The following is a 70,881-nucleotide window of genomic DNA, read 5'->3' on the forward strand; positions in this document are numbered from 1 at the left end:
TACTGTTACATCATGTAATGCTATCTTGTAAGACGTCATGTGAAGTTGTATCATGTGTTGCCATATCATGACAAGATATCACATTTCAGTCGGTCTGATTTTGGCATGTGACCTGACATCACAACACAACTTAGGAAGAATTATGTTAAGCCGCAACATAAAGTGGAGACAGACAGCAGGGTGTGAAAAACATAAAGATTTAATTTCAGTGAACTAAAGGTTATCAACTGCACTTATACTTTTCTACCTTGGTGTGCTCAAAGAAGATTCCAGCTCGCCTCCTTCATTCAAACACACACACCAGTGGTAGCAAACGTGCCACGCGAGGTACTCGTCAGCTTCGGGTTCAGTATCTTTCCCAAGGACCTTTTGGCACGCGGAGAAGCAGGGGATCAAACCACCGACCCTGCGATTAGTGGACCGTCCGCTCTGCCACTTGAGCCACAGCTGGCCACTAAGTAGTTGTGACAGTGCCGCGAGCTCCAGGAGGCATCAGGTGTGGACAAGTGAAGCCCATGCACCATCCAGAGATTCTTGCTCTGCCACTGCAAGGCCAGTGGGGGTGCAAAGGGGCGTAACAAATATCATAGTATATCTTATTTTATCATGCCGTATTATGGGCTGCCTCATACCATGTTTTGTCATTCACATCATGCTAGGTTTTTTCTTATGCAATAACACCTCACACATTATATTTTCATTATATAACACTGTGATAACAGAGTAGGACATTCAGAACCCTCAAGAATAACCGGTGTTGCAATCATGTGCATTTTGTTGCTTGTTTAATACATGAGGCTGAGAAGCATAAACGCTGTCTCTTACAAAGACTGTCGTGTATGGAAAAGGAAGAAACATTTCCTCGGCGTTGGGGGGATTTAGCAGACTATTGCGACAGTTCTGGTTTTAACATGTGTTTATCACGTGTCGTTTCCTGTCCCCACACTTACTCAAACAGTCGGAGGCAGCAGGTGATGAGATGAGAGCTGAGATGAGATCAAATTTTAATGATCCCTGTGGGCGAATGGCTCCTTTGCTGCAGGCTCTGAGGAGAGAAAGAAAGCAGCATCCTGGGTTCGTCACAAAGAACTCGCTGATTAAAGTTTTTTTTTTCGTTCTGTTTCACACACAGCTCAGTGTAAGTGAATGTCCGACGGATGTAAATGTGCCCTCCAGACCACCGGGCCTTCCAACATAGATTTATAGATTCATTTCATCATTTCATTTTGAGCCCCTAAGCAGGCTGGACATTGTTCTTGAGTCATTTGAGTCAAAGCAAAATTCTGAAAACAAAAGTAAATACAGTGACTTTTTAATATCATTTCCACTATTTACATAACTTTTCCCAGCAGTCTTTGTTCTAGTTTATTCTATTTTTAAATTTATCACATTTTCATATCGATGTGTCACATTGAAAAAGGACAAAAAACAAAAACATTTGCCAAACCATGTAATATGACTGAAAGTCACTTAAACAAACTTGCAAAACAGATTTTAAGAAGAAAAACTTTGAACATTAGATGAAATAGAATGACATTAGAATAAATATACTAAAGCCGGGCTGATCAAAATTCAACACAGTCACTTTAATAGGTGAAAAAATGAATTTAATAGATGAATTATTAATTATAGGGGTATTGTTAACACCAAGAAGAGAAATTTAGGCTATAAATCGTCATATTATCTATCTTTTAGACTTAGATAGACTTTATTGATCCACAAGGGAAATTGTTTGTTTACAGTAGCTCAGTTGCACATAAAAAAAAAACACTCTTGGAAAACACTAGTTAAAGAATATATATAGGTGTAATATAGTTAAAATAAAACAAACTAACATTATCAACAAAATAAATAAAATACAATAGTATACGCAAAATATACAAGATTTGCATATGTACAAAATTTTAATTTACATTTATTATTTTTTTTTATATTTTAATGTAAATTGCTAAACTACCAGGCTTTTCAACGGTGGCCTTTTAAATGAGAAAATCGTAACTCATAGTACTGTATACGATACTGACTTTTAGTTCAAATCCCACCCAGAGTAGCTTCATTGTCTAAACCGCTGTATCCATTAAAACCGCTTATTGGCCAGCCAATAAATAGGCCACGCCCTCCAGTGCCCTATCTTCCGCTCCGATTGGTTTGCTTTGCCGTCAGTCAAACGGGTGCGGCCCCTCTTCGGAGCCCGCTTTCCCCCCCTCCTCCTCCAGCAGGTTGGGTTGAGCGGTCTGCTAGGGGACCGTGGACAGCTCCCGTCAGAGGAGCAGAGTAACGCAGGAGGAGGAGAGGGCTGGATATGGGGGTTCCACCGCACAGGCCCGTACGATCGAGATAAAAAAAACACTTTTTCATGTGCACCTACCGGGGAAAACACACAAAGACAGCGAGCTGGAGAGGCCCTAGGAGGACGGGGAAACAACCGAGGGAGTGAAGGAAAAGGGGGAATACGACTACTGACCCATCCCGGAGCATCACGGGAGAAGCGGCGAGAGAAAGGAGGAGAAGAAGGAGAGATAATTCCGCTCGACCTGATGGACTGAGAGGACAGATGAATGAAGACTGCCTACACTAACGCCTATAGATGCCTGGCCAAGGACCTGGACGTTTATGCCATGAACACGGACATGACAATGGATGGCATTGGCAGCCTGCATGGCGGGGTGGCGGTGAGCTCCGTGGCCCCTGATGCGGAGCTGATGAGCGGCCACAGCCCGCACCACGGCCGCGGAGGCTCGTCCGTAGCGGGGGGACCGGGGGCGGCGGCGGCGGCTGCTGCGGCGGCGGCGTCCACCCTGCGGATACACCAGGACCTGGCCGCCGCCGCCGCCTCATCCCGCTCCGCCATGGTGTCCGGCATGGCCACGATACTGGACGGTAGCGGGGAGTACCGTCCGGAGCTGTCCCTGCCGCTGCACCACGCCATGAGCGTGCCCTGCGACACGTCCTCTCCCGGGATGGGGATGAGCGGCACCTACACCACCTTAACCCCGCTGCAGCCGCTGCCCCCCATCTCCACCGTGTCGGACAAGTTTCACCATCATCACCATCACCACCACCACCACCAGCGGCTCTCCGGGAACGTCAGCGGGAGCTTCACCCTGATGCGGGACGAGCGGGGACTACCGGGCATGAACAACATTTACAGCCCCTACCACAAGGACCACATGTCCGGGATGGGTCAGAGTCTGTCTCCAGTGCTGGGCAACGGCCTGGGCTCCATCCACAACACCCAGCAGGGTCTCCACAATTACGGCACCACGACGCACGGGACCCACGACAAGATGCTGAACTTCGACGCGCACCACACCGCGTCCATGCTTGCCAGAGGGGACCACCATCAGCACCGAGGCCTCGGTGGCACGGCCGGGATGATGCCGCACCTGAACGGGATGCACCACCCGGGGCACCCGGCTGCGTCCTCGGCGGGCCACCACCCCCACTCCCACCTCCAGTCTCCATCCCACGGGCCCGTGTTGGCTTCCACCCGGGAAAGACCGCCCTCCTCCTCTGGGACGCAAGGGGGGAACAACTCGGGGCAGCTGGAAGAAATCAACACCAAAGAGGTCGCGCAGAGGATCACGGCGGAGCTGAAAAGGTACAGCATCCCCCAGGCCATCTTCGCCCAGAGGGTGCTGTGCCGCTCCCAAGGGACCCTTTCAGACCTGCTGCGGAACCCCAAACCCTGGAGTAAACTAAAGTCAGGCCGGGAGACCTTCAGGAGGATGTGGAAGTGGCTGCAGGAGCCCGAGTTTCAGAGGATGTCGGCCCTCAGACTGGCAGGTAAGAAGAGAAAAATAACACCCCGCTGCGCCATGCTGGTGCTTTGGTTTGCTTTGTGCATTAGGACAAGAATTGAAATCAAGAATACTGGAAGCAAAGAAACAAAGGAACCTAGAAAAAATCTACAAAGTCACTAATTGACTTTTGGCGGCTTTGTTTTGGTCTTTCCTCGTGTCTCCTCACCAGCGCTGACTCTCCACTCCAATTTAGGTGAATGGAACTTATTTAGAATCACTGGTGTTATGATTACCATTATTGATCAATAACAAGAAGGGATCGATAGGAAATGACAAGGTCATGGGATTTCCCTCCAACAATCCCCTCTCTCTGCTTTGTGCAGCAGCCCTGACTCTTTTTTCCCCTGTCCCTGCATGCTGGGAAACACAGCTCTTCTGCTAAACATCAGTCAATCATTCGGCTCCAAATTCCGCTTTAATTAATATTAAATATGCTTGACTGAATTTGGATGAAAAATATAGAAAATAGTAAAGAAAGAGGAGCTGTAAAGAAGCAAACATGAATTCTTTAAATGAGGAGTTTTTAGTTAAGATTTTTAAAATAAGTTTAAACTCTGGAGCTGAGGACGCGCATTGTCAGTGTGGTTCAGGTGCATCATGCTTTATTTTATTATTGCCATCAGACACTTATAAGGGCGGTGTTGAAGAGAGAGAAAAGGGGGGGGGGGGGGGGTGAGAAAGAATCGGTGGCAGACAGGGAAGGTCGGAGGACGATTTTTTTGTTTGATTGCGTTGAGCTTGAAGCGATCAAACACTGTGACACAAACATCGGTGGGTCTGGTGCCCCCTCTAGTGAGGAACCTGTTTTCTGTCCCGTCAACAAGCCTCTATTGTCTGCAGGGGACAGCAGCCACAGCGGCAGGGACGGAGCAAAGGTAAAATGATCGTGTTTTTTTTTTTTTTAAGGGTCAGGTTAGGATTATATCCCCCTCTACAACGGACTATTTTAGTTGGAGGTCACTGCAGGGGAGACTCTTTCTGGTGAATTTTGGAAGCCACATTTTAATTTGAAGCCTTTTTTATTTTAATCCTGGAACAAGAGGGGAAAAAAAACATAATTTTCATTTAGCTGATTTATTACCGGACTTTAAACCTTTCACTGTGTTTTCATAAAAGCGAAAAAGAAATAATAATTTAGCACCATAATTTAGGTGATATGGCTCATTCTAATACTTTCTTTGAAATGAACTCCCTCCTTTTTTAACTGTTATTCTTCTTTTCACACTCTACTGTACAAATATTATTTTTGTTGCATGAAAAAATATATATAAATATAGAATATAAAAGCCAAAAAGGCAAATTAATATAAGAGTAAATACTATGGATGCTGATGAAGAGGGAGAAAAGACATATCAGGGATCAGAAAATGTGCGAACTGTGTTTAAATACTTCAAGACACTTTGAATAGCCCTGTTGCAGTTTTATTAAATGTGTTGCAGCTCTGTGATAAGCAGTTACCATATCTCACACTTTCACGTGCAAGGAAAAAAGAACTGTTTCCAGCGCCACAGAATCCCCTGGGCTTTTAAACGGATGACTTAATTTGCTCCACTTAGTTGGTTTATCTTACAAAGTTCCAAATCACCAAATTTAGGAGGCGTGTGGCTTTCACTGGAAATTGAAGTCACAGCTTTTGGGGTTTATATGCATTCCGGGCAGCACAGGATTGTGTTTCAACCAGTTGATTGAGACAAATGTGCCTAAAGCACTTATAGGTTGAATCTCTAAAATGACTGAAAGAGCTTGAAACGGTGGGATATTTGGGAATGTCCTGATCTGCGCAGGCTTCAAAATGTTTTGTCTCGTAGTTTTATGCAAACTGTGCCCGACCTCGCTTCCACTACCAGCACTTTGCTCCATTTTAACTTGTTGACTTAAGTTAAATATTTATTCCAAGATTTTACGATCGCTTGCAGCTGCATGTGCAGAACATCAGTGCTTTGAGTCTGGCAGTGGATTATGCAAAATGAAGAAATCTATCTCAAAATACCCCATTCTGAACATCAACATGATTTATGCCCATCAGTTAATTGTGTTTTGAGATTTAACTTGATTTGACTCTTGTATAGGAGCTCTAAAAATGCACCATTACACATAAACAGCCTCGCAATGTATACAGATAGACTTCAAATATTCTGGTATTAATATCACAGTACATATATTTTTTGAAGAAAATAAAGCAAGTATTACTATTAAACGTAAGCCATATGTAGAATCTATTTCCTTTTACAAAAACGTTTGCTGCAAGTATTTGAGTTAATTTTGCCTTCGATACTTATATTTGTGATGAAATATATCTGACCCTATAACCCACAAAAATCTTAAAACATACGCATAGTTTTTCTTTTATAATAGAAAATGTACCTTTGACAGTGTGTTACTGCACATATAGACTGTTTAGTGTGTAGCCCGACTTTATGCTACAGTAAATCCTTAAATATGAAGTTTTTACTAAAGATTGAAACACTATGCAGCTGCTGTTCCACAGTCTTTACTGTTTATGTTAGTATCACTACAATAAATCCGACATTAAACCTTCAGCATAAACCTTTTATGGCTATGCGTTAGATATATATTTCCAGGCAGTAGTGTTACTCAGAGGGTTATATGCTGGTGAAATCAACTAAATTGAAATAGATTCCTGCAGCACGACGACATGTGATGCATTGCTTCATTTGTGTATGCATGTGTTCTTTGGAATAACGTGTTTGTGATTCATTTTAAACGGACCAGACTTGTCAAAGAAAATGATGCAATATAACAGAATAATAAGATAAAAATATACTGCTCACTATAGGACACAGACTGGGATTTAGTATATATCTAAAATTGTCCTGGAGAGTTATTTTTTTAGTTTATTTAAAATTATAAAATTATAATCAATATTCTTAGGACTATATAGGGCTCATATCATACGCGTACACTCATAAAGTACAGTGAATTTTGCTTTAATAAGACAGAAACAAGCACGAAATACATGTAGCAGAATGGAGACGTAAGGAGGTGTAAATTTAAATTTATTGAAATGTTTATGTAGAAAATTTTTATAGGCGCAATTAAAAAAAAATACACAGATATACACAAAAATAAATATTATACACTTGAGTATCGTACACAGAAAACTCATATTAATTATAATAGTGTTCCAAAACCGTCTCATTCACTTCCCGGAGAATATAAACTTTAGTTAAATGAACAGCATGTTTGTCGGAATGTGGACTATTGATGCTGGAATGTCGATATTCCAACAACATTCAGCATTTTAATTATTTTTTCTTAAAGCAACGCCATAATAGTTCTATCATAGATGTGTGTTTTTAGTGTCTTAATAGTAAGTTTATGGAGAAGTCATGGCTGGTTTCATGTGACACATCCTAAGCTGATATTTACTGAGTGTGTCGTGTTACAATGTTTTGTCGCAATATTTGTTCAGTGCCCAGGCAGAAGGGGGTACAAATGTGACCTGGTCAACCGACTCCAATGCAGTTCCTCTAGTGGGTTTCATTGTGACCCAAACAGCTCAACGTGGATGGCTGATTCTCAAAAATGTGACTGTAAATCAGATTTTTTTAAGCAGCCTGGATTTGGTCAGCAGACGTTGACATGGATGAGATTATCTGTGAAAGATTTGACTGTAATTTGATTGGGGGGGGGGCTCTTTGATATTTTTATTTATTTATTTATTTTTGCGGCTGGGATTTGACAACGCAGGTTACCGGGAAAAGAGTGACAGTGGATGGAGGGTGGAGCTGCAGGAGCGCTCATGTGATCCGTGCTCCCCTGTGTGTTGTAAAATGTCATAGAACAGCCCCGCGCTTATATACTTCTGTTTGATGGAGCTGCACTCATCTGCTTTCCCTCCCTTTCTTTTTCAGCAGGACAAATGTAAACCTCAAGTCGCTGCAAAGGCTGGACATTTTAACTCCAGTGCCAATGTAAAACCACATTTGTTAAAATTCCTAACCTTTGAGGAATATAAAGAAGCTTGTCATCTTTTAAATTCAAGCACTTGGATAATTCTAAAGCGTTCTCATAAACATGCTATATCGCTATATAAAGCTAGCCTCCATTTGTTGACTAAAGCCAGGTGTGACGCTATAAGATCTATGGTAATTTGATAAAGCAGTGTGCTCAGTTTATCTCAGAAGTGTTAGCCTTACAACACTCTATATAGTTCGGATAGATGCCTTCCACTAAGCCATGAGTTTGTGACCAAATACAATTGTGTAATTATGTGAAGGAGCCCTCATATGTTTACGAAAACCCATGTGTTTGGTTGAAGATTAGCTTGCGCATAGATTAGCACAAAAACTGGAATCAGGGAGGCAGATTTGCTACCATGGCACCATCAAGTAAAGTAAAAAAGCAAAATAGCCTAGTCTATTTCAGTCACTTAAAGTGGTTGAAATACATGTTGTATTTTAAAGAGGCCTTGAAATGAAACTGTAAACGTAAAGGCTGGTTATTAGCCTGCTAGCTAGCTGTGTGGCTAATGTCCATCCGTTGCGCTAAGCTATGCTAAACACGTACTGGATTTATCTTTACCTGACATAAATTATATAGCTATGCGTTTCTTTGGTAAAAACATTATTAATTTAGCTCTGGAAGCGTAATCGTGTCCAGTGGTTTTATTTTATGTAATACATGTTCGCTGCACATTACATTTTCCACGGTTCTGCGCCTGGAAACAGAGGGAGCTGCAATTCCTAGATCACCAATACTACAAGCAACCAATACAGCTGAGGTCAAAAGTCAGCGCGGCAACACTCAGACAATAGATGGAGCAAATATTCCCCTGACCCTGAGATGAGCAGGGAGGACAGAGAGGAGCAGCATGCAGAGGGGGGAAAGAAAGGAAAGGATTTTCTCAATCTGCTCCATCCACGTTAATGTTCTGTACATTCGCCGCAATGAAAATGCCAGGAGCAGTAGAAATTAAGCTGAGAATCCCCGCATGTTAGTCCATTAGTTCTTTTTGGTTCTCTCTTTCAATTTCCTTTCTCTCCACATAGCCCTACTTTCGCAGTAATATCTCTGTAAGGGCCTCTGATTGTAATAAATGTGTTCCGTGGAAAATTCCTGGAAAGAAGTCTGCCAGTTGGTGCAGATGATAGAAAGAATAGAGACATCAGCTGACAATTCATTCATTCCAACTGTTAAATGTATTTGTTATGCAGACAACTGAAGTCAGCACACAGCCGGTAAAAATGCAAATACAAGAATTTTGTCTGTAGTCAAGGAAACCCACCCAAAAAAGAAAGTAAATAAATGTTCTAATAATAAATTTATATTTCATATTTGTGGTGGCTGCTTTTTCCATAACATAACCTAAAACAAGGTTTTATCCAGGGGATTTTCTAGGATAGTAGTAGGAATGATTGTAAAACTATGGATATAGTGATAAAACATCATTACACACATTTTTAATACCATACATGTAGCTTAATATGAGCGATGTTGGGATCAGCAGCCTGTAATCGAATGTAATTAGTGGTTTAGGGTGCAGAGATCAGCATATTAGACAATGTGGTGTCATCTGCATAGAAGTGAAGGGACAAATCCAGACGATTATTATTCATTTGTGTAGAAGAGGAAGAATGTGCACTCAGGTCCACTTGGCTGTTTAGTGCAGGTCCTGGCTGGCAGCTCGCCCTAGAGTTTCATTTTTAAACAGGAGAAAGTATGGAGGTGTTGAGCTGTAAGTGGGTTGTGGATGGAGTTTTGTGTACTGTTAGAGAGGGCGGAGTCGTCGGGCTAACTCCTTATGTTGTTCAGTTCTTTATAAATGGACATATGCATCTGTGTCGTATGGATAGATTCTTAAGTACTGTAGTAAAATGATATTTAAAATCCGATTTTCTGCTCATCATATTCAAAATTTAAACTTGTGGTATTGAACATAAAAGTAAAATGTGGCCATAAATGTATGGACACTGCTCTCTCATAGTTTGGGCTAAGGCCCATCAGGCAGAACTTTCTCAGAAATTAGCAGGAACTATAACACGAAGTTGTAGCATAGCATTAGCATTTTTACGTAATGTGAAAGAAAAAGTAGTTATCATTTCTGTCTGGTGAATCGTCCAATCAGAGCTTTGTAGGCGGGATTAATAATCAGGATGCCATCTTCCTAGCTAGCGACCTAGCTACTCCAATATCAACTAGAATGATAGAAACATTGTCAGATGGATGGGGCCGTAAAGCGTTTTGTGAGCTGGCTTGCAGAAATTAATCTTAAATGTCCACGGGAAACCATCCCGGCTTCTTTGCCAGTTTAAACTCTCACTGGTGGGATAAATGTATCAGTCACCAAACAGTCCTACACAGCTACATGCTAAACTATTGCGGAAAGGCTTCCAAGAGGAGTGTTTACATGATTTCTGTCTGCCAAGGACTCGCGACACAACTGGACTTAAAAAGAAGTAGAATAACTGTTTAACATGTTATGTCTAAACTTCCTCATCGGGTACAGAGATGTACACGTTGTACAATAATGCAATATATAATAAAAGAATACATGTGGATGTTGAATTATCTCACTCCAGCTTTCCCCCTGTGCATCCTTCTCATCTTCTATCTTATTTCAAAATCTGCTTCTTTCTGTCATCATTTTCTTATTCCTTGGACCTCTCTCCTTTTCTCTCTCTCCCTTTCTCTCTCTCTCTCTCTCTCTCCCTCTTTTGGGGGAAGGTATTATGTGATTGTCAGGGGAATTGAACACAAGAGCAGAGGCAGCAGCGGCCCGATGAATTATTGATGGGAATCTCAGCGTGACCCGCCTCGGTCTGCTCACTTCACTTCTTCTTCACCTCGCAGCCGGGTTAACCAGGCAAAATGGAGGGAGGGAGGGAAAGAGAACGAGGGACGGAGGAAGGGAGAGGAGGAGTCCATTGTTTGGTCGGAGGGCATCACAGTCGGTCCGTGACTGCAAGTGAATTACGGATGAAAAGAAAACAATGCTCAAATCAGTGCCCAATCAGCAAGCCTGCATTCTATGAGTTTAGGCGGTGTATTCACCATAATGTAAATTTGTAGAGCAGTGACATCACTGTCATGGCACACTCACCACAACGCTGCTCCCACTTTCTCTTTTAACACAAATGCTGCATTCATTCCTTTAAATGTTATCACTGTTTGATATTTCACATTTAAAGCTTAGCCATCACCCAGTATAGAAGGCTTTGAACATATACTACAACGGTTAGCACGATGCATTCACTTCTGGTTATGGGTGTTTTCATGGAAAATAAAATACAGAATATCACCAGGGATCTCGTTTCTGTAGACCAGACGACAATCCACTTGGAGTCAAATTGTGCTGAAAATCTGAATGACCCAGCCTAAATATTTTCCATTTTACGCATCCTGCTTCAAGCAGACAACAGTGCATTATTAATAAGCTGGACTCTGCTTTATGACACAGATTAACAGCAGGTACTGTGTGTGTGTGTGTGTTTGTTTCTTCCAGTTTCAGACTGTGGGAATACAGCTTGTGTCCGTTTTCAGGGTTTCTGTTCCTGCCTGCTGCATATTCACAGACTGCTATCGATCTGTAATAATGGATTTGAGGCCGCCGAGAGGAGACTTGCGATGTTTGTTTGTGTGTCAGCGTGAGAAGATTTGACAGACTGTGTTATCTCTGTCTTATCCTGTCGATAGCAGTTTTGGAGGGTGGACAGTAACATGGGACAAAGTCTGTCTCTGGGTCTTGGGTTGGCGCAGCTGCATATTCAAAAAAATGCCATGTGGACTTTTGCGTCTCCAAAAGAAGCTGTGCAAAGTCTGATAAATATGCTTAAGTGATTTCCCTTCAGTCAGCTTTGGTGGGTGATGAAGAAGTAAAAAAATATCTGGGGTGTGGAATTACAAAGAAGTGAGCTTACCAAACCTCATCGCTGTGAAGCACCAAGCTCCTTTTTCAAATCTGTAAACTCTCTACAACCTTCACTGTTGTTCCCAATAAGAATATCGTAGTGATTTTTTGTTAAGACTGTCCACACCAATTACGGTTGCCCCAGCGGCGTTGGGCCGGTAGATGTGTTGCTGGAGCCGTCTGAGTGGCTCGGGTTCAGAGGAGAAAATGGTCCTGTCGCCGCTTTATTAGGGCGGTCAAATCAAACGTGGCACCTTGACTCTGAACTCACTCAGGGGCAGAGTGCTCAGAGAATACACACCACGCAATCGGTGCTCCACATGCATATAGTACGAGTGCAGGTAGCTGCAGCGAGAACAGGAACACGATTATGTTCAAAATGGCATATTTGTGGTTTTTCCTAATTTACCCAATTCCTTTTAGCTGTGCATTAGTTCTAATATTGCACCACGGTATTGCTAAAAATGCATCATTCTCAAATTACAGAGACTACATTTCCCACCAGCCTGTTTTTTTTGTGTAACCCCTCTTCCATTGAAACATACCAGGCATTTCTCTACTTCCACCCCCAAATATAGACTCCTCAATATATATGAATCTGCAACTGTTTTTAATTATCATTTAATGATAGTGTGTATTAATCCCCCACTCAAAATAGTCCGCAAAAAATACGCTATTTAGTAGTACACTTTGACTAACATTTGCTAAAAACTAGACACAGTTATATGAGTCTGTTGACATTTTGGGGCTTGTTTCAACCAATACAGGGAAAAATAATAACTGTGTGCAACTGAGTCGTTCAACAATCAATCAGAGCAACGACGTGACATTAAGCTATTATGGCATTTTCAAAAAATGCCCCAATCGCTGTTAACTGTTCATCCTTTAACGTTGTTTCTCTCTCAGTATCGTTACAACAGATGCAATAGTGGACTCGAAACAGCTTGGTCCTCCAACAGCAGCCACCTTGTTGTAAACAAGTTGAACTCCATAGCACTCAGATAACTCAGATGTATGGCTACGTCGCTGTTATTCTTCTGTCCGTCACCACGTAAAGCCCGCCCCAACGATTTGATTGGCTCGGCAGATCTTTGCCGGAGCATAATCCGTTCCCAACAGAGTGACTCCAGGCAAACTGTCTGCTAAGTTTGACTGGCTTCCAGGCTAACAGTGTCCAGGAAATTTCTGAAATTTCAGAAATTCCCTGAGGTTGTCATAGGAGTGAGTTATCTCGTTCTGGGCTTTAAAATGTAAGTGTTTGCTAAAGCTATTGGGGTTTAATCGCCCCACAGAGTGTAATCACCTGTATTGCAGGGGAAAAGATGCGACTACTACGTACTGCATAATGGAAATATAGTATTGGGATATTATTTTTGGAGCGCACATAAAGACTTCAGTAGTCTGCAAATAAAGGCCTGCAGTAAACCGATTGGAGATGCTAACTCAGAAGCCAACAATGCAATGCTTTTAAAGTAACAGACAATCCATAACAGAACGAAAGCACTTTGTAATTGGGAATTAGGTCGTTGCTTTTTGTTGCAGACTGATTATTGGAAATAATCAGTGATTAGCACATATAAAACAGTATTTCACTGTTGTTGAATTCACTTGAAATCAGTCGCCTAGTCACCTAATCAACGCAATGATTTTTGTCTTTATATTTTTAGCAACGTGATGTGTCGCAAAAGGAAAGGGTTATTCTGTAAACAATAAAATTGATCAGTTTAGAGATTCCACTATGTATTTACTGATGTTATCAGTGTCTCAGGCCCAGTCAATATTGAAAACACATAGTAATTTAGGTCAGAAATAACATGGAAAGCACGGATGTTAGTTCATGTTGTGCTTTTTTAGAGGGGATTTAGAATTTATTTATCAATTATAGCGCTTTTAAATAGACTCAACATTATGTGCCTTATTTTCTGGCCAATTGTTTTTTCTTTTCTTTTTTTACATTTAATTTATTTTCCTCTTGTTCTTTCTGCCTTTGTTTCCCCTTTCTTGTGTTCCCTTCCGCTCTCACCTTCATTAGTATTGGTGTCACAGCACCGCTCAAATAACTCTGTCCAGAGGCGTAATGAACGACGACAGGCAGGACAAACCTGTCAGGCCGCGGGCAAGGTTTACGGTGAAAGATAAACAGTCTTAAACAAAAGGGAAAATGAACACACACAAATTGGATTTTTTATGACAAAAAACATGTATGTACCTCTAGCAATGAATTTTTCTTTTGAATATGATTGTTATTACTAATATTGGTATAATTATTATCTATATTATTAGCAGCAAGGATATATAAAAAGTAACAACAAATGTACCGTAAATTCCGACTATAAGCCGCTCCTTTTGTCACTTGCTTTGGACCCTGCGGCTTATACAACGGCGGATGGATTTTTACAGCTAATGGTCACCAGGGGCGCACTATCATGTCATAGACGATGACACGAGGAGCGGTTTATAGTCGGGTGCGGCTTATATATGGCACAATCTGTAGTTTCCCCAAAATTTAGCTGGTGCGGCTTATATTCAGGTGCGCCTTATAGTCCGGAAAATACGGTAATAGAAAAGTATTGCACAGACTGTCTCTAAATCAGTTATTATTTGTTATTATTAAATACAATTATATACTATTTAACACACGTACTAATTATTTGTAATTCTGTTGTTCAACTACTTAGTTTTACGCTGGATCCCAACAAGCTCCCGACAAGCTTGATCCTTTCAAACTTAAGTTAGCTGCAGTATTTATAGCGGAATCATTGATTTATATTTTCCTCTCCAACGATTACACTCTTGGGGCGGCACAGTGGCGAGGTGGTTAGCACTGATGCCTCACAGCGAGAAGGTCCCGGGTTCAAATCCATGGGTCTGCGTGGGTTCTCTCCCGGTACTCCGGCTTCCTCCCACCATCCAAAGACATGCTCATTAGGTTAATTGGTGATTCTAAATTGGCCGTAGGTATGCGTGTGAGTGTGAATGGTTGTCTGTCTCTCTGTGTTAGCCCTGCGATGGACTGGCGACCTGTCCCGCCTCTCGCCCGATGACAGCTGGGATAGGCTCCAGCAGACCCCCGCGACCTTTAACAGGAATAAGCGGGTACAGAAGATGAATGAATGAATGACACTCTTCACATATAAAAACAAAACAAGGGGATCCATCACTAACGTTCTTGTTCTTGTTAGTAAATAACCCTTAAAATGCATATTGAATTCTATGTCAACATCGGACATGGTTTTAGAAAACAACAATAACGGCTGCTAATAAAATGGTGAATGACATTACTGAGGCACCGCACTACAAAAATTATTGTGCAACTCTTTCTGTTGATTCATTCAAGGCTTTTCGCACAGACGATCATGTTACCTTTACAGATTGACTATAAACTATTGGCGTATCCTTGAATGCTGTACTGCTGCATCAGAAGGTGTTCCCCAAGGTTCCACATTGGGGCCACTTTTGTTCTGTTATCCACAACAGTTTAACCAGTGCTTTTTGCTTGTGGTTGTGGGCGGCTTGTGGGTGGTTGTGGCTCAGTAGGTAGAGCGGGTTGTCCACGAACCAGAGGGGTTAGCGGTTCGATCCCCGGAATGTGCCTCATGCCGAAGTGTCCTTGAGCAAGACACTGAATCCCCAGTTGCTCCCAGTGCGTGGCACTGGTGTGTGAATGTGTGTGTGCTTGTGTGACCGAATGGGTAGATGTGACTGTAAAGCAATAGGTAGAAAAGCGCAATATAAAAGCAAGGCCATTTACCATTTACCATTTTTACTCATATGACAAAATCATCTAATCCCACTCATAAGTACAAACCTTTGAACTCCCACAGTCTGCCTTTTGGTGTTGTTCAGTTCCATTTAACTCGACTTAAGTTGTTGTTAAATGAAGATGACTCTAAGTTCTTGCTATTTTCGTAATGTCCGAGAGTTGCATCTAATTTTCCTAAAATGTTAACTGCTCTAGGGGTTGGAATTAAAATAGTAGCACAATATATTGTTGTACACGTATTTAGTATTTAGCTATCTTTTTTTTATTATAATTATCAATAATTGTACCGTTATTGTCCTGCAGTGATGCTCCTGACTAGTACCTAAAGAAGCTGAATATTGTATACCATTGTGTTTTATGTTTTGTCACTGCCTCTGGAAACTATATTGTTCCCTATATACTGCTGCTAAGTGGCCATCTCTGCTTGTCCGCTCACTGGTTGACTTTTACATATTTTACATATACAGCATATCCTGCCTTGTGATGGTTCCTTAACTAAATCCGACTACCTAAGTCACAACACAATCAGGCAAAAACAAACAAGCAAACAAAAAAACAAAAAAAAGATCTTTTTAATACACTCTTTTTTTTTGTGGAATAATATTCAGGACCATCTTGAATTGTCAGTACTGGTGACAAAGATTAAGAAAATATGATTTTTGGTTAGTTCCTCCTAAATATGCACTATAATAATCCATTTTTACTTTATGCTCAGTCGATTATATTTCTGTTTGCAGCTGACGGTTCTCTGTATGTAAATGTACTGATATGTATATATAACCGATCAATGTGCTGATGGTCAGATACTGAGACTGGACACAAACAAGGAAGTGAACCCACATCCTTGTTGTTGTCCTTCCTGCTCCTGTCTCCGCTCATGTTGTTGTTTTCCTCTCTGCTGTGTTCTCTCGGCCTGTCTGTGTGCTTTTTCCGAGGTGTGCGTTGGTGTGTATGTGTGTGTGAAGCAGCAGTTTGGGCTCGGCCGTGCGTGTGGATGGATGACGTGGATCGATGGCTGTAATCCCGAGCAGATTAAAAGAGCATTAATACTGGCAACGATAACGTAAACGGTGCGGACCCAGATCTCCATTGATCTGCAGGAACCTGATCCAGACCAGTTCCTGGAAGAGATGGGGAAGGGGGGTGTAGACAGGGAGACGGGGAGAGAGAGCTGACAGCATACAATAGAGAGAGAGCGAGAGAGACAGGCTGAGACAGGCTGCATTTGAATGGCTCCAACTGCAAAATAATAATAACATCATGGACAATGCCATGACTAATGTGTAATTATATACAAAATTATGTCAGTTAAAGGTGTGTATTCACATACATCACAGTATAAAGCTTTCCAGAGGCAGTGTCTGCTTCAATACATGAAAGTCACATTTGCATCAAGCGGTGACACTGAAGCTAAGCCATGAAGAGCTGAAACACTCAATATAAATGTTGACTTTGGAACCGATCTATTTTAACCAAGTAGTTTAGTTGTTAAATCAGTCAAGAGCAGATTGACTATATCTCACTAAAAGATTCACCTGAATGGATTTGTCTGTAATTTACATATGTGTGCGTAACTCATGGGAGAAGCTCAAAAAGCTTTTTCACCATATGCACTAGAGCCAAACTGATACTTGAGTTTTGGAATTGATGCGGATAGCTATTTTTAGGGAGTAAAATATTCTTGTATTAATATATCAGTGGATAAACTGCATATAGATTATACAGTACAGAAAATATATATTCTTGTAGTGACCCCTTAAATGTTGTTATCAAACACAACAAATATATGTAATGGAGGCAAGACATTTTACAGTTTAACAACAAGATTTGTTATCCTACATATAGTACATACAGCGACCAGGCATAAAATTATGACCACTGACATGGAAGTAAATAACCATCTTGTAACAAATCAGTGTTCTGCTGGGAAACTTTTGGACCTGGCATTCATGTGGATGTTACTTAGACATGTACCACCCACCTAGACCAGACCAGGCACCCCCACTCCATAGCAATGACACTCCTTGATGGCAGCAGCCATCCCCAGCAGGATGCAGCCTGACACAGACACACACACAAGAACACTTTAGGAACAACTCAAAAAACAGCACAAGGTGTTGACCTGGCCTCCAAATTCACTAGATCCCAAACTGATCAAGTATCTATGGGATGATCCACAGAGGCCCCTCCACTCAACCCATAGGACCCAAAGGCCCCCACTAACAACATTCTGTTGCCAGACACCACAGGACACCCTCAGAAGACCCATGTCCATTCTCTGATGAGTCACAACTGTTTTGGAGGCACAAGGGAGATCTACACAATATTAGGAAGGTGGTCATAATGTTAGAAAAACAGTCTCTTATATGCACCACTGAGCAACTTTCATCCAAATGAATGAGGTGGTATCAAGTAATTCAGTATTAATGCCTTCTTACTACTCCTATGGTATCAGCCAACAGAAGTTAGCCTGCAGTACCGTGACCACTTCATCTGTTTTCTATGACGTCTTCAGTGATACATGTTTATATTCAGTGACTATTCACATATTAGTTGCTACTGTTGAAGTTGTCAACATAACTGCCAACATGTTGGGTTAGGTTAGCCAACATAGCTAAGCAACCTACAGCAGAAGGCTGCTAGTACAGTCACAACTGGACAAAAGGAATTACTTTTGAAGATTTTGAAGATGCATTTACACCATGAGGTCTTGTCTCAGATATGTCCACGGACCACACTGTCCTGTTTTGGAATGCTTTATGCTCAAAATGACATTTGCTCTTGTGTTAAATCTGGCTATTTACTTTCATCTGTCGTCTGAATTTTTACTTTTCTTATTGGAACTTCAGTGTTTACTTTATCTCCCAGACATTTTTCTTCTTTTTTAGTTTGTGCGAATGAAGTTCAACTCAAACTGAAATTTACCAAGAAACGAAAAACCAATCTTAAAGGTCTTATCATTGTCATTTTTATTATTCCCGTGCTCACCTCCTCTAGGTTCGGTGGTAAAAGCATTAAAAGCAGCCAGTTTGATGTGTATCAGACAGATGGGTTTGAAGGGAATCCTCTATTTGATTGGGCCACATAACTGGATTCATTAAGCTGAATCTGTCTGTTATTGGATTACGTTTCATATTGGATGGATGGGATCCAGTTGTAGATATTACAGCCTTTAATGGAGACAGGTTTAGCAGGAGAGAGTGGGCAGGGGCATGTCGGTGGAAAAACTAAAGATGAAGACAGAAAAATAAAGATAGAAATAAATAATTGCAGGAATGAAGCACTTAATATTTTTGGATATTTTAAGAAAAAGTGTGATTAGAATGGAGTCACGCTAAATACAATCGAAACAAAGAAAAAGAAAATGCACGTCCGTCAGATCAGGAAACCTGATCAAGTCGTATCGCTTGCCACCGATCGTTGGGAGACAAACACAGTGGTGAGCGGTTTGCCAGGTTGTCCATTTATAGCCGCCCAACCTCTTTTTGATCAATCAGCGATTACAATACAATCTATTGATCAGAGACTACTATCTCTCTGACCGTGTTTGCTCTCTGCTGGATCCGTGCGCCGTGAGACGGAGCGGCGATGGCTTCAGGCCTCCAAAAAAACATTGCCGATAAGAAAAGGTACTGAGAGGTCAGTTAACTCATCATCTATTAGTGTGTGTGTGTTGGTGTGTGTGGCATGTCCAAAAAGAGCTTCCCTCTGACTAATCTGCCCTGTCAACATTCAGCAGGTTAAAGGTTAGTGAATGTTTTCCCTGGGCCGTTTAGTACTTTCTCTCCAGAGAAGTTCATATTCAACATATTTTATTGAATTTTAACCCTTTAAGTCTTAGATAGAGATGTCGTTTGTTGTCTGGGCATTATTACTATTAGAGAGGAAAGCGATCCATGGATTCTGTCGGTTTGGATTTAATACATTGGAAATTCTGAGGTTCTGAGTTTTGGCACAACAGCAGCAACCATTCTTCAGTAGATGCAGGAATGCATAGCTATCGCTGCATAATGCTAGCTGGTTCGATTTCTGTCTGACTTCATCCCAACTTGGTCTGACGTCCTAAAAACGCAGGCAGTGAGGATCTATTGAGATGAAGGCAGCTGGAGGGTTTGGAGGCAGACAGCGCTGATCTCCATTGACCTGACACCCTCTCAGCTGATTTGTTGTTTTTGCTCCTGTTGAATTCAGGAACTGCATAGAATATATAGCATGTTTTGGGTCAAAACAAAAAATTCTGTTAATGGGGACATGAGGATTGTGTACCGAGGTCAGATTATCTGACAGGTCATTAACAAAATAGGCTTTTTGTCTTCCTTTTATTGTGTGTTTGACTACATATTAATGTTTTCATTTGATTTATGTAACCTGAGAGGGACAGGTGATGAGTTAGGATGTGATAATCGGTGACAATCTGATATGATTTACATCAGAATCAATGTATAAAGGAAGTTGGACCATGAAGAGATCACAGATCGATTTAACAGGTAAACCTGTCATAATTAAAACTACAGGAGATTGCGAAGAAACCGCTGAGTGGTTTCAGGAAACATTTTATCAAGTCGGATCAGATTGTTGTCTGTTTTTCACAAGCACATTTCACACAAGTGGCCATGAGTGACAATGTTTAGCAACTTGCCTGTCTGCAAACAGAGCTGCCAGTGAGCAATGTCATCATTCATTTATAGTAGTGGTCGATGGTCTTGTATTTATGTAGGGCTTTTACAACTCAGGGTTCAGTGTCCAACCGATAAATGGAAGGCGTCTTTAAGGTTTTTAATGACTCCTAGGTGACATGGTTATGTAGCCGCTAAATGCTAAACTAAACTCTAACCCCAAAAAGTTTACCTGCTAGTTGCTAACTGTGTCTGTCAACTGTTTAGTGTAGCTGAGAACATAGTATACAATGGGTGATGAGGCTGAACCAAAAAATTTAAATTGAAAATGAGCTGAACAAATCTATAATAATAAATTAAATGCGCTAAAAACCTGCAAGAGCTACAAGTAGTAATGTGGAAATGTTAAAATATGGAATGCGGTATTTCTGATATATTGTGGAGCCAGTTGCAGGTGAACCCTCCAGTGTTGCATCTGTGTTTAAACATGTGTTTGCATGTGTGGGAATGCTGGATGCATTTTCATTTTGGAAAAGAAAAGACATAGATATCTCTCCTTCTGCTGCAGTTGCTCAATAGAACGTGCAACCTTGTCGGGCAGTTCAGCTCCTGGAGTTCTCAACAGCAATAAATGAAAAAAATATAATTTATAAACAACACAAATAGAAGCAAGAGCACAGACGCGGACCAATGTTTAACACATCGTTTATTAAAAACTGACGTTGGCATTCTTGTTACTGTTGTTGTTTTGAATATACAGCAGTATATCGCTTAATAACAGATGAAAACAGAAGACCTGAGACAAGATGGAGAATGAGAGTAGAAGACAGAAAGCCAGAAGGAGAGCGAGGGAGGCGGATGACATCAAACTCCTCTGAGGCCATTTCCTCATCAGCTCAATGACATCACTGAGCCAACAGGGGCTGTGATTGGTCAGCACGTTTGTCCTGGTAAACAAGTTGAGATACATTACTGTGTGTGTGTGTGTGTGTGTGTGTGTGTAAGCAGGCAGAGAGACCTTTGTCCGGTGATGTCACCACAGACCGTGTGGACATACAGATTATACGCTGATAAACCATATCTGTGCATACACACACACACACACACGCACACACACAGATTCAATGATTACACACTCTGGACTCTCCTTCTCAGTCCTTCTTTGTTCTTCAGTACATTCAGTACACATTCATCAGTGTAGCACCCACCTAGACCAGACCTGGCACCCCCACCCCATAGCAATGACACTCCTTGATGGCAGCAGCCATCCCCAGCAGGATGCAGCCTGACACAGACACACATACAAAAACAGTTTAGGAACAACTAAAAAAAAAAACATGAAGAACAGCACAAGGTGTTGACCTGTCCTCCAAATTCACTAGATCCCAAACTGATCAAATATCTGTGAAATCCATATATATAAATGGATGTACAGTCGCTCCTTTGCAGTGCATACTCATTTAACTAATTAATTCACTTGTCAACAAGCATGTAGCCTATAGTGGCTTTCTAAGGAACAACAGGAAGCTAATTGCTAACTTTACTAACTACTAAGGCTGATGGGAAGGCATTAGTTTAGCAAGTATTTGGTGATAAAGCACAGCCAAATTTAAAATTTCCCCTGATTATAGTGTAAGGCATTTGGATTTCATCATGGGGTGTGTTTTTAACTCCACGGCACTCAGATGTGGATTACTACGTCGCTGTTACTCTTCTCTCCATCAGCGCATCAAACAATTTGATTGGTCCATCAGATCACTGATTATGGCCCATGCACAATCAACTCCCAATGGAGCAACTCCAGACAAATTGGCCCCCGCCAAAATGTCGTGGGAGGTGGAAGCTCAGACCGGCTTCCAGGTTAAGTGAAAGTGAAATTCATGTCTTTGTAAATTGAATCTCTGAGGTTTGAACCACCGGTTACAACATCAGTAGAAGGCAAGGTGTAACTCTGGGCTCTGGAGACGGTAGTAACCAGTATTTGCTGCACCTCTGAACAGTTTCACTTTTTTAAACAGTAAAATAATTAGTGCTGCCTCGTTTGTCAGTTGATTGACATGCACTAACAATTTATTTGGTAAAGGGGAAATAGGAGGATACATTCTTAGTGATTCATTCATGCTCTCAGTTACTCTGTGTGTGTTGCTCCATTTCCAGTTATCTTCTCAAAACGGAAGGAGGAAAGCATCGTGGTGCATTAAGCACGACCACACACACGCACACACACACACACATACGCATGCAGAGGCTTATACAGTAGTGGAGTGCTGATTGCTAAGTGCTACAATGCTGTGTGTCTGAGTGCTCAGATATGATGCATCAAGTATGTTTGCCAGGCTGCCATGCTGAGTTTTAGCATCTTTATACACTGTACATACACTGCAGTATTTTAACTGCTTGTAACAATATCCACAACTTTACATCCTTGTTTTCTACGATTTGGGCATTTAACTTTGTTGATGTTGTTTTCATACAGTGGTACATTGTGTATCACATTAAACAAACGCAGCTTTCAACCAGCGGATGTTGCATAGTAACACATCCTGTCCACTAGATATTTTAAACATGGTTTCTGTAGTAATGAAACAGGAAAAGGACTCGAGAAATAGACAGTGACTTGCAGTGATCTATCAAGTGAAACTAGCAACGGCAGCCAATCAACTTGTTGGTTGGTGAGCTTTGTAGCTCACTGAAAGCATCTGGATCAAACGTACCATAAGAATGATTTTATCGTTGCTTGATTAAAATGTTTAGAATGTCTTAATTCATGGTGCAGCTTTGTGGTCCCCTTTGCAACCAGAGTGGCCTTTATTAGTAGGCTCTCTGAGTATCTCGACTGATCATGTGATATTGCTATTGACCACATATTTTTTTTTTTTTTCCTGCACATGGTTAAAATGGCTGACGCTGTCATTTTGAAATGAGTTTTTTTATGGGGAGTGGTGTTACCCAAAAGACAAGATCGAGGCCACATGCTTTATCTTTCAAAAGAAACATCAAGGAAGCTCCTTCTTAGGACATTTAAAGAATGTGTTAGTGACACAGACCGATTATATTTGATAGAGCATGATTTGTACAAGATGATTCCATTCATTTACCCATTAACAATTATGTATTATGAATGAATTATATGCATGATTCAAAAGCCTAGATAAAAACTTACAGAAAATGTTATTTATTTATTTATTTAGCCACTAACAATGGTTTAATATTAATGGAGTCGACAGTAGACTTGATTTAAAAGCTTTGATCCCTTACTTCCTTTAATTTAGCTTGCTAAGAGGCTCACAGTGACAGTGGTAGCATACTGACAGTTAGCTAGATAGTTGGTATACTGTTTACCATGTTTACTGTTTTAGTAAGAGTATTATTTCCCTTTGCTAATTAGCACATACTACAGCTGAGATGTTCTAATTAATTAAATTCTAATGATACAGGAGGACAGAGTCATCTTTAAATTACACTACATAAGTAAATTTAAAAAGGATGAGTTTTTAGTATTGGATTCTTGTCTTACAGTGGATCATTATATTTTGAACGGGTTGCAATGCTGCAGTTTTACAGCCTGAAGTAGCTACACTCAGTTCTTATATATGAGTCTGGTAACACTTTTATTTTATTAAGGAGGGTTTCAACCAATACAGGGAAAACAATACCTCTGCTACAACCAATCAGAGCCATTATGTTGTAAACTAATTCAACTCTGCAGCGCTCAGATGTGGTGGATGTCCATCAAGACCTAAATCCAGTGTTTAAAAAAGACAACTGGACTGTAGAGGTTTTTGACTCTACAGTCCAGTTGCCTTTTTGGATACACCATGACCTGGATGACTAAGAACCTTCACAGACATATCACCAACGGTTTGATTGGCCCAGCAGATTATTTGTTAGAGCATAATCAGTTCCCAACGGAGGGTCTCCAGACCAGCTTTCCGTCACAAAAGATTCGAAGTTTGTCTGGCTTCCAGGCTAGTAGTTTTAGCATAAATTCCATAAATGAAAAGTATTACCCGTCTGGGAAACTTGACAGCAGACCACAGCATTGGGCTATTGTGGGAGTACCGAGACAGCAGAGAGAATTAAATGACAGATAACAGTCATGATTATTGGGGTTGGGAGGGTGTGACATCACAACGACATCACGCACATTAACAGTGTCACAGATGACTAATGATTGAATCCAAACATCACTCAGCTCTGCTGGCTCATGACGCCAGGCGCCACACACAAGCAGTGGAGTGTACGTCGAAGGGCGACTTTACTACTTACCCTGCACTTATATGCCCTTTGTGTAATGGATACCAAGGCTTAAGTGGTAATGGTGCAATAAAAAAAAGAAACAGAGAGAGAGAGAGAGAGGAGGAAGAAGAGAGACAGAGAAAGGAGAAGGAGGGAAGGAGGATAGAGGAGGGCCAGGAAGATGAAGGAGAGGACGAGGCAAGGAGACGTGATGGGAGAAAAAGAGGGGGAGAAGAAGGAGTTAGAGAGGCGAAGAGGAACGACAATGGAGAAGACCGTCAAAGAGATAATGGAGACAAAAGAGAGATGAAAGAAAACGAGTAGGGGAAGAATGATGGATGAGACGCTAAAAGAAGAACAGACTAACCGAGGCAGAAAAAAATAATAGTGATAGAAGAAATAGTATTGAAAGACAAAAGTGAAAAGGAAGAGTGCATTAAAAAACAAAATGACACACTAAGTCTGAGATAGACACTGGAGATGGTAGATGCAGAGATAGATAGAGCTCTCCAGGTGGAGGCAGCCCTTTGTGCAAGAAATCATTTTTTCTCACAGAATGAAGCCTGTCTGTCTGAGTCTGTGCAGTCCTGACAGACATCTGTGGTTTTATATTCTGCTATATTGATCCCCAATCTCTGTGCTATGTCTCTTTTTTCATCTCTTGCTGTGTCACTCTGTCTTTACCTCTCAATCTTTACCTCTGTCTACAGTATTTCCCATAAGTTTTCGTGAGGCCCTGCAATTCTTAATTCCATATATATATATATACATATACACTATATTACCAAAAGTATTCGCTCACCCATTCAAATGATCAGAATCAGGTGTTCTAATCACTTGGCCTGGCCCCAGGTGTATAAATTCAAGCACTCAGGCATGCAGACTGTGAAACAAGACATTTGTGAAAGAATGGGCCGCTCTCAGGAGCTCAGTGAATTCCAGCGTGGAACTGTCATAGGATGCCACTTGTGCAACAAATCCAGTCGTGAAATTTCCTCGCTCCTAAATATTCCACAGTCAACTGTCAGCTCTATTATAACAAAATGGAAGCGTTTGGGAAAAACAGCAACTCAGCCACGAAGTGGTAGGCCACGTAAAGTGACGGAGAGGGGTCAGCGGATGCTGAAGCGCATAGTGCAAAGAGGTCGCCGACTTTCTGCACAGTCAATTGCTACAGAGCTACAAACTTCATGTGACCTTCAGATTAGCCCAAGTACAGTACGCAGAGAGCTTCATGGAATGGGTTTCCATGGCCGAGCAGCTGCAGCCAAGCCACACATCACCAAGTGCAATGCAAGGCGTCGGATGCAATGGAGTAAAGCACGCCGCCACTGGCCTCTAGAGCAGTGGAGACGCGTTCTCTGGAGTGATGAATCACGCTTTTCCATCTGGCAATCTGATGGACGAGTCTGGGTTTGGAGGTTGCCAGGAGAACGGTACATTTCAGATTGCATTGTGCCAACTGTGAAATTTGGTGGAGGAGGAATTATGGTATGGGGTTGTTTTTCAGGAGCTGGGCTTGGCCCCTTAGTTCCAGTGAAAGGAACATTGAATGCTTCAGGATACCAAAACATTTTGGACAATTCCATGCTCCCAACCTTGTGGGAACAGTTTGGAGCGGGCCCCTTCCTCTTCCAACATGACTGTGCACCAGTGCACAAAGCAAGGTCCATAAAGACATGGATGACAGAGTCTGGTGTGGATGAACTTGACTGGCCTGCACAGAGTCCTGACCTGAACCCGATAGAACACCTTTGGGATGAATTAGAGCGGAGACTGAGAGCCAGGCCTTCTCGACCAACATCAGTGTGTGACCTCACCAATGCGCTTTTGGAAGAATGGTCAAAAATTCCTATAAACACTCTCCTCAACCTTGTGGACAGTCTTCCCAGAAGAGTTGAAGCTGTAATAGCTGCAAAAGGTGGACCGACATCATATTGAATTCTATGAGTTAGGAATGGGATGGCACTTCAGTTCATAGAATGAGTAAAGGCAGGTGAGCGAATACTTTTGGTAATATAGTGTATATGCAACAACATACGCACAACATTGTTTGAAACGTGCAAATATATTTCCAATTCAATTTGATTTGACCACGGCGGAGTAAATTAGACCCTGACAGGCCGCCATAGTATTACCATTTACCATTGTATGGGAAACCATGGTCTATGTGCCCCTAGACTCTAACAAAAGAAAAATAAAGGCTAAACAGTGAATTGTTCTGCCTGGTAGCTTAGCTGAGATTTTGTCCGAACCATGGATTTTAATAAGGTGGTGGATAATTTAGCTCAGGGAATAGTGGACAGTGATCTGTATGCTCTGATGAGTTCACTGACAGACTTACCAGACCAGAGTTACCTAGCGCACATGCATGGCTAACCCACATAGCACCATCAGTATGTTAGCTAACAGACAAGGTGAACTGTTTACATTTTACGTAATGCTAATGTAAGCGTTGTGGATGTAGAAGCGTATTAGTAAAGAGGATGCTGACACTAGAGCTCATACTCATAAGTTTTGGTGAGGTCTTCAAACACAACCATCAATTATCTAATCAAAAAACAAGCTGAAACAAGGACAACTGGACTTGTAGAGTGTGTTGAAGATGTTTCTTCACTCATTTAAGTAGCCTCTTCAGTTCTAAAAGACTGATGGACAGTTGGGGTTTAAATAGGAAAGTCTATGGGTGTTATGTACCAAGAAACCTTAAATGGTTTCCGTTTTAAAGCATTTTATATGCAATATTAGTGTAAATGGCTAGATAACTAGCCATGTGAGTTCCCCATGGTTTCCAGTTTGACATAGATGTTTTCCTTTATTCCTCTTTCTTACTATGTATCTTGCGTAGAAAACGTTGTTGTCCTCATAGGAGTTCCAGGTTGACAAGACCCACAGATGTTCCTATTTAAACCTCATCTCAAAGGAAAGCAACACACAGTATAACACAACTGAATCCAAACGAAATTTATATTTTTTTAATGGGAGTCGACTGGATTCAGAGACCTGGCATCTAGTGAGTTAGTGCTGTTGCATTTTAAACTACTTATGCACTGGCTTTAATTTTGGGCCATGGTTGTTTCCATTTGGTCCTGCAAAGTATACTGTTTCTGTAATAGTTCTACTTTAAGCCGCTTTTGACAAACACCACTTCCCAAAAGGCTAAGAGGTTTAAGGTCAGCTTGACTGACTGAAGCCTGGTGCCACATTTTTAAGCCACATTTTAATTGCAACTGGCGGAACAGAACAGGGATTCAGGCGTCTGCAGAGGACTTGCACTTTACTAACACAATTAAAACAACCTAGTTTTTGTTTAGCCAAAATATTTATCATTATAGAAAGAGACGGTTGGGGTCATCATATATTATGGCCAGTTTGTTTGTTTTCTGAGCTGTTACAACACTGTGATGTGAATTTGGCACTATTTTGTGACTAACTTGTGCATTTCTTATGTACTTTGCATTGTGGGAAGTGGGCAGCAACAGGACTCGCCAAGCCAGCAAATGCAAGGCACAGTGGAGACTAAAGATGTCATAGAGAAGCTACAAGGCTATGATCCATCTTTGTGCTATGTCTGTGCTGTAATGGCTCTGCTGAGCTATTCTCTCTGTCTCTCTCCCTCACTCTGTAACATGATACCAAAGCTTGCTGGAACGCACAATTCCCCTGTTCAAACTTTTACTCTTAATGATAACCTTCTCTAATTCTGCATCAGTATTTGTATCTCAGTGCAGTACAGAATGATTTTTATGAAGGTGAACTGGTGAAAACAAAAGAAATTCCTTTCATTTAAATGATTCTGGCAGCAATGTGTCTTAATACACAGACTTGTATCATCTGCATAACTATGAAATGTATTGTATTTTCTAATAACCAAGTGCAGAATAGAGAATGGAAGCACATGCAGTACAATAAACTTGTTTAAGGAATGGGCCTAAGATAGAACCCTGAGGGACACCACATGTTGACTCTACTTCATCTAAACTGTTGGCTTAGCTACTATTAGTCACTTAAGTTAGAATGGGGATAATACTAATTTATTAGAACCAGTGGGGGAATGATTTGATCAACATAAAATGAATCCATTTCTCATCTTTCTCCGTTACGAAATATTTTCCTCAGTACGTAGTCAATCGCAGTCTCTTTTTCATCTTCTCATTCTCCTCCTTTATCTATTTTCATTCTTTCTTGGTTTGCTTCTTTCTTCTACTCTCCATTCAGTTTAAAATTTTCCTCCCCGTTTTCTCCTCTCCCTGTCTGTTCTCTCGGTTTCTCTGCATTCACATTGAACGTTGTTTCAATAAAACATTACCTTGATGTTTCTATTGATGTTTAGAAGCCCTTGACTCTTAAAGCCTTTGTGTAATACATTGATGAGTTTGCTGTGAGTGTTACCAGCTCTTGAGGCTTAGCACTTGACTTCTACCTTCCATTCAGGTGAATAGAGAAAAGGTTTCAAGGTGGAATAATGCCTCTCAGCTGCCATATTGGAAGACTTGACCTCCTGGTCAGAGGTGGGTGTGAACAGCTGATTGTGTTTTTAAACTGGTCAACACAGATGTGGGGAATATCTGTATTTGATATCTGAGCCAAACACAAACCAAGAGACCAGTTATTCCAACTGTTATTAAAGTCTGTGGGTATGACACAGTGTCTTGTTTATTATAATGAATTAGAACTCTGAGGGTATTTTCTTTTCTTCTTCTTCATGAATCATTTTTGTCTGTTAAATACAGAGCTGGTGTGTGGTTGTTCTAGCTTAGAAACGCCAATACCTCTCCCTGTTTACTGATCAGCAAGTTGTACCGTGGTTGTTCTTGGTTTCTCTGATGAAGGCAGTGTTTTGTTAAAACATTCATTAGACTGTTGGTGTACCCCCTCACTTCTGGACTAATGATGAACAGAATAATGAAGTTCTAGTCTGGCATAGACTAGGCTCTTATCACAATATGAGTCTGGTATTGGGACTTTATTATGAGGCGCAGTTCAACTGAAAACGAGAAATAAAACAACAACCTCTACAATTGCAATTACATGGTCCTACAGCTAATCAGAGCTTTGTTGTAAATAAATTCAACGCAGCAGCGACTTGTGTGATTATGCGGCTGTCACTCTTTACTATCCATCACTGCTTACTGCCCACCTAAATGATTTGATTGGCAGATCTTAGGGAATAAACACACAGGCTCTGCCTTTTGGATGAAACAACTGTTTCATTCATTGTCACATTTAAGCACACCTACCCACCCAGTCAACTGCACCTCTTTGCATTGGGTATGACCAGCCATCTGTTTCTGGTGATGTATGGGTATTCACATAAATCAAAATTTTTATTATAGGCCCTCAAACTATCATATAAATACAATAATTATCATATCTGGCAACACTGATAACCAATCAAGTCAGTTTGAAACGAATCATGTGATTTTCGATGGTTCGCATTCTTTCACGTTTCTAGATATGGTCTCAATTGTTTGATCCTCTGAATTAAATGGACATGGTTATGTGTAACTTTGAGAGCAAGACAGTAGGTGTTTTTTTCATCTTTGTAAAATGGCAAGTAGCCATTTCCTACTACCTTCAGTCTCCCATTTGCCAACTATGCACAAGAATTCCATTAAGATACGTACGGTCTCAGATGTTGACTTTATTTATTTAAATTAGAATTTATCCGCAGAGAAAATAAAATTAAAAAGATATCTGACACCGACAGACACATTTTATTGGCACCATAAAAGCACCGTGGTTCAATACCAAGCCATAATTATGATATCACTGTGAAGATAATGACTACACAGATGACTACAGTCAGTAAACAAGTCCTGGTGATGCTCTTATAAGGATTTCTGTAATAACTATGATGATGTAGCACTGACTGTAGATTACAACGATGACAATGTGAACGCTGGCTTGTTTTTGGATCGTGTAAAAAGACAAAGGAGGTCAGCTGGGATGGAGCAACATGACAGCGGAAGCATGTAGCGGGAAAAACAGAAAGAAAAAGCAGGTGATTCTCTGTGTTTTCTGCTGATCTCGTGGGCAGTTAGAGACGCGTTTAGCAACACACAGATGTCTACGACAGAGGCAGAGGAAGCTGATGAAAGACGGAGGAACCCTGCCGTATTGATCCTATTGATTCAGCCTTCACCATTAAAGAATACCCACCCCTCCTCCGCCTTCACTCTCACCCCTCCTCAAACCGGTAAACCCCTTTTGAATAATATAATTGTGTGTTTGATCCTCACTGTAACCTCAACCAGAGAGGAAAAAAAGCTTGATTGAATCACTCAAGCGTGCTCCTCCTCCATTGACGGCAAACTCTGAGCTTGTGTATGGGTGGGTGATTTTGATTGCTACCTTTTTACACGTAGATGTGTCTGCAGTTTTTTTCCTTTTTTTTTCCTGGTGAGTAAAAAAATAGTCTCAGGTGAACTGCTGCTGATGCTGAGCTGCCTTTTATAAAGCTATCGTAAGCAGAGGGCAGGAGGGGTGGGAGGAGTACATTTGAAATATATTTGCAAGATGTTGTTAACACCCAAAATAAATGCGTAGATGAAACAGAAGCTCACACAAAGTAGTTTACATACAGTATGTGTGACAGACACCTATCCTATACTATACTAGTCTGAGAGATGACCTTAAACTAATGGTTTTTTAGGCAGATTATTAATCAATGTTGCAAACAAAATCTCAAACAGCATTTGGATACAGCACTCAATGTGAAGGCCCCTGATATAGTGTGGGGTCATGTCATGCTTGCATTTGGAAATCTCTTGCCTTGTTTTGAAAGTACTTTGTTATGAAAGGAAAGAATGAAGGATTTAGAGGTAGTACCAAAAGGTAATAGGCTAGGTACATACAGCAATCGTGATGTATTTCTGATCAAATCTAGGCTAGCCCAAGGTCTTCTGCCAGTTGACGTCTATATTTTTTTTAATATTTAATTTTAACCAGCAAGTACAACTTCATAGTTTCATAGTTCTATCTTTGATGCGGAAGTACTTCACTATAAAGTCTGATTTATACTCCAGTGACTCCAGGTCAATGCAGAGTCTACGCTAGGGGGTTATACCATTTACGCCTGTGCAATGGTGTGTCTGTACTGTTCCGTAATTACGCCGCTAAAACACTAGACAGCGACTGGCCAGCTGTGTTGAGTTTCACTCAGTACTTCAAAAAATGGTGACTGGAACTGAGCGCTGAATAGAAAAAAATAAATGTGGATCAACAGTTGCTTTCACTGAAGTCACTCCAGCACGGAACATAGAGAGGACGTCTGAGTAGATGGCGTGTAGGAGCCTGAACAAAGAAGGAACTCTCTGTGCTTGTCCGGCTGCTAAGGCACATTCGTGTGTTCAAAAGCAGCTGTTTGTTGTGTGTGCCACATTTATTCTAAAAAAAAAAAAAAAAACGCCAACCGACCCAGTCCCATAAGGACTTTGGTTCAAGGACTGTACTAACACCACAGTCACCCTGGACTCCACAGAGCCGAGGTGCCAGTGTCTATCCTCGCATCACTGTACTCTCAAGGGGCTGCTTGAAGTTGCTCCACACAGGGCTGTACCTTCATCTATCTGCCGTGTGCCGGATCTATTTATCAGTTTCAAACGGATCATGTAAGAGTCTGAAAATCTGCCCCTGTCAAGCCCTGGGATGGTTGCCCGATGGTTTCTGGTTCAGGGAGGCCCAGGTCGTAACATGCCTTAGATTATACTCAGGGAGCTGTTTGGAAACATTAAACAACACTGTTGCAAATGTCTTCTAATGGACCATGAGAGCAAACAGTTTTTGTAAAAGCTTAGTCAAAGAAGCTAGTGTGGGACTTCATACAGTAGGTAGTACTACTGGCATCTATATGATACACATATCAGGTACACAAAATAATGTAGGCTATATTACACAGCTCTGTAAATACTTTAAACAGTAATTTATTGCATTTATATATTCACATGAAGCTGTTTTGCATCAACAAATGCATTGAAATTAGTTCACTTATGGATGGATGTGTTAAGAGAGTTGTCCTTAATAAATCCACGTTTTAGCTCCGCTTGAAAATGTATGTTTTCAGAAGACGACAAACTCACTAAATCCCAAACTGATCAAGTATCTGTAGGATGATCCACAGAGGCCCCTCCCCTCAACCCATAGGACCCAAAGGCCCCTACTAACAACACAGGCTTGATTTACCTTTACATTTAATAATTTTATTTTTGTTTAATTTCTTTTATTCATACTTGTAGAGTTCAAAAACTCTACAAGTCCAGTTGCCTTTTTTGAACCTTTATTGAGCGATTCATTCTAAAATTGCATTGTATTGACTTGACACATTCAGAGGCTGTGTTCTAATTCTGTGATTTAGTAGCATTATTACATAAAGCTGTAGAAACAGTATTAGAAAGGGTGTTAACATCACTACCTCATAGTAAGCAGCAGAAAAAAAACCCAGAAGAACCAGTGTAGCATTGTCATACCGTGTACATACATGAAGCTTTTATTTTTGATATCATTGTCAAGTTGTGGATCAAAGATACTTCCTCATTTCACTGTACTGCTAATAGTCTTAACATGTAGGAAATATTTGGGTTGGTTGATGTTTTACTAACACATTTGTGAGGTGGCTCCGGTGGGAAGCTGTTGATAATAGATATCAGTAGTCTGACGCTAACGGTCCGTTAGCTCACTCGCAAAGATTTTATCACAAAGATCATTCAGTAAATATCTGGCTCCAAAGTCTCTAGTTCAGACTTTGAACTAACAAAAACAAAACTGTTACACATGTTCTGGGCTTCGTGTGGGGCACAATTAAAGTCAAAGACCAAATCAAATGTCTTACATGTGTTACAAAACAATTAATATCAGACCAATAAAAAGTGACAACAGGCTAATAAAAAATAAGAAATACATGAAGAGATAAAAAATGTAAATGTCTACAGCTTGAACCGGGTTAACTAGCAGAACATGTACATGATAATGTAATGAGTTGTGATATTACAAGCCGACTATCTGGCCTGTTTTTGTCGATCAGCATTCTTCACATTCAGAGATCAACAGTGCCACCTGTCAGTAACAAACTGCACCTATAAACACAAGTCTCCTGACAGCGTGGGCTCCACTCATTTGGAGAACAAAGGAAGAACGGGCTGTTTTACGAGGTGATGAACAGCATAGAAACAGAGACATTTACATCTGCCTTCTTTATCCGTTGTCTTTATTTTCATAGGGTTTTTATACCTTAAGAGTCAGTAAAATTAAGCCAAGATGTCTAAAAACGTGAAACCCAAATGTGTTCATTTTGAACAGTAGTGGGTACATTTCAGCTCTAACCCTAACCCAGTGATGCCAGATCTATCAGAAAATGTGCAAAAAGTGACATTCGTTGGAACGGAGCAGCTGTAATTCTCTGTTTCTGTAAGACAAAGGCAGAGAGCAGCGAAACAAAAAGCTGCAATCGTCCATTTGCATCTGTCTTCAGGTCGCCAAATGCTGTGATAAAGGGCTGAGAGGAGACAGGAGGAGGGGTGTCTCTTTCTCTCTCTCCGTCTATGTCTGTGTGTGTGTGTGTGTGTGTGTGTGTGTGTGTTTACAGCGAGGATAGTTTCCCCTTACATAATAGTTTTGTTACTGAATTGAGTCCTTAACCTGATTCGTATTGATCAGCTGGGCTCTGACTCGTGCATACTTAATTCAAGGAGGTAATAAAATCAAACGCACCCGGACCTCCTCCTCCACCCTGGGATACAGCTGCAGACACACTGGCGAACGAAGTTGATGTGGTTTTATTTGCTTTATTTCATTTTTGCATGGATTTCATGAGCTTTTTTTTTAATGAGCATCACTTATTATCATCACATACTAATAATGTGTTTATTCATATTTATAGATTTTTTTAAAAAAGAAGGAAAATTTCTTTTTAAAGCGAATAGTTTGACCACATTATTTGCAGGCCTGTTCAGTACAATGTTGCTGTACATACTCAGACATTGCATACCATGGCTTCATGTCTGTTGCGAGCCATTCTGTTATGAACGGAAGTCAAAGAGCATAGCTGCAGAACGTACAAATAAAAAAAGACAAATACGGTGTACTGTACACTATATTGTATAGAGGCACGCAAAACGACACCGAGGTGTGTGCAAACACGTAACACAATGAGAGACATGTTTTACAATCGATGTTATTACACTCAAAGGGCTTTTCTGTGATTAGAAGCAAGATGCAGGCGTTATTGGTTGGACATAGATGAACACTGAGCTAGCTGCTATATTTTCAGACTACAGAGCTGCTCCAACTCGACCCACAAGAAGCCTGATAAATCCAGAGGTGAGCTGGACTGATAAAGTTTCTGGACAAGATAAATGATACGCTGTTGCCTTTTATTTCTGGTCACTGTGTCTGTGACTTATTTAAAAGGACAGAGGCACCATTTATCTAAACTAAAACAAAATAACATTTAGTCGTTGCTTTAACTCCTTTTCATTCTTTGATGGTTTTAATAGTCATTCACACCGCAATCAAACCAAGTCAGGTTCCAATAGGAGCCTTACCAACACCTACATAAGTTAGACAGTGAGTTTGATTGACACCTTTTACACCAACCTAAACAAGCCAAATCAAGTTTGAGGTGAAAGTCACTGAATATTTATTCAATATCTGTGTTTTCTAATCAATGAAATGAAATAAGCTGAAGAAGACTCGAGGTCTGTTCAAACTACAAGCAGCAAAAGCTACAATGCAGTAAGCATTGCCAGCAACATTGTGTGTGTGTGTGTGTGTGTGGGGGCTGTGTAACCAGCACTGAGTGTTCGTTTAACACGGCAACAGGTGAAGCAATGGCATATGATTGGCTGGCTCCGCAACGTGTCAGAGGAGTGACAAAAAAAATTAAGCCAGTTCAACTTTCGTGTTGTGCATGTCGTCCATAGACTGTCAGAAAAGTGGACACCATGACAGTTCCTCAAAAGTGAAGATAAATCATGTGGAGCTCCCCCTTGTGGCTGGCTGCAGTACTGTCATAAACTCCACCCTCTAGTAGAGGAGTTGGGCAAAACTAATACACTTCAAGTGTCCATTTTTCTGAGAAGTTTTGTTTTAGTTAGTTATTCGACACGATAAAAACAGGATATGACATCATGACGATTGACAGTTGCCATTGACAAATGCTCTCACAGACAGCAGCTACGCAGGTCAGATGTAAACATGAACATGAACATCTGTCAACCTTCTGTTTGTATTTCATGAAAGAAGATGGTGTTAAAACCTCCTCCAATCTTTAAGTGTTAGTTAAATACAATGTTCAACACAACACTAATGTTCTGTTCTGCCTATTCTCTTCGCCCAATCCCGTTCCCCCTTCCTTTCCTCTGCAGCGTGCAAAAGGAAGGAGCAAGACACGGCAAAGGACCGCAACAACACACCAAAGAAGTCGCGGCTGGTCTTCACAGACCTGCAGCGGCGCACCCTGTTGGCCATCTTCAAGGAAAACAAGCGGCCGTCCAAAGAGATGCAGCTCACCATCTCGCAGCAGCTGGGCCTCGAACTCACCACCGTCAGCAACTTCTTCATGAACGCCCGCCGCCGGAGCCTGGACAAATGGACAGACGACGGAGCCAGCCCCGGCACCCAATCTTCAGCGTCCAGCACTTGTACCAAAGCGTGATAAAAGATGGCAAGGAGGGGTTAGGGGAAGGGAGGTGACAGGGATGTGGGCGTTTGGGCGGGGTGGGTTGATCCTGAGATCCTGGGTGGGATGTAGGGGTTGAGGACGCGGGTCGAGGTTTCATCCGGTTGAAGCGAGGCGGAAAACCAAACTTTTTACATAATTTTTGTTTGTCTGTTTTGCTTTCGTCGAGAGTGACAAACTGAGAGAGGGGCTGCTTACTGTCACGACTTGTTGTAGCCAAACCGCCTTTTTTCAAATTCATCACAAATCCATTAAGAAGCTTAAGGGTAAACTCACATTTAAAATACACAAACCTCACTGGGAGAAATCTTTGAATCACAGACTTTCACTGCTCCTTTAGGACAATAAGCTGACAAACTAGCCCAAATACCAAAGACTAGAAGACTATGTATGTTTTCTATTATGCAATATAAGCTAGGAACCAACCAAACAACAAACCAAGGAAAGCTTTGTGACTATAGAATATGATAGAAACTCTGGGTATTTTGATCCTTAAATGTCCAAAGACCACAATGACACGTTGGGGATCTCATTCTGTAGTGGGATTTCAGAGGCTGCACAACAAAATATAAAAACACATCACAACTGGACAAAAAACGTCAATTAGGACACCTAGGGCTGAGGTCAAATCTTATTTTTTAACCGAACCAAATACAGTCTCAACCCAAGGTGGTTTTATTACCAACTTCCATCTGGATTTATGTAAAGATTTTAATTTATTTGCAAAAATACAATAACTAATTATTGGACTTATTGAGGTATCACTGTTCTGCTAAAATGTGTTCATTTGGCTGTGCAGTCTCTGCATTTCCTAAAATCAGAACTGCTTTGGTTTTTAAAATGTTCTACAGTCTCCAAAATACATATGACCGTTGTCATATTATTTTTTTTATGAATATCCACGATACACGACCAACTCTCTTTTACAAAATGACGACTTTTGTCCTCTTGTAGGACAAAACTTACCAAAGCTCACTTAACCAAAAAAGCAACATGATTTGACTCTTTAAAAGGGACAGTGAGGATAAGTTAGGGAATGGTAAAATATGCAAGCACAAACACACACACTCAGACACACAAACACATACACGAACATTCACAGAGGCACATGCAACTTCCTCATCATTTGAGCCGACGTAGAACTGCAAGCTTTGTCAGCATACTTAGCGTTCAGTGTTAGTGTATTATATATGAATATGTACAATGTATGTGAGCACAATCTTGAAGCACATTTTCTTTGCAATAGAACCGGGGCTCTCTGCCAAGCCGAGTGGTCTTCACATCTTAGAAAAACTCAGGATGCCATTTTTTCTAAACAGTGGCTGAAATCCATTCGGCATCTGTCGTTCCACACTGTAATGTATGAATGTAAAAACACAGATGTACACACACACACACACACGCACATACACACACATTGCCGACAAATACACTTGCTTTATGGAAACACCACTACTTTAAAGAGTCATTTCCCGAACACTTGCCAGAATTCCCACCCTGACTGAACACTGTCAACTAAACCAAATCTAAGCTCAAGTTTACCCTGATTTCACCCACCAACCATTTCTAACAATGGTAATTCACCTATGAGGGCAGAGCTTTCCACAAAGCATCTTAGCAGTGGCTGTTTTTGGAGTTTTCATTTTTAGCCCCAAATGTTTGATCCACAAGGTACACAAGGTCATGTTAATATCAAGATCCTTATAAATGAAATTTGTTCAGACCCTTAAGAACCTTAGCATTTGGAAGTCAGCAATGCTTAAAAACCTTTTTGGTTGTCCATGGGAATTCCTAGACACCAAGTTTTTTGTGTCTGGGCTCTCAATAAACCAGCAGAATCCACTGGTTTCTCAGTGTACTTACAACTGGTTTCTGAAGCACATTGAGACAAGATTTGTGAAAAACCTTTTCTGGTTTAAAGATAATAATAATTAAGGCCTTGAAAAGTTACCAAAACTCAGACACAGCCAGAAAGACAGTTCCTTTTGAAGTATATGACCTTCACTGAAAGACAAATTTGTGACCAGGCTGAAACCTGCTTAGAGCCTTCTGAATTCGATGTTCCCTGGAATATAAATCCAGTTGTAAAGCAAAGATGCTTTTTGGAAGACTCAAGCTGCCATCACACAGAGGGTTACCACCAACAAACCACAAACCTCCACCTCACTGACACAGCAGCAAAACCAGCTAACCATCTGAACCCGCGGAGGACGAACTGTTCAGGCGGATCAGGGCCTTTGTAATAGTTAAAGAGGACAATCTAAAGACGATGCCTGGCAAGTCCGTCTCATCCAGAGGGTCAGTGGACTGGAAAACACAGGCCTTAACCCTGCAAACAAATCATTTCAATAGAGTCATCGTTTCATTAAAAGGTGTCACTTTCTACTCACTTTCCGCTTTTAAATGAGCTTTACTTCGTTGTTGAAAGTGGAGAGTTCAGCTGTATGTCCAAATCAGATTTTGAAGATAAATCCTAAGTTGAAAATAGAATTTTTTGTGCAGTGTAGGAGAGTTGGATGCTTGGGAAACAGGATGGAAAGCCAACAGACAGATGGACTGAGAGACACGAAAGAATTGTCTGTCAGTCTCTGTTACTGTCTTTGTGTCCGAGCATTCATCGACACCAAATCCCTCAAACCCTATTGATTTTTAATGTGATACTGTCACACTGTACAGCCTTTACACTTGATGTAAATATTACCACACCCAAAGAACCTCAGCCACCATCACCTCCAGCTCTGTTTTAGTAGCCTTTACCATCAACAGTCACCTCATCAATCATCTTTCTAGCTATCAAACCAAAAAAGAAACAAAACCAAAGGAAAGGCGTCAGTCAGCAGCCCCTGCTCCTTAGAAACCCCAGGCTGAATCTCAGCCTGGTTAGAGGCAAGCCAAAGGCTTTAAGTACGATTTAAAACAAAAAAAAGTGGACACTTGAGACTTTTTCTATTTATTGACAAATCGAAACCAAAGAAAACCTTTTTCTGCACCTAACTGTTCCAACTAACGGAAAACGGAACTTACTGAAGACGGAAGAGAATTATTACCAAAAAAAGAAAAGAAAAAAAAACAACAAAAAAAAGAGTGGTGGCGATGATGTCAAGGAAGGCGATGACGAGGAGATGAAGGGAGGATAGAAGGAAGGATGACATCATGGGAGTGGAGAAGTAGCTTTGTTCTGCCTGATGTTGTGTCAGGCTATCTTTAAGGGGAAGCAAGTTGGGGACTGAAAAGGGTAAAAACCACATGGGAAGGAGGGAAGGATCCAAACGGAGGACGCCGTAGACCATTTTCTTCCCTCTGGCTCCAGGAAAAGGCAGAACATTAATGTGTCTCTCACGGTTGAAGAGTGTCTTTAACGTGTGCCTATGCAGTTTTTCAAAGTTAAAAAAATGGTTAAAAGAACAACAGAAACCTCATCAGCTAACAAACCAAAGATTCACCGTTAACTCCAGTAGCAGTCCTCCTCCCCCCGAAAGGGAAAATCTACACTTCGGTTAACCAGCATGTACACACCTGCAGCGTGATGTTGCTGGAAGTGGTGTGCTGTGGCTTTTTTTTTTACTACTTTCCACTAATTATTATTCTACTTCATCTGTTATACATTCAACTTCCAGGGTTAGCATGTAGGCTAATCAAGCTTGTTTGTCCTTCAACTTTCTAACGTGTAGCATTCCTTTTATTGTGTTAGCCTTACTAAAGGGGACAAATTTAGCCAAGACGTTTCTTTCACAGTTCTTGTAATCTAGCTAGCATTTTTCCAATGGGCTAAAACAGATACATTTTTCATTTTGATGGGTTGTTCCTTCAGCATGGCATCGTGAAACCTTCTCCACACCCACAAATTTGACCACAAACTTCGGAGCATAAAGAGATGATGAAATGATTAGTAAAAAATCCAAAGCTTCTCATTTGTCCTTCCACACGGGTCAAATCTACCTCCAATAATCTCCAGCAGAGAAAACAAAAGCTGCCAGACAAAAGCACAGGGGCTGGTGTTTGAGCTCGGTGAGTCAGCATCCAGAGACGTCCGCTACCATCTTTCATTTTAGCTTCTGGGCTATTCAGGCTCACAGTTTCACGTTAAAACTGGCTGTTGTCCGGCACGCTTTCTGCTGCAGAGAGAGTGACAGTGTTAATGCTACTGGATATGTACAGAACATACCAAAGATTTTCTGCTGTACTAACAGTAGCACACTGACACATTTTCTTACTTTTTTTCACACCCAGTCCCTTTGGATCCATCTGTTTCTTTGACATGAACAAGTTTTTACTTTTGAACCCAAGCCCAATGGCTAAACCAGACAGTCTCAAGGCTGGATTAGGTTAGGTTTAAACTGCTTACCAAATGTATTTGAAAAAATAAATAAGAAAAAGTGCAAGATTTCATATGGATTATAACACTAAAGAAACTAAAATCTTCACGTGAAGGTTGTTTAACCACTATAAAATGTACTGATTGGAGTCAATCCAAGGAGTCTGCTTAGCTGAGTTTTGGCTAAAGACAGAAAGCACTGGTGGCTTGGGTATAAATGAAAACTAAGCATTTCTAATCATAGCACAGTTTGTCATAGCCCACATTGCCATGCTGGAGGAGCATCGTCACCAAGGGAGTGACGACTGGAGATGCTAACTGTCCGTAGCAAAGACAACCCACGTTAGCCTGTTCTTTAGGGGGGAGGAACCACGCTGCTGCTCCATGTATAAGACGACAATAAATAAAACCAAAAAAACACCAACACCTGCTGAGAGAAACTGCTAAAATATCGGTCAAATAGCTTTATCCTTAGTTTTCTCTCTGTATTTCTGTATGTAAAGCTTATAGTCCAAAGAAATCCTCCGCCCACCTGACCCTGCTGTCCTGTTGGCCACGCCCAACGGAGGGGTGTGGCCCTTGGCTCAGGGGGCGGTGGCCATTTTCCATTCCCACTTGCAGTTCTGTCTGGATGTAATACAGGCTAAACCTGCCAAACCAAAAAACAAAAAAAAGGAAAAAGGAGAGAAAAGAAAACAGTATGAAACTAAAAACCATCCCAAAGAGGTTTTCATTGCTTGTTTGTTTTTGAGTACTTATAAATGATTTGCCAATTACTATTACTACCACTACGTTCCTTTCTAGGTTTTTGCAATATGTGATTTTTTATTTTATTTTATTTAATGTAATTTCTGTTTTCTTTTTAATTGTGAATTAATTTAAGCGAACAAATTTTGTTGCCAAATCTCCCTCTGAACCCTTTTCCCCTTGATGGTGATTAGCTTTGCCAAAGTTTACATTGTACGTTCCCTTTTCTTTCTGTTCTATGCTGTATTTATTTATGAGGTGTTTTAGAACACACTAGTTTTGTACTTAATAATAATTTAATGTTATTTAATTAGATGTAATTGTTTTTTGATGAATATTTATGAGTATTTAAAGATGTTAGTTGCATCAAAGATGCAGTGCTTATGCCAGGCCTATTAATTTATTCTTAGTTAGCTTTACTTTAAAAAGCAAATACAATGTTGTGTTATGAATGTTTAGACTTAATGACAGAACAATGTAGGAATGTCAGATTAGACTTGTGTACTTCTGAATGTCAACACTCTGTCACTCTTTAGCCAATCTAGGTTTTTGTCCTGGTAATGATTTTCCTTTTTTTTTTTTTTTTTTGAAAATGAAAACAATCTCTTTATGCCAAATAATAGCCTATTGAATGATGAGCACTGCATCTGTTTTTCTTTCCCCTTTGTGATTTGAATTGCTAATTTATTGGTTATTTTGCTTTTGATTCGTTTGCATCCTGCTGACCATTGTTGAACAAGCAATGAATTTCAGACTGATGTTCTGGTGACACGTACTTGATCAGGTGACGTAAGGGCCACGCGTTGATATAAACTGACTCACCAAAGATAACTGGAATCCTTGAGAGGCCAATAAACTGTGTGTGTTTACATCCACGCAGCTCGTGCCCTGGTAAATGTCTTACTGGTACATTTATGTTATAAAATGATCACATATACACTCTTTGCCCCTTGAACGCTACATGAAAGCATCCTCTTTGTGGTCTATTGTAGCCCAAAGAGGTCAGGAACATTCGGTCATTACCTTAGACATGCTATCAAATGTGTACCAGAAGCTGCTTAGTTTCTGTGCAAAACCAAAAGTATTTAGTTATCTTGTCATCAGCTGGTCAAACTGAATAATTACCTTAAGATCCCAAGAAAAGGAACCATACACTTTTACAAACCTTCAACCTAAAGCATGACTCTGCTTTTCTTTCATGCCCTCTGTTGATACTGAGCTAATCTGAGTGTGCGACTGCGTGAATGGAAACACACCAACTTGTTTCACTCGTTAGGAAAGAAAAAACTGAGGAGTCCCTTAAAGCTAGCTGCTTCCAAGACTGACTTTGTGTGTGTGTATAAAGAAGAAAAAAAAAACTTTCTATTTCAATAGTGAGAACCAGAGAGGCTACCTCACTGACTTTCCATTTGTCCTTTTAATCGTATTGATGAAACCAAAGAAACCAAAGATTTGTTTCCTCCTCGGTACGGTCTGCGCTCAGCTCCATGCTTTTGTTTTTTTCTCTACTTAATGATTATGCCGCATATTTTACAATTTCTCCTTTGCCCTCTCTTTTCCCCTTTCTGTCTTTCCCCCCTGCTTCTCCGTTCTCCTCGCTTTGCCTCTTCTGCTCCGAAAGAATAAGTGTGAGGAAAGAGGCGGATGTAACTAAGGGTCGGGCTGGATGCAGAATATCAGGGAGTACTGGAAGACATTTAGATGATTTTGCCTTTGCCTTCAAATAGTTTGACCCTGTTATTTTGGGTGGCAAGTGTTAGAAGCGAGTACATTATTAATTTAATGTTCAACAGTAAGTCAAACAACAATATGGCTGCTGAAGATAAAGAAGAGGTGCCCCAAGCACGAAACTTGATAGATGTCCAGTGCGCTTCAAACACTTCAAGACTTTTTACGCTATGATGCAAAATGATGTTTTGTACTGATATAGCTGCAGCTTTTTGGCATTTGCGTGTTGGTTTTACCTTCAATCGGGTACTTTATGACGGTGGACATGAGTCACATCTTCATCATCAGCGAGCTGTCGGGGTTGCTTTCAATTAGATGGCTGGTTCTTGCTAATGTTGCGCAGCATAGCAACCACCGTGATGCAGCGTTGCTCTGGTATTGTGCTGGAGCGGTAGAAAGCCTAACAAACCACTTGTCACACCTGTAACCGTCCAAGTCTAATGGACAGAAGACATTACTGAATCCTAACAGAAACTGCTTTTCTGTCACCAGTGATCACTCAACTGCATTCTCAGAGTGGACTTAAAACGAAGCCTGTCAAATAAGCTCAGAGTGACAGTGCTAACATGCTACCTGGTAACGTTTACCATCTTAGTTCACCGTGGCACTAATCATGAATCCAGCAGTTACTTCAGTTGACACTGAGACAACAAATGTAAGAATGCGCCTGTTTTATTACTGGCCTACTCGCTGGTGTGTCATTGTAAAGTATAACCAACACAGAGGTGTTCTAAAAAATGTACCCTCAACTGATATTTCAGTGCAAGACATCAGCATCATCCCAAAATCCCAAAAAGAAAAACCTCATCAATCAATCAAATATGAGCCGTATGTTCAGAAAACACAACAGTGAGACTGTATCGTGACACAAAAATACTCTAATTACCATATACTAATCACACAGGCATGGTTTGAAAAGCAAAGCATGCTGAAGTTGTGCAAGGGAGTACAGGAACTGCAAGGTGGCTGCTTTGTCCATTAGCATGGAATATGGTGCTAAGGAGTCGCTTAGGACATTTGGATTCAGTTCAAACAGCAGAACTGTTCTGTTCTTGTAGCAGCGTTCAAGCAGGATTAGACATTTATCTGTGCTATTTGACTTCCCTTAAGCATTTGGCTTAAAAATCATTCGGGGAAGCCAAATGGCGGAGGAAAAGCTCTGCTTCTTTTTTTGTTTTTCATTTTCGATGCGAAGGTTTAAACTTCCGCCGCCGTGCTTTGCTTTTCGAAACCAGGCCGCACTGTGTAGAGGACGCTTTTGTAGCAAAGTATGAGATAACCTTGGATGAGTGCCTTGCTTGGACCAAAGCGAAGTCTAGACCTCTCTGTTGTGCTGTAAACCTTCTATTCCTGGGAAAAAGAAATACCTCAGCGCAGCCGCCGCCGCTGCTGCTGCCGTTGCCGCTGCCGTTGCCGCCGCTTGGCTCGAGCGCCCGAGTTTCCTCTCTGGTTCTTCGCAATGCAATCAACGCAAAGGAACCCAGAGTGAATACCAAAGTGTCCCTGTTCTGTTTGACTTTTCTCTTTCACGTATTGTCGCCTTGTTTTTATTCTTTTCTGAGATGGGTTTCCACACACTGATCTGGCTGCAGCTGCGTCCTGGGTAGAACTTAAACAGAAATGCTCATATTTGTTTCAAGCTAGTCTGACCCACACGAGGTACACAAGGTTGCTTTCTTGAGATCACTAAACTCATTATCCAAAGAACATTAAGCTTGTTACTCTGAGACCAATGTTGTGATTCTCAAGCTCACTACAATCACCCATCAACAAACCAAACTACTCAGCCAGCTCTCGTGGAAATGCAGCTCCCCCCCTGTCCTCCCCCTGTCGACCCTATTCTCTCTTTCCAAATGGTTACAAAGCTTTAAATGATGAAAAAACATGGAGACAAACTTGTGAGCGTTGTGCGCAGACCGTGCTCTCTTTACCAAACTGTTGCAGATATACCTCATAGACACTAGTGTTAGGATGATGTTATAATAGCGTATGTCATAAATTATTCACTTGCTCTTCTTTTCTTTTGTTTTTATTTCCTTTCACTGTAACTTTACGACAAAACAAATGTGGGGGGAAAAAAAAGCTTTATACATTTTTAAGTTGTGATTTTTGTGATAGTTAAAAAGGTGCGCTAAAACCAAAAATGAGAAATGCTTGTCTTCTTCTATGCTCCTCTTTCTTGTTGATATTGTTGATTACTGTTCTCTCTGTGTCCCATCTGCAGAGGACGAGGATGGGACGCATCATCTAGAATCCTTTCTTTTTCTTTCTTTTTTTTTTCTGTGGTTCTTTTGAAGGGGTTATTGTCCCCTAACATGGATGCTTTTCTGGGTTTGGGAACATCATTATTGATGCCAGAATCCACTTGTTTCAACTCAGAATAATACCGGTTACTTTGATCCATCTGTTTGATAAATTCAGCCAAATTCTGGTTTATTTTCATTCATTATTTCTTTAGCTTATTTTGGGTGTTCTTCCTTTCCTGTGTTGTAATGCTAGCATCACTTTACATAACCCATACAGCAGTTCTATAGTCCAGATTTTATGCATGAGTATAATTACGATTAGCTAGCCGTGTAATGCATTGTGATTCTTATTAGTAACCTTATTACCATCTCCTCAGTTCATTTCCAACACTGGAAACTGTACACACACAACTCCGTGTTGCAGTCGTGTGACCTTTGAGCTGCTGATGTCAAACCTGATGACTTGCTTCCTTTAAATCAGTTGCAGAGGGCGATGCATTAGCACAGAAAGTGATAAGAGAACTGACGATTTACAGGTCAGTGTGTCGGCTTGTCTGGACACTGGGCTGCCCTGTGACACTTAAATGCGACATTAATGACTTGGACATATGAAAGCTCCTGAGTGAAATCTAACTCAGTAGACACAAATCAGCTCTAGCGCACTTATTTTCGTTTGTTAAAGCTTTAGCAAACTTTCAAGGAATTTGATTCATTTATGTCGTACCTGACTCTTGTAAGAGGAACCCTTACATAAAGAGGAGGGGATTTGTTTCCAGGTAGAAGGTATTTATTTTTTAAGTGAGCAGGTGAAAAAAAAAAAAAAAACATATATATATTCTGGATTTAGTTATGTGCGCTGACAAGTTCAACATTTTAGCCACAAAGTAACGAGAACTAACATTTATCAAGAGGTCTGCAGCCAAAGCTCAAATGCTGTCTTTAAATAACAAGAGTGAGAGAACAAATAGGCTAAGGAACAAAACTAAAACCCAGTATAAAAAAAACTATTCACTGGATTTAAGTTGCTAAAGTGTTCAAATCAAAAGACTAGAACAATTTTACGGAAAAGTTAGTTCAATTGTCACAAATGACCCGCAGTAACTAAATAACTGTAATAACTTGATGAATATGATGAAGTTACTAATGATCAACAGGCCAGACCAGTGTTGTAACTGTATTAAGTTTCAGGCAGTATTAAAGAAAAACAGAGCACTTCCAGTTTTACTTGTCTTCCATTTCCGGTTAGCTTCCCAGCACATCTCAACTTAGACTCGAATTCCATAAGAAATACAGCAAAGCATAAACAATGGGCAAAGTATCTTCCCCTAAAATTGACTGTCTGGCTTTTAGAAAACCTGGCCTTTTTTCTAGCTTGAATTGTTAAAATTGCTCACATAAAGAACACATGAAGCCCTGTAAAATATTTTTTAAACCTGCGTGCACACATTAATAATTTGTATGTCCAAGTATTCCATTTCCCATGTACAAGTTCCAGTCAGAACTTAAACTTTCAGTTCCAACATCAGCAGCATCGTCAGTAAAGTGTCAAAGGTCAAAGTGGCCCAACCATGAGGTTAGGTTTAGACCAAAATCACAATCAGTCCATTTTCTGAATTAGAAAAGACTTACACGTCAGTTTCCTCTTGTAAAAACTATTGACCAAATTATACAATCACACACACTCCCCTGCCAAAACCTCACCAACCCCAAAACAATATTTCAGTGTACTGATTATTTTCTTCTGCTTCTTCGTCTTTTTTTTTTTCTTTTTTTTTTTTCCTTATTTTATTTTTGACATTTGGTTGGAACAGAAAAAGAGAAGTGACTGCAAACCTGTGGCGTGGAATAAAATGATGATCAAACAGGAAGGAGAAATTTGGAGAATTAATGTTGTTCCACTCTATGTATAAAAGAAGAAAAAAAAATCAATAAAGACATCACAATGGTCTTATCCATGTATAACTGATTCTCCTGTTATTTTTTCTGTAATAAAAATACAATGAAAATTAACCTTCATATACTCATTTCATATGTTATGATTTTGTTTTGTAAAAAGTCTTATATTTACCCTGAAATATATATATAAAAAAAACTCAACTTAAGCCGGTCAAAAATGCAGGAAAATTATTTGGGACGTTTTCCTGTGAGTAATCTACTTACTAGCTTGCAAGCAGCACAGAAACTAACAAGGCCCCCATCTGTTTGAGGCTGGATGAGTAAAGACAGAAAAAGAGAGAGAAGAGAAGAGATCAGCAGGAAGAAAAAGATGATACATACAGTACGTCTGCATATACGTATACATCTGATTAAGTCATACATGTAAATTATGAACATGATACAGAATATGATACAGGTGCAAGAGAGAAGAAATTAGAGGATAGGTGCAAAAGAGAACACAATAGATGATCGTTGCCAGAGAGAAGGATACAGAGGATAGGTACAAAAGAGAAGACAATAGAAGATAGGTGCAAGACAAAAGGAAATAGAGGATAGGTGCAAGAGAGAAGACATAGAGGATAAGTCATCAAGGGAAGTCCACAAGCAGCCTAGACCTATAGCAGCATAACTAAGGGATGGTTCAGGGTCACCTGAGACAAGATTTTAGCAGCGTTCCTTGAATATGTTCTTAATTTTAATATTAACTGAAGACACAGAGACATTCAATTTACATTTTATTGAAAAAACAACGCTGAATTGGTGCAAATGAAGTTCTTCAAGTTATAGCTAGCTACTGGTAGCTGGGCTAGAGGGGAGGGGCCTCTGTGGATCATCCCACAGATACTTGATCATTTTGGGATCTAGGGACTTTGGAGGCCAGGTCAACACCTTGTGCTGTTTCCCAGCAGAACATTGTATTGTCAAAATGGTCTGTGTTGCTTATTTATCCAGTCAGTGGTTTTAATGTTGTGGTTTTAATGTCGATCAGTGTAGCTGACTGTATTGCAACAGTACTTGTACACAAGCATTGTGGTTTATTGTAGAGTTTATGGTTTATTACTGACAATGTAATAGTCACCCTCGGACACCTTCTGTTCTGGTATCATATATAAACAACAATATTAAAAATCAACCAGCTGACCTCCCAGTGTCAGACTGTCATATAAAGCATCTGTTCAATGCATCGAAAAGAATTCTTATGAAAGGATCAGCTAAGGATAGTAGACAAGAAATTTCTTGTGACCATTTGCTTTGCTTTTATTTATAACGTTGGTAGAGTTGTGTCAGACTCTTCGAGGCCAATTAACCTACTTGCAAATCTATATATGAAGGAAACAAAGACATAACAGAAAGATGAGGCCAACTCTTTCTTCAAGCATATTACAAAACTACGAGGAAAAACACTCTGCCTCTGACACATGACAACTTGTAAACTCTGAAAAAGTCACTTTCAAGGTTGTGAATAACACGGGACGGAGCAATTCGTATTCTCAGATTTAATGTTTTACAGCCTCTGACCAGCGTTTGTTCATTTATCATCCCTTGTCCCCCGTCGTTCTTGATTAGTGATGATTGTGCTCGGTCAGTGTTTTTCTTTGATATTGTTCTTGAAACCAGCTTTCCCCACAGAGATGTTTCATTGGATACAACATCTTCTTCAAGTCGGTCGCTCCTCTCACCTGCTCATTTTCACTCCCTTCTTTTTAACCACTCCATCAGCCCGTCAATCGTTTCTATGTGTCCATAATGACTCTATCAGCTCTTCTGTCTCTTTCTACATCTCCTCGCCCCGTGCTTCTTTTCTTCTGTCACTCTTCTCCGCTCTCTCTCTGTGTAATCATTCCAGCATCCATCTCCTCTCATCAGTCCACCTAGTCACTTTTCCCCTTTAACCCTCCTCCTCTCCCCTTTTAATCACTCCATCCCATCCTCCTGCTCCTCTTCCTCTCTCCGTTGCCTAGGGAACGGCGGCCCATTCTGTAGCTGTTAATCTGGTGACATTGTCTTTCTATTACCTGTGGGTCAGATGCCTGATAAGAAGGACAAAGTGTGGGAAACCAAAAAAAAAAAAGAAAAAAAAAAGAGAGACTCACTTTGAACGGATGTGAAATGTTGGTTGTCATTCCTACATAGGCAGAAACAGCACAGCATGCAGGGCAGATGCTTGTTGTGGTAAACAGATGTCATTCTCTCTGTACATTCATATAAAAAATGCAGATACTATTAACAAACAATAATCCAGTTCAGCAGACTACCATTATATACAACCAGTATGGAGTTGTAGGACTTTTTTGTAGGAGAATAAACCAAAAAACTCAATGAACCCCAGCTTATCTTAACATATTGTCTGACCCAGTTTTAAAGCACAAAAAATAATCCTACGTCATCAGGAGCCACTGGTAAATTTAGTTATAGAGATGCTGTTTTGCACTGAACCTGTAACCCAGGAGCTGCCATCATGCTACTGTGACAATAAGCTGATATATACACCGAGGGGCCTCTGTGGATCATCTCACAGATACTTGATCAGTTTGGGATCTAGTGAATTTGGAGGCCAGGTCCACACCTTGTGCTGTTCTTCATGTTTTTTGAGTTGTTCCTAAAGTGTTCTTGTGTGTGTGTCTGTGTCAGGCTGCATCCTGCTGGGGATGGCTGCTGCCATCAAGGAGTGTCATTGCTATGGGGTGGGGGTGCCTGGTCTGGTCTAAGTGGGTGCTACATGTCTAAGTAACATCCACATGAATGCCAGGTCCAAAAGTTTCCCAGCAGAACACTGAAATGTCACAAGATGGTCCCCTCCTGTCAGTGGTCATAATGTCTTCGGTTTGCTTCCTCCTCATGTCATCTCTACCTGTATCTTTTCTATGGCAGACTGTACTTATTTTGCTCTTCACTGTCTGTTTCTCAATGCTCTCTCTATGCAGATGCTTTCTCAGTAGTCTTTTGTCCTCATCCTTCCTTCTCTCTCCTCTTTTCATTCTTTTATAGGCTACCTCTGTTGCTTTTCGTCTGTCTTTATATGCCTCACCCCACTTTCAGATTCTGCTTTCTCCGTTTTCTCACATTTTTTTCCCCAAGTAATTTCTCTTTTTCCTTATTCCGTGTGCCGTCCCTCTCTATCTTTCTCTGTAGAAATCAATGGTGGCTCTCTCAATAGGAGGTCACGGGGTTGCAGGCGCTCCCGTCCCAGCTTTTCAATTACTGGCAGCCACAACACTCACACACACACCCAGACACGTACACACACACACACACACACACACATACCCACTTTGCGTCCTGAGCAGCCCCCAACCCCCTGAGCTTACAGGCCACGGTCACAGAATAAAGAGTAAAGATTTCAAAATGAAAGCGGAACGATTTGGATGTTGAATAGAGAGAAAACAAGAGGGACAGGAGGAGCCGGAAAGAATCAAAGACAGAAGAGAAGAGAAAGAACAAGGAGGAAATACGTAGAGGCGAGGACGCGAGGACAGGAAAGGTGGAGGAAAGGTGAGACAGCAGAGGTCAGAACTTAATTTGTGTTCTTGTTGGCTCTTGTACTGTCGCAGACTTCTCAAATGTCATCACTCATGGTCCAGATACAGTGAGGTGTGATTCACCAGTGCTATTCACTGCTGTAAAATGATACAAAAAGCTTAAAATGTGCAGCATGACATACATTGGAGTGTCTTTTCTACACAATTCTATAAATCCTGTAACGTTAACGAAGAAGTGCTGAAAACTAGGAGTGTCTTTATAGAATAGAATAGAAGAATAGAATGCCTTTATTGTCACTATACACATGTACAATGAGATTAAAGCTGTCACCAATAACAGTGCAAAAAACAAAAATACAGTATAAAAAGACATATGAACAGTATAAACATAGAGGTGCACAGTCCTGAGGAGATCTGCAGAAATAAATATGGTGAATGTACAGTATGTAAGTATAAATATATAAATATATATTGCACAGAATGTATGTATTGCGCATTAATGGAATATTGCACATTAAAACAGTGGAGTATTGTACATTAAAACAGTGTTACAGTGGAGATTGGAGAGAGTCCATGAAAAAAAAAATCAGTGCATGTGGGAGTTCAGGGTGGATATTGCTTTCGGAAAAAAGCTGTTTTTGATACACACTTACCTTTGAAATCTTCGCTATTCCTAAAGACTAATAATAATATCGTGTCACGATAATTTTAATAATGTGTTTTTTTTAACCCACTACCCCACTTTTTAACCACCTTTTCCCAATCAAAACAAAGATGGCAGCTCATTGGCTAACAAGACAGAGAACTAAAGAAATGGCTTTAAACACATTCACACCTACGGCCAATTTAGAATCACCAATGAACCTAACCAGCATGTCTTTGGACAGTGGGAGGAAACCGGAGTACCTGGAGAGAACCCACGCAGACACAGGGAGAACATGCAGACTACACACAGAAAGGCCCAGTTGGCCGGGAGCCTTCTTGCTGTGAGGCACCAGTGCTAACCACCTCTCCACTGTGCCGCCCTGCTAGAAATGTATGTACTTAAAATATTTGTTTGTACCAAGTTGGTTTGTCCAAAGATAAAGAGAATGATTTTACCTGGCAGTTAACATTACACAGTTATAACCTGTCCTCCAACCTTTGGGACCATATGGGTCATTTCTCCTTACAGTCTGGATAGGAGTGTAAAATATATCTCATCTCTGTTTGGGAACTAAAAGAACTTGAAACAGGAAGCATGCGGTCCAGTTCACTGACCCATCCATCTACCTTGACCACTTCCTCTTTTGTTCCTGTAATAATTACTCCAATACACTTGATGGGGCAATCTCAATGGAGCCTAACTGTTATCTGTATGTCAAGTTAAGCAGTCAGTACAGCACATCTCAGCAGAAATAAACAGATCAGGACGAGAAAAGTAAAGAAGGCGAGAGGAAAGAGAAGGATACTCATCTTTTTGTCTTTTATAATGTAATGCAGGTGATGAGAAGAGTAAAAAAGAGAAGGACCAAAATGTCACAGGAGAAGAACAAAAGGCCAGAAGGGAATACAGCGCGAGAAGAAAGGACAGAAGGTTATGTCACCACGAGACACGAGTAAAGAGGAGAAGAATGAAGGGGAGAGGAGCATAGGAGCGATGATAAAATGTCTCAAGGAAAAAACACGAGCTGAAGAGACAAAAAAGAGGAGAGGAAAAGCAAGTAGATGAGGGGAATAGTGGACGAGAGAGGAAAGAAAACAAAAGAAAAAGAGAGGGAGCCAAATGAGGAGAGGATGAAAGAGGATAGAAGTAAAGCTGAGGAGATAAGTAAGTAGGAGGAAGAGAAAATAAAAAATTGAAAATGAAGAAAGATGAGACAAGGAAGAGCAAAAGGAGAGAGTGGGGGAACGGTGGCAAGGAAAAAAGGTAGAAGGGAAGGGATGAAGTGAGAGAGGAAGGGGTCAGGGAGGAGGATAAGGAGGAGAGACAGGGTGAAGAGGAAAGAAAAGAAAATGAAATGAAAGATTGTTGCTGGCTCAGATGCAGGGAGGGGGAGGAAGGGAGGAGAGGGGGAGAAAAAGGGGGTGGCTCAGCCAGCCGCCCTCGGGGGTTATTGGGTCGTGGACAGCCAATCTCTCTCAGCTTAATCAACAGCAGCAGAGGTGATTGCAACACCGCAGGGGACTGCTGGGAAAAAAGAAAAAAAAAAAGATGGAGGGAGGGGGGGAGAACGAGATAGGAATGAATGGGAAGGTGCGGAGAGGTGGGGAGGGAAGGCGGGGGACAGAGCTGCAAGATGAGGAAAAGATTGGAAAAGGAGGAAAAATGGGGGTGAGGACAGAGTGGGGGAGGAGGTGGAAAGATGGCGGGAAGGAATGGGGGAGGACAGCAGATTGGAAAAGATAGGAGGGAGAAAGGAGAGGGGGAGGGAAAAGGACGCGGGAGAGAGAGGGAGGGAGGGACGGAGCGGGAAGAGCTGGGGAGGGAAGGTGCGCAAAAGAGGTGAGAAAATTATGGGATGACAGGAGGAGAAAACGAGAGGGAATAAAGGAGAGAATGATGAAGAGCTAATGAAGACAGATGGAAAAGAGGACAAAGCGCGTGAAGAAGAGACAAAGAGAAAGAAAAAAACAGATGGAGAGGTGAAGATAAAGAAAGAATAAAAACATAATGTCCAAGACTTGGAGCAAAGGAAAATGAGAAATGAGGGAGACGACATGGAGGGTGAGAAAGAAAGAAAGAAAAAAAAAAAAAAAACAGGATCCAGAACACAAAAAAAGAAGGATGAGAAAGGCAAATGTGGTAGAAAAGAAACAAATGATAAAGGAGGTCAAAGGAAACATAAGTTAAAAGTTTCATCAGTGGATTTTCACACAAGTTCTTAAAGCAGACAAAGAGAACTCAAACAAACAAATGAAACTGAAACATTACACTCTAGTTCCTGTTAGGCTCACAGACGGATGTCCTCAAATTTTCATTTAGAATTTACTGCTTTAATTCAGAATTCACTGGTCCATCAGTGATGGCAATCCATGATCTAGATGCAGCAAAACAGCGCCAAACGAGGACGTTACCCTGATGTTTCACGAACGGGACGAAGTTCTGATGCTGGAACACAGTGTTGTTTAGTCTCCAGACAGGACGCCTCCCATTTAAACCAAATAATTCCACTTTGGTCTTATCTGTCCAGTAGGGGTTGTACCATTTTACTGCTGTGCCGCGACGCTTTTAGCAGAAAGTTGTCTAGTCGCCAATCATGTGACAATAAGAGCCGCGTTAATGAGAAGTATGTGGTTCATTTCTATTTATGTATTTATTCTTGGAGGTATTTGGTTTTATTTCATGTCACAGCCTGATTGGTCGGTTTAAGACGCCCATCACAGAGTGAGAATCTTGTCTGGTTCATTTTTTAGTCCGTCAGAACTTTGCTGCAGAGCTCCAAGTAGTCAGTTGACTGTACATGTCCCCTACGTTTCTTATAAACACTCATCTAAGAGAGCTCCAAAATGATGCTTTTATTTTTGACTGTATCTGTAGCACAAGGCACAGAGCAGTTTCTAAACTCAGGTTGTAAGCTTTTTTAGCCTTTAATTTAACAGATATCACCTTGTTTTTCATATTTTGAGAACTGCAAAGTATGGTCTAAACTGCTGTTCCTACAGAACATATGACAATAAACATCTTAAGTCTTAAAAAAAACACCCAAACACGTCTCTTTTCTTACACCAGAAGCAACTTTATTTTTCCAGTATTTCATATTAAAGGAAGACTTGTCGTTATAAGTAATTGCACTGCTAATACCATGTCATGTTTAAAAAATACACGATCTAACAGTGAGGACAGATGGTTTGTGTGCTCTGGAACAAATAAAAAAAAAAGAAGCCTTCAAATAAATAAATCCAAATCACTTCCAAAATAACATACGATGGAGCAACAAAAAAGCTATACCGACTGTGTTTTATGTACAATACAATCTCTGGACAGAGCATTCACTGCTTAACATACACAACCTTTTTATAACAAACCTCATACACAGAGAATGACTGAAAATAATTTAGGAAACACCCACCCTTTACAGACAGAGGCATGTCCGTCTGCTGTGACCTGAACATTTCTGCACAAACTGGACCTTTTCAATTTCACCAAAATATATTAGAGGTGATAGTTTGGTTTTAGAAGAATTTACTTTTCGTCTCACGATATATTAAGTCCAAAAGCGCTGTATTACAAGATTAGCCTAGCTTAGCTCAAATGTCTCAAATGTGTGAATGTGTGCAGGATCAGTTTACGGCACTGCGCAAAAGCAGAGACACAAACGTGACAATAATGTTACAAAACCTATGCATGTTGCCATAAATGAGTTTTACTGAAAGTAAACTGAGTGAACAGCTCCTCAAAAGCCATCCTATCCTTACAAAACTGTGGAAGAGCGTGCGTGTTCTGGATGAGAATATGTGTTCTAAAGTGCATTTCAGTACGTATTACAACGTGGAAGTAGAAAAATGCACCAACCAAATTAACTGTACAGATGGTGCAGGCTTTCTTGGTGGTGTCCAACAGCTGCAATGTTGAAGGACTAAGGAAATAAAATCTAATGCTGGAAACATCACAACCATCACAACCACATTCTACGCACAAGACGTGTAGCGTAATGTGTGCGCTGCAGATTTTAGCGTATATGACAAGCTCCCAATAATGTCTTACTGTACTGTAATAGCAAGTGGTTTACAAGTGTTCATACAGTTATTTCAATATATACTGACAATGAATGGGTTTGAGAAAATATCTTAATAGCAGTTTGACATTAGCGTCTGTTCTAAAACATTTTCTTTAGGATGTCTGAACTTATAGAGGTTAGCTGAGGAGCTAACTAAACACTAAGTGGGCGCTAACTAACAAATATTGAAAAGTTCACTGTTGTAATGCTGCGCTTGTGCTACTTTAGCAGAACGGAGAAAAAAAAAGTTGATATTTTGACTGAAAATCGTTTGCACTACATTTCAAAATTGCTAGCTTTGTGCGTGCGTATTATAAATAGCCCATGTAAGCTATCTGCAAATTTGCAAAAACTGGGAGACATCACAGCTATCAGAAATGTCTCCTTCTGTCCTCAACACTGTTGTCTTGCGGTAGCCACAGTTTAATGGGTTACCTTCTAGAAAAGATACAAATGTACACTGAGCGGCTACTTAGCTTGATAACGCACCCACTACGTTGCTAGCTTATTGTTAGCTAAACTTGTACAGTTTGAGTTTGGGGTATCAAATACCCCTGTCAGTTGTTCTGGCTTTAAACATGAGAGAGCTGTGAAAGGCCCAGATCACAGCAGGAACATGTGAAGTCGGATCTCAGGGTGGAGTTTCAATGTTAGCATTTTGGTTAAGCACATGTAAAAAAAAAAAAAAAAAAACATAAAGCACAAGTCCAGTATTTCTAGTTAGCCAGTGCAAAAGGCACATTCTCATGGTATAAGAGGACAAAAACAGCAGACTAGGATCATGGTCAAAGTAAAGTTACTGTCCACATTTTGGACGCTCGCTTACTGGTTCTCATCCCCAGCAAACAGGACAGCAGGTGGAGTCAAAGCAGTAACGTTTTTCTGCAGCTGTCGCGCGCTAACTATCAACTTATTAAATGAGGTTTTTCATGCTAAGTTCCTGCACTGAAATCTGTGATCAAAACATCATAATCTGCACTGAGGTTTTTAGGCAAACAGCAGTTTAACTGTAATCTCCAACTGTGTTTTTTGCTTCTTCTCTACACTCTTTGTTTACTGCATTTAGTTATTTAATGAATAAATTCCAATGTCACACAGTTCAAATGCGCATCTGTTTTCCAACAGTCCCATGAAACGCATGTTATTTTCTGCTCTCATCACAATGTGCTACAATGTGACATACTACTATGTCTTGCTGCCTCAGACCATGCACTGAGCCTCTGCTAAATATGTTACTCAATGAAACACACGTTTTGATACAGGTATTACATCCCTACTGTTCTATTAATCAATTAGTCTGAGCACAGTTAGCTCAGAGGCTCAAAGTCCTTAGCAGTGAGTAATTAGTGAGAGGACTGGAAGAGGAAACTTGGTGTCCCCATGGGACAATTTGCTTGAAAAATGAAACAATTACGAGGAAACCCATGCTGTCAGGGAAAACTGTTAACTTCCACTTAAAAGCAAACAGCCGATGTCTGTTGGAGTCTTTACAGACATTGGGTGTTTACTCTAGCAAAAATCTGCCAGGCCAATCAAATCATTTGGGTGGGCTTTAAGAGGTGAGTAACAGTAACATACTCAAACACGTCATCTGAGCACCATGGAGTTGAATTAGTTTACAACAAAATGGCTCTGACTGGTTGTAGGTCAAACCAATTGCTTACAGAGATGCAAAGTTAGACAAAGTTTCATTGAGGTTTTTCCTCATTAAGGACCCATATTAGTGTATGAGTATAATACATATTTCTTCCAGCTTGTAAACTATCTTGCTTACTTTATGACACCCTAAGAGGGACACCCTAACCCTAGCTGGACTGGACTTAAATCTTCCTGTTGTGGGTGGCACAGCAAAATCTGACTCCCTTGAACCCCAGAATTTCTCTTTTCTTTTTTTTCCCCTATCTTAAGCTCGCTGGTATTCGCCTATCAGGCAGCACCACCAACCTCCTCCAATCACATTACAGGGGTTGCAGCAGGATGGGTGGTTAATAGCAGTAAGGAGAGCAAGAGAAACAGCCAACCAAGCAGAACCCTTGTTCTCGTGGTGTCTTCATCATGGCTGACTGTTTGGCACCAGCGCAAAGAGAAACAGGGTCTCTGACGGACGCTTTTAGGGGCTAAGCGAACGGAATGTAAGCCGGGGAAAAGTAATAAAAAAAAAAAGATAGTGCAAGGGTTTTTTTTTTCCCATGTAGCTTTGATGCGATGTGATGCAGTTTCTGCAGAGTGTCAGTTTTTGTCTCTTGACCAAAGGGCATCCGCAAAAACCTTACAGTGGTGCTTGTTTGCATTTGGAGTGGAACTACAAGAATAAGTCCACAAATTGACCAAAATTTGTATTGTCTGTCTCAGCAAATATATTTAGACTTTAGTTTTGTTGTATTAGCAGAAACCCTTTGGTCCATTCTCTGTGTTACATTTTCTGGACACTCTTGCTTGGGAGACTAAGCGTGTTTGTGTGTGCGTATGAAGCTTTCCTTTATAGACGAAGGCCTGAACTTTCTCCACAGGCTGCCCTGTTGCAGGAAGGGCATCAGTGTGGGTATGTGTTTGTGTGAGGGTGTGTTTCTATGAGAGTTTCTGGTTGGCGAAGAAGGCCTTGGTCTCTCCACAGGTGGGGTTGGTGCACAGTGGGCAGCGCAGGGTCAGCTGGCGGGAACACGGCTTATTGGACTTCAGGTGGGACTGGACCAGATCTGCCAGGGCCTGGACAGGACAGATGACAGAGGTTCAACACTGAGAACAGAAAGACTCTGGTTGTTCCTGTCTGTCTGAGACGTACCGCTGAACGCTTCCATGCACAGAAAAGCTGTAGTTAAAAAAAAAACGCTGTTTGATCGGTATGCCAAAATGTCACAGCCCACTCCCGTTCCTGTGGGCTTACGCAAAGAGATGCCAAGTGGGAGGAGCTTTTTCTCAGGCACTGATTCAGACCTTGTTCTGGTAGTTACAGTCACATTAATTTTCCTCCCATGAGAAAATGTGAAAGGTACACGCTTGTGTGTGCAAGAGTATTTTAAAAAATTGAAAGTTAAAAGGCTAAATGGGAGACTGCGGGAGAAACAAGCAGACCAACTGTGTAACTTAATCATCTGAGTTTATTAAATAATTAAACAATGAAGCCCCAACATGAGCCATCGTCTGCAGTGATAAATCCTGATGAATGTATTTTTCTTTATTTTCCAATGGCTGCTGTTTGCAGACGGCAGCAGCTCACTGAGAAACTAAAACCACACCAAGGAAACCATCCTTCAGTAACTACCAACTAATCATCCTCTGGATATTGATTTATACACACACACACACACACACACACACACACACACTCAAAGACTTGGCGAGGGGTCTCTGAGCGCGGCGAGTTTGACCAGCCAGCCAGCCAGCCGGGCGGGAGGTTCAGTTCTACTGTAGTCAGCTCTAAAGGTTCCCATTGATCTGCCCCCTTCCTTTAATAAACCCTGCACACACACACGCGCGCACACACACATACACACAAATAGCTGTTACAGCTGCAGGAGTTGCCTATTGTGAGAAAGGTTTCAGGGTTGAGGATGAAGGGAAGGAGGGAGGTGAGATGGGAGAAGAAGGAGGGATAGAAAGAAGAACAGAGATTAGAGAAAGGAAGAAGGTGCCCATTTGTAGGCCATGTCATGCCTGCACTCCACAGGACTGCTGTTGTCTGTTATGCAAGCTCAGTTTTTTGCTCACATGTATGGTTTACAATCTCTGCGAACAAATATGAGATGAGATGGTTTGATGAGAGATGCTAGCGCCTCAGCAAATCTGAAACACTGCACTCAGTGAGATCCAAAATGGAAGTAGGTAACAGAGCCCATCCCACATTTCTTATCCTCAAACTATGAAACCCTTTTCACACATTTAAACTGTTTTTTTGTGGTCTTTTAATGTTTGTCGACATGGGTCAGCTCAGTGTGAGTGAACAGTACCTTCATGAAGAGAGGGTTTCCATTCAGTGACTCTGCTCTCCTGATGTTCTCCACGCCACACTGGAGAAACAAAGACAGGAACAATCAGTCATAACATTATGACCACCTTCCTAATATTGTGTAGGTCTCCCTTGTGCCTCCAAAACAGTTTATGCAGCTCATCAGAGAATGGACATGGGTTTAGGGGAGGGGCCTCTGTGGATCATCTCACAGATACTTGATCAGTTTGGGATCTAGTGAATTTGGAGGCCAGGTCAACACCTTGTGCTGTTCTTCATGTTTTTGTAGTTGTTCCTAAAGAGTTTTTGTGTGTGTGTCTGTGTCAGGCTGCATCCTGCTGGGGATGGCTGCTGCCATCAAGGAGTGTCATTGCTATGGGGTGGGGGTGCCTGGTCTGGTCTAGGTGGGTGCTACATGTCTAAGTAACATCCACCATGAATGAATTAATCTTGTAAATGGTAATGGAATTAACAGTTGCTTATGTTTTGAACTAACTGACCATCAACCATGCCAATAGGTGAAGAAAGTTTATATGCATACTTCATAAAACATGAAGTGAAGTTCAAGGTACCCAACGTGTGGAAAAACATGTCTTTGTGGCAAAGTGTCCATGGACTGATGTGGCTTCCTCACCTCTTCACCCAGCACCTGTCCGTACTCTATGTCCAGCTCATGTAATGTCTCTATGTGGTCTGAAGTAAACGCGATGGGCACCAGCAGGAGGTTCTTCTTCCCTCGTTCACACAGACCTTTAATCACCTCATCCGTCTGGGGGCCGAGCCACGGCATGGGCCCCACCTGAGAGAACGCACAGAAGGCATGAAACAGTTTAACGTCATTGAACTGGGCAGATGAAAGGACCGTCTCTAAATCTCAACTACTACTCAGATTTCCATGATTCCATGTTTGTGGTTCCATGAGGATGACCAACTTTACGTATTTTGCACTTAGGCCAAACATTTTGTTTTTACGCTGGTGTGGCTCAACAAACTGACTTCCACAGTGTGACTGAAATATTCGCTGCAGCCTCTAAAATGCAAGTATATTGACTTTGGCATCAAGAACTTTGTCTGGAATTGTCTCATTTTTCAATTTGAATAACTTGTAGAATAGGCTGACGCTAAAAGATGCTGTGCTCTCTTAAAATTGTTGTATGTTTAAACAGTATTTCAACACATCTGGTTAATTATTGTGATCCACATGTAGTCAATAACACCTCTTAGCCCACTTCCGTTGTGAACTATTAATCTGACGTGTGAATAATGGAAGCTGCCAGCCACTGTGAAATGAGAACAGAGAACGTAGACGGTGTAGCTGGAGGATTAGATAGTCAAGTGGCTCCACCTTGTGGAGACAAGAAATAAACAATTCTCTGACAGCATGACGGAGCAGTTCAGTGAGTTGGTGCCAGTTCAGACTGTGGAGGGTTTTATAATGTGAAATACAGTAATGTGACATCTTCAACTGTACCAAAATTTGGTACTGACTGATCTATATATAATGGGTCAAATTTGTCCAAATGCATGGGCATATTCAATCAAACTTCTATTGAGATGAAGCTCTAGATGGCTGTTCCTCAGTCACTGAGGCAAAAAAAGCTGTTACTCTTGGTTTTTCATAACTAGACGAAGGAGCAAAACTCCCCTTCTTTCCACTAGTTAAATGAAATGTCTTTCTAACTTTGCTTTCAAAGACCAAGATGTCAGGTGAAGATGGAGACTCTTCTCAGAGAACGAGGAACAACAAAAGCTTGGATGTTTGATGGATGGAGTAAAAGAGTACAAAACTAGAATTACTGCCTTGTGGATGTACACCTCCACCATACATTGAAGTGTACATCTACTGTATGTTCCATAAAACATAATGTATGTACTGAAGACTCCAAAGGAAAAGTGTTGCTTTGCAGAATGTTGTGATGCAAGAGTGAAACTGATCTTTGTAAAACAAATGTCATTATTTCAGCATATAATTGTATTTGATATTTGTGTTAAACTTAGCCATAAATCGCATATGAATTCTTGAAAAACAGCCAAAACCGTGTATGGTGAGGCCGGTGACCTTTGACCAACAAATTCCAATCCATTCATCATTAAGTCCAAGTGATTCTCTCAAGGAGCTTGTGAGATATCAGGTTCACAAGAATGGGGCCAAGAGTCAAACCACCCGAAAAGCTGCTGCCAGTGCAGAGGTGAAAGAAACAAACACTAGCTGTATTATTTTATGTAACTACACTAGGTTACTACTGCAGGCCACATGCAGCATTAATCCTCATGTGACTCATTGTCCAAACTGACTCTACCCTGTGTGTCACTTCTCTTCAGTTTCAGCAAATACACACTAGATGGGGCCATTGGTTTGTTTAAAACATGACAACTGAACTGGAAGTCTGTGTTTTTGTCTCTACTCACCCTGGACTGCCACACCAGTCTGTAGGGGTTACAGTGTCCCAGTCGCTCCATGACTCTCTGAACTGTGGCTCCCACTTCCTGAGGATAGGGGTCACCTCTGTTTACAACCTGCACAGGGTACACAACAGCGGGACTGTCAGACACAGAATCGGGAAGACGAATAACTGCTAAATGTAGCAGCTATTGTAGTTGTAATGGTAATGGCAGCAGCAGTGTCTTCGTAACATGAAGTAGCAGTTAATGTACATACAGTATAATCACATAGATACTACTAATACTGTTATGTGTCACTGATGACATCACTCATAAAAACCCAGTAGAAAGTAATGCTTTGCAACAATGAAATCTACATCCTTGACCTGCAGAACAGACAGCTCATGTGCTACGTACTGTGTGCCGCAGATATGTATAGCCTGTATAAAAACAGGCTGCAACTCAGCACCATCAATAACAGTTAATAGTACGCCACAGTGTGTTCCAGCATATTGTTGATTTACATTCTCCTTCTTTCTGTTACCGCAGGTGAAGTGGTTAACTGACTGCTGTCTGAAGTATTTCCACTAACTTGATGAACCCCTGCTAGTTCGCTGTAATGACCCACTGGGCTCCTCACTTGTATTCTCAGAGGAGTCTATGTTGTTATCGTCACATTATCAGTGACCAGTCGACATGCCGTGAAGTCAACAAACCATTAAGTCATTAACGTGACTTGACTTGACTTGACTAGTCGACTAGTCTGTACCACCCCTAATAGATACTTAGTTTTCAATACACCAAAAACAGGCTCCTTCAGTACCATGAATCAACACTACAGAGAGTTTTCTCAGGATAAAGCACCTGGCACCTGCTTCTGAATGAAGACTGGTTCTACATTAGCTGGTCAAAGGTTTAATGAGAGAACGGATAAAATGGCTCTGATTGGAATTAGGCTCCTGTGCACACTGATTAACACAATATTGTAAATTCAGAAAAAAAGTATTACACAGTAAAGAAGTGAACTGATAAGCTGTATGGTATCAGTAAAAACCTAACTATACTCCTACTGCTAGAATCATTACCACTACTAGTATCTGTACCATCAGAACCGGAGCCACTTGATCAGTAGCATCACCAGCAGTAAGAATACTTACAGCCAGAGGGAGGGAGTGTGCTGAAAACAGTATGACAACATCGTCTCTCTTCTCTTCTGGAAACTTCAACAGCTCATTACGGACGTGGTCTGCAAAACACTGCACACACACACACACAAAGTCACACACAACAAACATTATTTGTGCTCTGTCATACATTTTCTACTAAACGTTTTCTGTGAAATAATCGTCAACTGATAACTATCTGTGGGCGGTCACTGCTTCCCGCTGTGGTAGCTACTGTATGTACTGACTTCTAAAAATACAGCGAGGCCCGTTACTTGCCGTTATTACCAAACATGGCAGCTCTCGGCTCATTAGTTGCCATGACGACATGTTGGCACACTCAGCTCGCTCTCCATAATCTCGCTATTTGCTCTCTCTGAGGAAATCTGATAGGTGGGCTGGTTTACTGTGTGTCCTTTGAAATGCTTCAAAAGCTTTTTAATAGGAGCTGAGACATCGCGGTTTTATGGTTAGGCTGAAGGGCTAGGGAAGGCCTTATGTTGACGAGGGTCCCCACAAAAAACAACTAGTGTAGGTGCATGTGTGCGCCCCTAACCTCCACCAGCAGAGGGTGTGTGGGCCAACGGTCGATGACACTCCAGCGCATTTTCGGTCTGTCGGCTCTGTTGCTGTAGTAGCGGTAGATGGCGTTCAGACTGCTGCCTGTGAACATACGCAAAACAAACCCAAACTAATATTACAAACATCTTCCTGCACACAGAGTAAAAAGTGAAGCAGATATATTCCACGTGTCTTTCCGGCTTGTAGGGTTTCACCAAATAACACATGCCTGGTCACCAGAGGATACGGTTACGATCAAGAAATACAAGAGGTTCACTAATTCTCAAACCAGCATTTCCTACTATGGATATGACTCCGACCCGTTTAGCATGCTCGCACACTCACATGCGGCCTTGTAAGCAAAATGTACAATATGCCAGTATATGGCTCGGTTTATTGTATATTTTCTAGACAATATTTTGCATCTTGTGAGTTTAGACATTGGGAACAACAACCGTAAACTTCGTGTTTATTGAAATAAGAAAGTATAAGTGTGGCCATTCAGAGTTTTAGATTAAACACCTGCATTGCATTTAAATGTGCAGAACATTTCCTTTTCAATATTTGTGTATTTGTCCACATTTGTCAGTAAAAAAAAAAAAACAGTGAATTCATCCAGACAGCCCCATGTAGGTATATGTGACTTGACCAATTATAATCAGGTTTCTCTCCATTGTGTTGCAATGAATCTCAGGATAAACCAGTGTGGAAAAAAAGTGTTCATCCTTTTAGCAATTTCTTCCATTGAGTGGCAAAAATAATCTTTGTATGACTTTATTTAGCTCACTTGACAGTTTCTTTTACTGTGAATGTACCTTAGACATGGGCTGCCATTCACGTACCTTTAATGAAAATCATTTGAACTGTCATTTAAAAGGTATCTCCATCAAATAAATTCACATCCATTTCACAAGAACCAGCGGCTGCAACAATGGCAGTTCAGCTCGGCCACCTCCACTGGTTTCTGTGGTGTCGCTCTGATCTCTCTATTATGACTGGGTTTAGCTGCTGCCTTCTTTGTGTCATCTAAAGGTAGGGACATGCCAAGCCAATGGTTAGTCGTCTTACAGAGTCAAGCCGACACCATGTGTCCGACGGACTACATTTTCTGGCTTGTCCCACACAGTTGGTACCAGTCGGACCCCTGTCGTGGGCGGCGGACAGAGTCAATGACAGAGATCGCCATCATTGGCTTATGGGCTTAGAAAACCAATCCACAAGGAGAACAACAAACGCCATTCAAAGGTAACCCAGAAGGCTGTTCTTGTTATATACTTTTATCTAATCTGAACATTAAAACACACATCAAGAATGAATAAAACTGATCAGCATGGTTCAGGAGAGGCCAGAGTCTAGGACACTTTAGGACACTGCTCTAGCTAACAGTAGCTCTTCCGGGTTTCCCAGTCTTTCACACAGGCCCAGAACATAGGTGTCTACATTAGCTGTAGTCTTTATGGTGAGTTCAAGCGCAACTTTTTGGCTCAGACACGTCAGGGACGTAATGAGTCCATACAGTACATGTGTCCTTCACAAACTCAATTACTAAAATGTTGGAGCACCACAATTGCTGTCTGTAACCCATCCAGACTGCAGTGAATGCTTTTTGAATGTAGCTATGTAGGAAGATGCCATCACCGTCTAAAAAAGTTGGTGAAACTGGGTGACCAGTCAACGAGCACAACTCGACCTAAAACACATGGGACGTGGGCGGCGATTCAGGGATGTGTTGTGGGTTTGGACAGCCCTTCACTCAGTCAGTCTGCAGATCAGCTTTGGCTTCCATGACGCAACACACTGCATTTGATTTAGTTTGGAGTACAGTGATGTGTGCGTGTGTTTATCAGATAGTAACAGGGCAGATAGCAGCCTGGGTGCGGTGACACTAACGGCCAAACACATCTCTTATCTTTTGTTTGGCATGTTTTCTTTCCCGGTCTTTTCAACACAAGCCTTTGAGAAAGGTAGAAATTCCTTCTGAACAGACTAAATGCACAAAATTGGAATTACAGTTTCTGTGGAAATAACTGATTCCATTTCCTGTATCTGTGAAAGTGTGCGGCTGTCACCTGTGGTGGAGCAGCTGTACTGAGGATACTGCGTGAAGGCCACAGCTCTCTCCACTCCGTCTTTCTCCATCTCCTCTATGGCTTCCTCCGTCAGCGGGTGAACGTAGCGGAAGCCAATGTAGAACTTGTGAGGAGCTGGCGGAGAGACGTGAGAAGAACTCGTTAGCGGCGTTACTGAATCTTTCCTGAAAGCGCTGAGAATGAATGTTAGACGTGTGCTCATAAAGTGTTTACTCAGACAGCTGGTCAGTTTTCAGACTGCTGCTGAATGTCTTGTTATCAGTGAGGTGTGTTGCAGGCGTGTGCAGAAACACTCCTTCACTGTGTCATTATCTTTATTTAACACACACTTTACTGCCGACAATCGAGTGCACCAGCAGGAAACACACCTACTCTGTTTGTTGTCACATAAAAAGTACAGCGTAAAGGATGATAAGACTGGTGTCTGGAAAAGCACAAAGACTGTTCTCATGACACTAAAAAGCTCTGTTTAAACTGAATGATTTTGGGGAGACTGACGGCTCTGTTAGACACCATTTCCCAGCCTTCCTGCTAGAAGATGTAGGCCCTCTCTGAGACTGCCTCACCTGTCTCAGGGCTCATATCGTCCAGCAGCTTCACCATGCCCTCTCCCTGCATGGACGTCCAGCGTTTGATGGGCGAGCCTCCTCCGATCTTACTGTACTGCTCCTGGATCTTAGGCGTGCGCCGCTTGGCGATGAACGGCCCCAGCTTACTGCAAAACACAGGACAGATTGCAGAGTTACAGTAGATTATTACACACAAGTAGATGATGAATTGACCTGTAGCTGCTTTCTTCTTGGGGGAATGATATGATGTTCTCAAACTTGCTATAAGAGCTTTTAAAGCTGTAGACAAAATGCTATACCAAATGAGAGGCAACTTATGGTGAGAGTGTTTCAGCCAGGCTTCAGGTTGTGTGTGACGCAGACATGAAAGTAACCGATGTGGTCGTGCAGTGTTATAGGTGTACACATGATCCACACATCCGTGTTTCCACTTTAGGATTTCCGGGTTGCTTCTCTATCGACGCAATTTTCGAACTGATTGTTTTGGACCAACACCGAAGTTTCAGTCACCATTGGTGAAAGTGAAGCAGGAAGTAGAAACAAAAACGAACCCGACAACAAGAAAGACACAGCACCGACTAATGTTTGGGTGGTGTTTTCACAGAGTGAGACAGACAGACGAGCGCACAAGCATTACTCTAAGAGTCTTAACTGATCACATTGCTCGATGCAAAAGACTAAACCTGGGATGTTGGGTCACAAGTAGGCACAGCTTTATTTTTAAAACTCACAAGACAAAAAGAGATCAGTTTTGTTGAAACCTTTTCTCTCAGGGCAACAACTGGTTGGCTCATAACCAGTTATTATGAAACAGAGACACAGCAGAGCTCTGTGACACAACCAGCTTCCCCATTTGTCCTCTTCAGTGTCTGCCCACGCCAGCTATAGAAACAATTTCTTTTAAAGTTTATTACCTTTAACCTGTGTTAGGTGAGGTAATGTCTGAACCATAAGATTTCATTTCTAACACAGTGTTAACGCTAGGATGAATCAGCTGTTCTTTCCGCACTGTATACAATTTTAATTTTAGTTTCAGGCCCGTGTTTGTTTACCTTAATAAGCACCAACTTAAAATTATAGTAGTGTGACAGTATTTTGCTCTGGATCTTGTTCAGTTCATCAGCTTGTTGGTTGAGATAATTACGATCAATATTCTGTGGCCAGAGCTCAAATATTACAGTTCTTATGAAGCTGCTTTGATACGTGTGAGTGTGTTTCCACGCTGCTTACTTCTGTACGGGGAGTTTCATCAGGTCCGTGTCCATGAAGAGCCGCAGCAGGAAGTCGTGAACGTCTTCCAGTTTCTCGGGTCCTCCCATGTTCAGCATCAGGATGCCTGTCTTGGGCTTCCTGCAGACACAGATTCGGGATCAATAATGCATAACTAACCCACACAGAGACATGCTGGCCGTATTGATTATTAATGCCCACTAATAACGGATTTCATTATGAATGACGCCTGCTGATGTCTGAGACCAGTGCAGAGAAATACTGAGCTCTAGATTATTAAGATCCCCTTGAAATGTAGCTTATTGATAATAAATGTTTGCTGCTCTGTTAAGTCTTTCAAGTGGTTTCAGTGTGGCGGTTGCAGTCACCTAATTTTAGCTTGTCATGCTACGCTTGGACCTTAGGGTTGTGTTAATAGGCCATGATCTTGGGGATGAATGATTTTCAGAGAGGCTGCCCATATCTGACACCTTTGCTAAGGCCAAGGCAAAATGTGGCTGTTTTTCGCTGAAAGTTTTCGATGAAATTATTCTTAGCCGTTTATTATTTATAAAAGAATTTGCCATAGTATTACATCGCCCTCCCGACACGTACAGTAAGTGATGGCACTGCCTGGCATTTAAGCAACGACCTGTGTGAATCAGCGTGGTGAGAGGCTACCTATGTCCCACAGACACATAAACTCTGCTTTATTTATGAGATGAGCCTTGCACATCACAAAGGGAAGGCAAAATCTCCCATTTGGAATCAGGTATTGGAATTTAAATGCATCTCCACACGTGTCCCCAACAAGCACTTGAGATCTGATCTCGGTTTTGCGCTCTGACGCTATTTAGGGCGTAGTAGAATATCGTAACAACTGCCGCCTCTAATGGATCACTAGCGCCGTATCAGAACCACACACAGCACTGTTTATTGTGTCATGACATCAAGACTTGGGGCGATGAGACAAATTTCGGAACAAGCCGTGAAGTCTCTCTGAGTCGCTGGAAGCATGCACATACGTCATGTTATTATTTACAGCCTTGACGTTGATTATTTCAGAGACCTTCACAAAGCTCAGATTATTATCAGTAATTTCACTGCTGCTCTCTTTTCAGCATGGAATTAAAAGTTTCCAGCAGTAAAGACGGACACACTGGTGATTGCTGACAAAAATACAGCAACTTCACTCTATATAGCCGCTTTGTATAGCTCATTATGATTGCATCAATAGTTAGCCACAAGCTGATATGTTTTTGTTTTTTTGTATGACGGAGTCAGAGTTATCAATCTCCACACACCCTTCAGGTTTCTGTTTTTACTTCCTGAATCAATCTGCGTACTAACAGCTAATTTGTTTTGTGCAGAGCCGACATTAAAGCTATTCTTGCCGTCTACTTTTAGTAACACCAACAGTGAGTCAGATTGCAGTGTCATTGTGAAGTCATTACTTTAAAATGTCATCCTCAGAGCGCGGCGTTAAACTTGTGGATCAAAAGGAAATATGTATAAAGGAAAGACTTTCAGTTCAACGTGTTGGTTTGGGTAGGGACTGTTTGAAGTCCGTCAGGGGCTGTCAGCCACAGATGCTCAACATGGCCCCAACAGAGAACAACCAGCGTGAGTCAGGGTTACTCTGGAGGTGCATTATCCCCTGCATTTATGTCCATCTGCTATAATGTGTGTCAGACCTGTTTTCCTGCGTTTCTGGAGTCGCCGTCTGGGCCAAAGCTGCAGCAGTGGAGCGTGTCCTCAAACTCAGACCGACACTGCTCCTGGCAACTGAAGAAGAAAACAACACAGGTTATCTACATGTCCATTTCTTTTTCTTTTTTTTTTTATTAGTTACTCTGACTCATCGAAAATAAGTAAAATGATCAGAAAGTGGCACAGAATGCTGCCATTGCATTACAATGACCTCTAACATGAGGACACACTGTGACCTTAAATCACCTGTTTATATCACACCAGTGAATTTAGTGAAATGACAAAAACAGATGCTGCAAGGCACAGACAGCACAGAATAAACGGTGTATATTCAGGTTTAAGCAACACAGTTTAATGAAACTGTGTGTAAAAGCAGCTGAACTTTCATAACCCTGGCTGCAGTGACCCGACGCGCCACCAGGGGGCCCGCTGCCATTACGCAAGTTCACCAGCTTGTAATTGTGTAACTCAATATTCACTTCTTTTGTTTCTCGCCGTCAAAGCGTGGGCCGGGCGCGGATACGTGCGGCATTAACAGAACCTCTGACTGTTACTAAATGCAGCGCTGGTACAAATTAAGCCCATTATGTAACATTAACAGTAACCTCCACTAACATTGGGCTTTGTCAAAAACACCGCAAATTAACGACTTGCGGAAATACAGTCATTAATCTGTAAAAAATAAAAGCACAGTAACTTGCACAGTTAAGCAAATATCAGCATTTCGACTAAGCCACATGTAAAGGACGACAACAAACGAAGTACTTCAGTCCAATAAGTGACAAAAAATGAAATACTGATGCTGTACAGGTCAATAATACAATGGAATAATCGTTACGGTTACGGAAAGAGTTATATTATGAATGTCCTGACAGGAAGTCGCATTTCCCTAATCATGCCCGCTTTACGTGCTTTTACGAAATGTTGATACCAATGTCAGCAGCATGCTGAAGAGTTCTACCACGCTACACCGAAAACTTACCGCCTAATGACTCGAAACTACTTTTAAACTGTGTTGAAAAAACTGAGTATTACAATTTATGATGTGACATTAAATTCCGAGCTATCTAAAGGAACTTGAAGGTTTCCGTGTAAAGCTCTGAGCAAGCTATCTTAGCTGCACACACACATACTCACATTGCATCAAGCGACCTGCGCTGCCCAGGACCGCCATCATGTTAATTTCCTGTTTTCACTGGCGATAAAAGTCTCTGCACCAGCTTGAATCAGTGCCGGATATTTGTGCTCTCCGCTGCTGGATCAACGACAATCTCCAACCCCAACAGAGTGTCTCTGCTGGCCAGTCTGATCTGACAGCCGGATTCCTTCAGCTACCACGGGCTGGCTGTTCGAACTTCCGTCAAAGTTGTAGTGATAACCTCGGTATTCCGGTTTGCAATTTCAAAATAAAACTAAACAGGAACAACGTAACACAAAAATCTGAACGTATGCATGAATTTATTTACAGACTCGCCGAATTAATACAAGATATTAGTGCTGTTTTTCTATTATTTGTGATATTTTCATATTAGTTTTAAGTATCTTGAAGGAAATAATAATCATGTTAGAGTTTTAAAACTTGTGCGGTAATGAGAGCGGCGTTTTCGTCTTTTCCACACTTCCATTTGCTCTTAATGGGCAAACGATTAAAGGATTATCTTATTTTACGTTACAGTTCATGCTTTTATTATGGAGGGGATTTTTGTCGAATATCCGGTCTGACGCTGTTTACGCTGGCCCGTGTGACGCCACTTTCTATGCAACGTCATCACAGAAGCGTGCGCAACTAGGGGGTAAAGTGGAGACAAACGTTATTAACAAAGGCTTGAAATAACACATTATTACCAAATCGAAAATATATTTATTTAAATTGATTATTGCTTTTATTCTTGAAGTTAATCGGTGATGGTCCCTATACATAGAGTAGGATTCTCTGCATCAATCCCAAACAAACATTTTTTATTTTTTTTTTAATAGAAATTGAATATGTATTCTTATGGGGGGAAACGAATATACACTGAATACATACCTAGAAATTCGATTTTTTGCAAAATTTCTTTTGAATGTGTGGATCTATCTCAAATCAATTTGTGGTGTGAAAAGGTTTAGGGATCAGGAGGATATATGCAA

The 70,881-nt window shown here is 41.2% G+C and overlaps 2 protein-coding genes across 2 annotated transcripts; one reads left to right on the forward strand and one right to left on the reverse strand.

Annotated features, from left to right (window-relative positions):
- Positions 1-2,558: 2,558 nt before the first annotated feature.
- onecut2 (one cut homeobox 2) lies at positions 2,559-35,944 on the forward strand (the record flags this gene model as incomplete). Its single annotated transcript, XM_084571842.1, has 2 exons — positions 2,559-3,786; positions 35,655-35,944. 2 exons carry the CDS (start codon positions 2,559-2,561, stop codon positions 35,942-35,944), a joined length of 1,518 nt encoding a protein of 505 aa, XP_084427968.1.
- Positions 35,945-53,597: 17,653 nt separating this feature from the next.
- On the reverse strand, positions 53,598-70,238 carry fech (ferrochelatase). Its single transcript, XM_084571626.1, has 11 exons — positions 69,889-70,238; positions 68,736-68,826; positions 67,063-67,182; positions 65,830-65,978; positions 65,243-65,377; positions 63,169-63,275; positions 62,607-62,705; positions 61,477-61,584; positions 59,702-59,866; positions 59,069-59,128; positions 53,598-57,827 (listed from the first exon to the last, which is right to left on the reverse strand). Exons 1-11 carry the CDS (start codon positions 69,926-69,928, stop codon positions 57,690-57,692), a joined length of 1,212 nt encoding a protein of 403 aa, XP_084427752.1. The 5' UTR covers positions 69,929-70,238; the 3' UTR covers positions 53,598-57,689.
- Between the last annotated feature and the right edge of the window lie 643 nt (positions 70,239-70,881).

The sequence above is a fragment of the Chelon labrosus genome (genome assembly GCF_963514085.1).
Source record: "Chelon labrosus genome assembly, chromosome: 22".
Classification (NCBI taxonomy): domain Eukaryota; kingdom Metazoa; phylum Chordata; class Actinopteri; order Mugiliformes; family Mugilidae; genus Chelon; species Chelon labrosus.

What these genes read in the sequence shown, in the direction of transcription:
- fech (XM_084571626.1), bottom strand. Translation starts at nt 69,928, where the DNA reads ATGATGGCGGTCCTGGGCAGCGCAGGTCGCTTGATGCAAT. An exon ending in CACACCCTCTGCTGGTGGAG is followed by an intron (nt 62,706 to 63,168) that starts GTTAGGGGCGCA and finishes GTGTGTGTGCAG; the next exon opens with TGTTTTGCAGACCACGTCCG. An exon ending in GAAACCCTCTCTTCATGAAG is followed by an intron (nt 57,828 to 59,068) that starts GTACTGTTCACT and finishes TGTCCTGTCCAG; the next exon opens with GCCCTGGCAGATCTGGTCCA.